The 72,089-nt window shown below is 37.4% G+C and overlaps 3 protein-coding genes across 5 annotated transcripts; 1 reads left to right on the top strand and 2 right to left on the bottom strand.

Moving 5' to 3' along the window:
- Positions 1–23,628: 23,628 nt before the first annotated feature.
- Positions 23,629–50,930, bottom strand: nrap (nebulin-related anchoring protein). Of its 3 annotated transcripts, none has more exons than XM_051666876.1 (43): positions 50,782–50,930; positions 50,408–50,502; positions 50,126–50,213; positions 48,152–48,256; positions 46,742–46,843; positions 46,498–46,602; positions 46,213–46,320; positions 46,004–46,108; positions 45,792–45,899; positions 44,690–44,797; positions 44,157–44,264; positions 43,647–43,763; positions 40,204–40,308; positions 39,840–39,947; positions 39,638–39,751; positions 39,368–39,466; positions 39,171–39,275; positions 38,954–39,061; positions 37,809–37,916; positions 37,463–37,660; positions 37,252–37,356; positions 36,587–36,685; positions 36,361–36,465; positions 36,135–36,242; positions 35,698–36,009; positions 34,050–34,154; positions 33,069–33,167; positions 31,993–32,097; positions 31,714–31,821; positions 31,490–31,603; positions 31,193–31,390; positions 30,974–31,078; positions 30,091–30,189; positions 29,902–30,006; positions 29,599–29,706; positions 28,262–28,573; positions 27,422–27,526; positions 27,154–27,252; positions 26,945–27,049; positions 26,743–26,850; positions 25,307–25,618; positions 24,815–24,967; positions 23,629–24,689 (listed from the first exon to the last, which is right to left on the bottom strand). In XM_051666876.1, exons 1-43 carry the CDS (start codon positions 50,851–50,853, stop codon positions 24,360–24,362), a joined length of 5,565 nt encoding a protein of 1,854 aa, XP_051522836.1. In that variant the 5' UTR covers positions 50,854–50,930; the 3' UTR covers positions 23,629–24,359. The 3 variants fall into 3 exon arrangements, with proteins under 3 accessions (XP_051522836.1, XP_051522835.1, XP_051522837.1); XM_051666875.1 differs by having other exon boundaries at positions 23,630–24,689; positions 46,742–46,846; XM_051666877.1 differs by lacking the exon at positions 48,152–48,256 and having other exon boundaries at positions 23,630–24,689.
- A 1,865-nt stretch (positions 50,931–52,795) lies between these two features.
- Positions 52,796–63,078, top strand: casp7 (caspase 7, apoptosis-related cysteine peptidase). Its single transcript, XM_051666890.1, has 7 exons — positions 52,796–52,936; positions 54,183–54,305; positions 56,587–56,732; positions 58,036–58,164; positions 58,939–59,114; positions 59,301–59,439; positions 60,193–63,078. Exons 1-7 carry the CDS (start codon positions 52,926–52,928, stop codon positions 60,417–60,419), a joined length of 951 nt encoding a protein of 316 aa, XP_051522850.1. The 5' UTR covers positions 52,796–52,925; the 3' UTR covers positions 60,420–63,078.
- A 199-nt stretch (positions 63,079–63,277) lies between these two features.
- On the bottom strand, positions 63,278–68,516 carry LOC127422963 (probable E3 ubiquitin-protein ligase TRIML1). The gene is made up of 6 exons (XM_051666889.1): positions 68,274–68,516; positions 67,645–67,740; positions 67,261–67,494; positions 66,594–66,613; positions 66,324–66,466; positions 63,278–64,366 (listed from the first exon to the last, which is right to left on the bottom strand). Exons 1-6 carry the CDS (start codon positions 68,325–68,327, stop codon positions 63,789–63,791), a joined length of 1,125 nt encoding a protein of 374 aa, XP_051522849.1. The 5' UTR covers positions 68,328–68,516; the 3' UTR covers positions 63,278–63,788.
- Between the last annotated feature and the right edge of the window lie 3,573 nt (positions 68,517–72,089).

Below are 72,089 nucleotides of genomic sequence, written 5' to 3'. Positions count from 1 at the left end.
ATGACTAAAAGATAATGAGTAGGTTCAACTATATGAGAATATATACATCTCAATTGTAGATTTTGTGCAACCACTTAGCTTAAAACGGCTTCTTAGCTTAGAAGCCAATTTTTCAGTGTGCTCTTTACATTTTATTTTTAAAGCTTTTTTGACTTTAATTATATAGCGCAGTGAAGCTCTCCTGTATAATGAGGGGGAATGGAATCAAACTTGGGTCACCCACACACAAGTGCATGCACAGCCCACCAGACTATGTCTCTGACTCTCTGTTACCATTTTTTAAATACACAGATACAAGTAAGTACACATCTGTAAGACATTACAGTCTGTAGATATAAACAAAAGGAAATCTTATCTTTCTAGTCATTGTCTTTGAGTGTGGGAGCTTAACAAAATAAATAAAAAACCATTAAAGGTCCTTTCCGTTCTCCTAGACCTTTGGGTCAGATCATTACAAAGGATTGCTACTTATTTTGAAACTGTGAGGTCATCACACAGGACTTTGTTCATCATGCCAAGCTCTTTCTAAACAGCACAAGAGACAGGCCTTGAGATTTCATTAAAACCTAAGCCCTCAGTGGAAGCTGAGAGCTCCAGGAGCAGACTTGGAAATATCCATTGTTCCTTTTAAAGTCTGGCTTATTTTTAGTGATTAACTGTCAAAGAGTAATCACAGACTGTTGAAAGAAATTACATTTGTGCATCAATAAAATCATCTTCTGGTTGTTTTTCATGGAAGAAATCTCACTTGATTGAGTGATCTTGAAGCATCCAACAACAGACATTTAATCTCAATTACAGGCACATTTTGGCGAGATGTGTAGAAGACCTAAAGTTCCATTGATGTAGGTTTGTTGTGTTTCAACAGCTTTTTCACAAGGGAAGAATAATTCTTGATGACCATGGATGATCTGACATTGATTTGCACAAAATTGTTTAGCAAATGTGGTTCAACCATATGACAATTGACTTTGGGTACACTATAAAATTTTAGGAAGCTATAGAGGAAAAATAGAAGATGTTCCCCTGTTGCCTTCCTGTTCTGCACCTGTGGAAGTCAGAGCTCTGTGTGCATGTTTTCCAGACAGAAATAAATACATTTCTCCTTTGTAAACTTCAGATGCTACTCTCCAGAGAAACACACGTGTAAATGACTCATACACTGTTCCGAAACTTAGATGGTACAAACCAAACAAACTCCAGGCCGTGTTTAGACTATACAGTTGCTTGTTTGAATATGTAGGAAAAATAAATAAAACACTGTTATGATGGTTCAACCATATGTTAAACTATAGCAATATGTAAGCATTATAGTATGCCAAATTGGAAGGTAACTTAGGCTGTTACTTAAAGAAAAATCCATCTGTTTTGGTAGATGAATGAAATCACCATTTACTGGCATCAGCACTTTGAGTTTGATTCTACTGGGCCGGTGGAATCATCCAGAGCTGCCATTAACGTTGTTGCTGCCATAAAGTTTTCACTGTGTTCTTCCCTGCTTTCTCCTGGGCCACTGTCTCCCTGCTTGCACACAGGAAGATTTATAGCTATTTGTTTTGTCCAACATTTTAAGATGAAAACAGTTATATCTCTATCAATCACCATTGCTGCTGTGGAAGAATCCAGACAAGTCTCTTTTTTCTGTCCTCACTGTGGGGAAAAGAGATATTTTCCATATGATATTCAAATAAAAAAGGGGGGCCAAGGAACGAAGGGTATTAGAGTGTGATAGAAAGGGACAAGGCATTAAGAATCATCCACAGTCTTTGGCGAGGTCAGACGAAATTAGATGTTGAGAATTTTCTACCAGACAGCGCTTCACTAGGATCTGTGCAGGTGTTTTCCATTTTGGCTCCCCTAAACACAGCGTCATTCTGGATCTGACACTAGGATAACATATCACAAACATTACCGGGACATCCATCAGTCATCAAAAAAACTGCAAAACCGCAGAAGAGAGGCATAGGCGGTGAATGTCACAAACAAGACTAATATGTTATAATGACAGAACCATTGAGATGAGGCATTAATTGCAGTGGATCATAAAATGGGACTCATTAGCTGTAAACGGTCTGTCACAATTATCCTTTGCATAGCGCAATTCCGCAGACGAAGGCGTGGGCAAAAACTACTTGTCAAGCAGCCTCTTTTTATGCTAGACTTTATACTCTCAGAGAATTAAATTATAAAGAAACTCACTGCTAAATTAATTTCCACATCCATTGTGATTATTCAGTGTTGCTATGTACGAAGCACCGCCCTCACAGAGATCACTGCCGAACCAAGCAATGCAACGATTTGTGCAGCAAAGTTCACCAAAGTTCAACCCCACACAATATTTGTGTAGGGAAATTTCTTCGCCACTGGAAGTCCATCAAGTGAAATACCTGATCATGCTGATGCCCACTAAGATGACTGTATTTCACCCGCTGAATTTAGCAGTTCAAAGGTAAATGTGACCGAGCCTTAAGCAGGGGTGATGGAACCTTTTGGCCTACTTAAGTTCTGTAAGTCCACATTATGCAAGTGAAGGGTGGCCAGAACTTTGAAGGTCCAAAAAGAATAAAAAAGCAGTATAAAAGTAATCCATACAATTCCAGTGGTTAAATCCATATCTTCAGAAATGATAGGTGTGGGTGAGAAGTCATTTTTGACTATAAATCTCCATTTTTTACGTCCACATTCTTCTTCTTTTGTTTTTGGCGATTGCATTCTTCGTGCATATCGCCACCTACTGGGCAGGAAGGAGAATTTATAGTAAAAAAAGGACCTAAATATTGATCTGTTTCTCACCCACACCTTTCATATCGCTTTTGAAGATATGGATTTAACCACTGGAGTCACATGGATTACTTTTATTCTGCCTTTATGTGCTTTTTGAGTTTAAAAGTTCTGGCCACCATTCACTTGCATTGTATGGACCTACAGAGCTCAAATATTCTTCTAAAAATCTTTGTTTGTGTTAAGTCCAAGAAAGAAAGTCGTACATATCTGGAATGGCATGGGGGTGAGTAAATGATGAGAGAATTTTCATTTTTGGGTGAAGTATCCCTTTAAGGCTTGATATCTCAATGAGGATGGTCTAGGATTACTTCGCACCGTCAGCACAATCTAATTAATATTCATGAGCTCCCACCCCCCACCCTATTCCTGTCAGCTAAACTTGCCTTTATCCTGTCAAATCCAGTCCAATGACCATCTCAGACATTCTCCAGAATATCCAGCAGGACAGCAGTAGCTATGAAACATCTGTGGTCAGGAAACCCTGGTCTCCACAAGAACTATTTTGAAAGCAATGATATGGAAACAGTGAGCAGCAATGATTTGAAATATGATGAAAAATTTGAAAACAACTCAAAAAACAATTGTGCCAATAGGAGATCCCTTGATAACTTCAAATTACACTGTCAGTATCTCATGGAACTATCAAACCTCTGTGGAAATCTTGAAAATCATCTTTCTTGGTTTGGCATTTTGCACGAATAGTAACATCTATCCATACCCATATACAGTATGATTTCCATGGCCTTTAGAAAGCAAACTCTATTCTTCATTTTACCTTTTATAGGTGTAAGATTGTGAGAGAGCAAAGAAATTAGAAAAAGAAACCTGTGATGTTACACTACATACATGGAGGCCACAGAGGAGAACTCAAGCAACACTTTCAGATATTGCATAGTATGTGAAACCCATTTTAAATGGCCTCTTAAGGGAACAGTTACTTTCATAGTCAAGTTATTACCAAGGAAAATGAAAATGACCTACATATGCCTTTTTTCTTCTTCTTCCATTTTTTTTTTTTTTGCCATTTAGGACTTTCTAACCTGGTCTGTATTTCAAAGCAATCAGTTTGGTTTGGCTCAACCACACTTTGAAGGGGATCACATAAGTCCAAAATCTGGGTTTGTAATTACTGTCGTACCATGCATGGCTAAAATGCTGGCATACCAGGAAAGGAGTCAAGCAAGGCTGTGGACGCACTCTCTCAGTATCATTAATGAATAAAACAGAGACCACAGCTCAATGTGGAGAATGAAGAATCATTACAGCTGAGTTGAATTATTCACAGAAATACAAATCTCCAAGACTGATAGAATGTATAAAAATTAAAACAAGCATTGCATGACATATTCCTACATATGCTCAGCAGATATGTTTAGTTCAAGATACATTTGTCATGGATTACACATTGGACTGCATACTTTTGTTCTGTTCCAGAACAATACTTACAATTCAACACTCTAAAACCCAATCTGGGTAGTTTTTAAACTTACTGTATACTGGGCTAAAATCTAACCCAACAAGTTAGGGTGCTTAGTTAACCCAGCCCATTATACTTTTAAAGGGATAGTTCACCCAAAAATGAAAATTCTCATGTTGTTCCAAACCTGTATGACTCTTTTTTTTCTCCATAAAATAAAAATGAATTGAATGATTACCACAACAATTAATTTAGACTTGTCCCTCCTTTTCTTTAAAGAAAAAAAGTCTTTAGCAGAGATGGATAACTTCTGTTAAAATAAATGGGAGAAATTGGAACACCCAACAGTCAACGTATCTAGAAAGGAAGTCCCTCCTAACAGGTATAAGATACAATCACCTTTTACATACAGACAACGCCTGTCAATCAACTTGAGAACACGCATGCACATTAGCTACATAAGCCGGGGAAATTGTGTTTTTAAGCATAATCTGAGGTAAAGAAGCACAATTTATGATTCCATTGTTGTCAGATTTTACTGTTGATTTGAAAAAAATGTTTTGACCAACTGTATTTAAGATTTCGATCTTTCCCCATTCAAGAAGAAAGGAGCTGCTCTTGTATGCCGCTTGTTTACACATAAAAATAGCTGCCCGAGGGCATTCCAAAAATGGCCGCTGAGTGGACTGACTTGCTAGAAAGACTTTGGCTTTGTTTATTCCTTTAAACAATTAGACTAGAGAACCACTGCCCTGGGATAATTTTAAGCCCAGTTTATTCCTCAATTCTCTGTCAGTCTTCCACCTCTCCCCCAGTTGGCCTACATGAAGTTGCCTGATCTATCCACAGTCACAGTAGATATCTGGAAATATTCAGATGGTTGAAAACAATACACTCATATAGAACATCAAGCCATCCTTTGAATGGCTACAGGCATAAAGGCTGAAACAGGAAATATCATGATTTGGGACTTCTCTGATCAGATTTCCTGTTTGAGTAATGCAACGTGGGTAGTCCTGGAGTAAGATAGCTGCCTCGTGGTGCCAATTTGTGGCGTGCAGTCACTGGAGACACATAAGGGGGCTGTTAAAACACTAAAATGCCAAAAAAAAAGGGGTCAAAGGCTAATGGCTCTTTCAGCCAATCAGGCAATGCTTAGATTTAATCAAAAGGTTTAGGCCAGTAAAAGGGGAAAAGTGTCATAAGTAATCTAAATTATTGTCCCAGTCATGTTTTTTTTGTTTGTTTTTTTTTTTTGTGAATAATGAATGATTTATACAGTATTTCTTGTAGCTTATTGTTTTTGTTTCTTCTTGTTGTTCCAAATCTGTATAAGTGTCTTTCTTCCGTGGAACCGAAAAGCAAAATGTCAGGGACTGACAGCTTCAGTCAACATTCACCATTCACTATCATTGAATCTTTTTCCAACAAAATAGAAGTGAATGGTGACTGAGGCATTCTACATTTTGCATAACTTTTCCTTTTATGTTCTATGGAAGAAAGAAAGAATTTTAATATTTGGGTGAACTAACCCTTAAAAAAACCTCACTAGGCTACACAAATTATCTGCTCCTACCATATAAAATTTGCTTTCTAAATATACACTTCAGAAATAAACATGTCTGTGTTTAAAGAATGACTCCTCAGAATAACCCCTTATTGAAAGCGAGGGTGAGCTGCCTACTTGGCATTTTGTAGCTCTGTGTAATAGCAGGGTGAATTTGGGCCACTGACCACAGCCCTGTTTCAGAGGTACTAATCACAAACTAAGACTGAAGGGAAAAGCAGAGAACTTTTATTAGCTGAAATAAAATATTTTTCAGACAGATAGCCAAGAGAAACTTTTATGCCAGAGGTGGATCAATTTCATTTCCAAAAGAACGTCAAAACTAATTTCATCCTCAGAACACAGAGTAATAGATCAAAGCAGGGAAGTTTGCACTATCATTTTTAAGATACTGCAAAATTGGTTTACAAAGTTAGCAGGTGATGCCGCTGGGCACCCAGCCATACTTAATTACTGTTAGCATGTTGTTTGACATATGGGCTGTGTTCAAAATCTGAAAAATGCTGCCTTCTTAGGGAGTATACAGAGGTAGGAAGGCATCAAGGTATGTCCAAATCCAGTGTTTGTATAACATCCTGTTTACTAAGATGCCTTCATCCGGTCATTTTTTGAAGGCAACATAGATGTACCTTTCACGAACTATGATGTCTAAAATCCAACAATCCTAAACATGTGGTTTTGTGGTTGGCAAACAAATATCATCTGATGGAGTGGTTGAAAGAAGTATATTCATTTATAAATGTAATTGTTTTATTTTTATTTTGTCCAGTGTTGGGGAGTAGTTAAAAGGATAGTTTTCCCAAAAATTCAAATGTTCTCATCATTTACTCACACTCATGCCATCCCAGATGTGTATGACTTTCTTCATAACACAAACAATGAATATTTTTAGAAGAATATTTCAGCTCTGTAGGTCCTCACAATGCACGTAAATGGGTAACAGAATTTAGTAACTCCAAAAGCACATAAAGGAAGCATAAAAGTAACAAATGATTATGTTTTTGGCGATTTGCATTCTTCGTCCATATTGCCACCTACTAGGCAGGGAGGAGATTTGTAGTAAAAAATAATTCAAATTTGATCTGTTTCTCACCCACACATATTGTATCACTTTTGAAGATATAGATTTACCCACTGGTGTCGCGTGATTTTTCCCCCCAAACCACTTAAGCATTAACCACGCCCCTTAAACGCAATCCATGCCCCGTAGTCATGACATAACCCTCAAAAACATTTTCATTGGTCATCGTACTCACAGTGCTGATTGGCCACACAACGCTATGAAAAATGGGCTTTTTTAAAATTTTTTTATTTATTATTATTATTATTAAATAAACAAAATACAGTACAAAAATGGCAGGGGTGCACAATTGAGTATACAAAATGAAACATAACATACAACTTACAAATTAAAAAAACAAACAAACAAAAACCTTAAAAAGGGTGCATAATGACATGTTTATTTTCCGTGCAGTTGCTGGTGTTAACCAGTGTCCAAATATAATTTTAAAACTAACAAAAATATATAAATAAATAAATAATAATAAAAAAATTATATATATATATATATATATATATATATATATATATATATATATATATATATATATATATATATATACAAAAAATATATACCAAAAAACAAAAACAAACAAAAAAACGGAAAGAGGGCCTTAACACTGAGAAATATAAAGCCTTGTAAACAATATGACTTCCTAAAATGCAGTTCTAGCTTAGAATTCATAACACTTCATCTGCATTAACTTATCTACTAATTAACATTTTGAACCACTTAGGATGAATAATTAAACACACACAACATACAAATATTTCGCAATTCATTGCCATAGCACATAAGAATTTTAACTGAGATGGTTACAACGTTTAGACACATATCAGTGTACCAAATGTATTAACATAAATCATAGTAATATAATCAGACATCAAAATAATTTGTAACCTTCAGATGTGAGGTTTGGTCTTCATCACAACCAGAGCAAACATTGTCCACTGAGGGAGATCAGACTTGAGACGATGAAGATGGGAAAAAAAACCTCACATTGAATTCTTCAAAAACAAACAAGTCATTCTGACAATAAAATGTTATTAAAAACTACCGGCAGGCGTATCTAACCGTTTGTCGGCATCGGATCCATTCATGATCTTTCTGAAGTCTGAGCTATCTTTCACAGGTGACTGCATGATTAAGATGACCAATGTTCCTGAGTGTTTTGTCATGACTGTGGGGCGTGGTTTGTGCTTAAGTGATGGGGGGGGGGGAGGAATCATGCACTTGAATTTTATGGATTACTTTTATGCTGCATTTATGTGCATTTTGGAGCTTAAAAATGTTAGTACCCATTCACTTGCAGTGTATGGACCTACATTGCTGAAATATTCTTTTAAAAATCTTTGTGTTCATCAGAAGAAAGAAAGTCATACACATCTGGGATGGCATGAGGGTGAGTAAATGATGAAAGAATTTTAATTTTTGGGTGAACTATCCCTTTAAAAAAAAAGAAGCAAAGCTACTAACTTGAATACATTTTTCGGTAGCATGCTACTGTATTTTTACAATAGTGTAGCTTTTCCAGTAACGAGTAACATTTACATGAGTAGAAGTGAAGCGTCACAAAACGCAACATTTGTCCCATTGTATTGCGAGCGCAGCAGTGGAGCCAAGGGAGTAAACAAACACGATCCACTCACCTAAACCGTTTTCTCTCTTTCATATGTCGCTCTGGGAAAACCAAATTATTTAAGTGAATCGTTTCTTTCAGTCTTGAATAATTTTCTTTTGGTTACAATAAACGGTTCCTTTAGCATTGGGAAATCTGATTCATTTTAGTGAGTCAATCATGTAAATTAACTTGTTTACATGAATGATTCACTGATTCATTTTAGCCCTGCATACACAGCCTTAAACGGATTTTGCCTCATTTTTTAAGCGAAATATTGAGTTTAATGCTGCTGTTTATCACAATATTTCGATTCAGTTATATAAAACAGAGTGTTTTCTAGTTATATAGTGTATATTAAGTATATATTTATGTTCAATGTAATGTTGACATATGAAAATAAACCATTATTTCACTATAGTAATATTGTAATAAACTAAGGTGGTCAGATTTCTGAAATGAAAAATGGGGACATTTCTAGTTTAATGGAAAATATGTCATTGAAATGTCATATGTTACTTATCTATGATTTAAAAAATGTGGACAATTCCGATACGGAGGTGAAGTTGAAAGTTTTTAACTGTCTATTGTTACATGAGTTAATTCTTTTCTGCACTGTATACAGTAGATGACACTGTGGCATAAAAGTGAACTTAACAAACATATATAAACAATGATTGAATATAGGAACTATTGCAGCTGACTCCACAGCACAGGGACACCTGCCCTTGGTCACACTCTTTACATCACTCTTCTTACTCTCTTCTAAAATTCCTTCTCTTCTCTTTTCCTTCACCTTTACCTGGCACATTCCTAAAAGTAAGACGGTAGGCTACTAATTTGATTGCTGGCAAACTGACAGAGGAATTTCAAAATAAATGGGCCCACTTGACTACCATTTTCCTCTGCATTACAAGTGAAATCGTATGAAACACTTACACAATGGACAATATCAAGGCCGATATTCATTTCTGAAGGGAGGATTGCCCCCCTTAGATGCTTCATATTGTTGGGGATTTTTTCCACTTTGTAGTCATGACACAAAGATATTCAATATTGTATAATAATAATAATAATAATAATAATTATTATTATTATCATCATTATTATTATTACACTATTTCACCTAACTGTTTCTATCAGTTCCCTATCTGTCACTCACTCGACGTTGTGTCGATGTAGTGACAATAGGGGTCACTCCTGGGAGCCAAACACCTCTGCTTTTGTAAAAAAAAGGCCAATGGGAATTGGCGAGTGGAATTTGCATGCCACTCCCCCGGACATACAGGTATAAAAGGAGCTGGTATGCAACCACTCATTCAGATTTTCTCTTCGGAGCTGAGCGGTTGCATTCATTGCACTGAATACAATTCCTCCAAATTCACCTCATAAAACTGCTGGATTTACGGCGCGTTTCAGCGGCTTCTCCCCCTCTGTACCTGTGGAATACAGAGAACACCCTGGGTGTTTTGGCAGAGCGAAAAAAATTAATATATTCTAAAAGAGTATATTTTCATTCACAAAAAGAACGGCAAACACGGAACATCTTTTTAAAGATGCCTTTCCATTTGTGTGTTATTCCTGGTTGCGGTCGTTATCTCTCCGCTTCTGACAGCAACCCTTGCCCCGCTAAGGGAAGTGGGCATCGCATCCTCAACACATGGCAATCATGCCAATCTGTCGCTGCCTCTTCAGTCCTTGGACCAACCTTGCATTTCTACGGGCAGGGGTTCCCCTAGAGTAGGTCTCCAGGCGCGTCGTGGTTACAACAGATGCCTCCAAGACGGGCTGGGGCGCCGTATGCAATGGGCACACAGCCGCCGGCTCCTGGACTGGCCCGCGGCTGCATTTGCACATCAACTGCCTAGAGTTGTTGGCAGTACTGCTCGCCCTGTGGAGGTTCCGGCCATTGATCCAGGGCAAGCACCTGTAGGTCCAGACGGACAACACAACGACGGTAGCATACATCAACCGTCAAGGCAGTCTACGCTCCCGTTGCATATCACAACTTGCCCGCCGTCTCCTCCTCTGGAGTCAGCAGCGTCTCAAGTCGCTACGAGCCACTCACATCCTGGGCGACCTCAACACCGCAGCGGACACGCTGTCACGAAGTTACCCTCAGGGGAGAGTGGAGACTCTACCCCCAGGTGGTCCAGCTAATTTGGAGTCGATTCGGTTGAGCACAGGTAGACCTGTTTGCTTCCCGGGAATCCTCCCACTGCCCGCTTTGGTACACCCTGACCCTGGTATAGATGCGCTGGCACGCAGCTGGCCCCCTGGACTACGCAAATATGCATTTCCTCCAGTGAGCCTACTTGCACAGACCCTGTGCAAGGTCAGGGAGGATGAGGAGCAGATCATCCTAGTAGCACCCTACTGACCCACCCAGATGTGGTTCTCGGATCTCACGCTCCTCGCGATAGCCCCCCCCCCCCCCCGGCAAATTCCACTGGGGAAGGACCTTCTTACTCAGGGACGGGGCACCATCTGGCACCCATGACCAGACCTCTGGAATCTCCACGTCTGGCCCTTGGACGGGACGTGGTAGACCTAAGTGGCCTACCACCCGCGGTGGTAGACATGATCACTCAGGCTAGGGCTCCCTCTACGAGGCGCCTGTATGCCTTAAAGTGCCATCTGTTCGCTAAGTGGTGTTCTTCCCGACGCAAAGACCCCCAGAGATGCGCAGTCAGATCGGTGCTTTCCTTCCTGCAGGAGAGGCTGGAGGGGCGGCTGTCCCCCTCCTCCTTGAAGGTGTATGTAGCCGCTATTTCGGCTCATCACGATGCAGTAGATACTTGGTAAGTACTTGGAGAAGCACAACTTGATTATCAGGTTCCTGAGAGGTGCTAGGAGGTTGAATCCCTCCAGACCATGCCTCGTCCCCTCATGAGACCTTTCTGTAGTCCTTCAGGGTCTACGGGGAGCTCCCTTTGAGCCCTTGGAGTCAGCTGAGCTTAAGGCACTCTCTTTGAAGACTGCCCTCCTGACTGCACTCACTTCCATCAAGAGGGTAGGGGACCTGCAGGTGTTTTCTGTCAGCGAATCGTGCCTGTAGTTCAGTCCGGGTTACTCTCACGTGATCCTGTGACCCCGACCGGGCTATGTGCCCAAGGTTCCCACGACCCCTTTTAGGGATCAGGTGGTGAACCTGAAAGCACTGTCCCAGGTGGAGGCAGACCCAGCCTTGGCGTTGCTGTGTCCGGTGCGAGCTTTACGCATCTATTTGGATCACACTCAGAGCTTTAGAAGCTCCGAGCAGCTCTTTGTCTGCTTTGGTGGACAGCGGAAAGGAAGCGTTGTCTCCAAACAGAGGATCGCCCACTAGGTCATTGACGCCATTGCAATGGCATATCAGGCTCAGGACGTGCCACCCCCTGCAGGGTTATGAGCCCACTCTACCAGGAGTGTGGTGGCCTCCTGGGCCCTGGCCAGTGGCACCTCTTTGGCAGACATCTGCAGAGCAACGGGCTGGGCAGCACCCAACACCTTTGCAAGGTTCTACAATCTCCGGGTTGAACCGGTCTTGTCCCGTGTATTGGCAGGCATGAGCAGGTAAGTTCCGGGACAGCTGGCCGGATGTATCGCTTGCGCATAGTGCCTTTCCCCTCCCTTGAGGTGAAGATGTGCGCTCTTGACTCCCAGTCGTGTTCACAGACTGTGATCCCTGGATGATTTTCCTCCTTAGCCCTCTGGCAGTTGAGTTTGCGGAGAAACTCGCTGCCGGCCCAGTATGTGTGCTAATGAGGCCCTTTACTGAGATAGGTGCTCCATATGCTGGTTCCCCAAAGGCGACCCCATGTGATATCTTCCGCAAAATCGTTTCCCTGTCAGTAAACTGCGTCTTCCTTGGGCAGAGGCCCCACTGCCTCTGGTCACCATGCTTTGTAGAAACTCCTCCCCCTTCAGGTAGGACCTACCATGGGACCTCTCCACATGACATACTTCCAATAAGACTCTGTAAGACCATGTGACATGTTCCACTCAAAATACCCCCCCCCCTTTTTGGGGCGGGGTGTGGTCTCCGCAGTGTCTTCCCTTTGGGAGGGACACCCCCTGACGTAGACATGTATGACCCCCAGTCGGTTAACAAATTCCACTCTTTTTGGGGAGAAAAAAGTGGAAAAGAGGCCTCGGCTGGGCTAGCCTGTCCCTATTGTTGGGCAGTCGACTTGTTCCTGAAGGACCGTTCGACGCTCATAAGAGCGTTGGGGGAGGTTACGTGACGGCCTGGTACACTGGCTACGAGGCACAAAGCGGTCTGCCCGTCATGCACCGCCAGTTCACGTAACACAGTTCAGATAGTTGTGGCGTTTTGTATAGGGACCCCTAGTGATACTACATCGACACAACGTCGAGTGAGTGACAGATAGGAATGTCGTGGGTACCCTCTTGCCACAACACTGAACTACCCGCTGAAATGGCCGGGACCTGGTCTCGGCTCCTCAGCACAAAACCTGAATGAGTGGTTGCATACCGGCCTATATTGTGTATTCTATATATACATTTTTCTTTTCAATATTTATCATTTTTTTATTCAATTTTAATTATTTTTTAAAAGTCTTGTTGTTGTTTTGTATTTTTGTGTAATGGAAGCTCCTGTCACCAAGACAAATTCCTTGTATGTGTAAGCATACTTGGCAATAAAGCTCATTCTGATTCTGATTCTGATGATTTAAATTTATTGTTGTTCTTTGCAGATACTTTATTATACATTTAATTTATTTTTCCATGTTATTAATGTTGAATTCTTATTTTAAATGTATTCATTTGATATAATACATAACAATATAGATTCTTTATAACATAACTAGTATGTGCCTCACCTCGAAGCTGTTACGATGATGTTTCTTTTCAATAGACCTTATTTACGCTAGCGCCATCTTTGATTTTTAATGGGAATGACAACGAGGCTGTGAGGGATAGACTTACAGTCTCTTCAATGGTACGAATGGTATAAAGCTGTATAAAGCTCCTTGATCACATCTGATTTTCCACAACTCATGTTGTCTGAAGTTCTTTGTATACTGAATGTTCTTGGACAGATATTTTATCAATGTTTTGTCCGCGGAACAATCCAAAAACACTTTCAACCGCTGTACATACCACTGAAGAGAATATAAGTCCATCCCTCACAGCCTCATTATCATTCCCATTAAAAATCAAAGATGGCCCTAGCGTGAATAAGGTATTTTTCTTTTAGACCTTTTTCACAGACTGTGATGACGCGTTTCAGCATTATTTATCAGCGTAAATCTCTTGATTTGTTTATATTTTACATTTTTAAAATATTGAGTATAAATGTATAACATTATGCGTTGTGTTATATTACCCTGGAATTAGTTTTAAAAAACTACTTACCACAGCTGTGAGGGGGTTTCTATTACAGCTGCTTAGAGAGTGATAGTAAATTTGGCATCTTCTCCCATCTGACTGTCTTAATCCACCGCTCTCTATTTTTTAACTCTTCTGGAAAGTCATTCAGAGTTAATATTGTATTTTTTCTCTTGGTCTTGGAGCAAATGTGTAAATGAAAATAATATGTGCTGTGATCTCCCATTCACTCCCATTCACCGCTGTCGAAGTTTACCCTGCAAAAGTTTACTTCCTGGTCCTGTTCTTAATGGCAAAACTGCCACGAACAAGTAATCAGGAAAGGAAGACAAATGACTGCTATAGCAAGCCCCCTCTTTTGGTCAAAATAAACAGCACACGAGTAACCTTTTTGCCGGTAGGCTTCAATAGGGGCTTTCTTGCCATGTATTTTCACTTAGTGGGCTTTTGAACGTGCAGTAAATACAGGGACATTTCCGAGGACAGACTGTCAAAAATCGTTACTGTCCCCAGAAAACAGGGACGTCTGGTCACCCTAAATAAACATGTACCCATGTTTGTTTGTTTGTTTTTTGTTTGTTTTTTTTGTGTGTGAAATCTATTGTTTTGATACAATTATGCTTGCGTGCATGTTGTGCATGATGTGAACTCAATGTGAATGTTGCCTCTTCTTGTACGTGAAGTCCAAATATAAGCAAGTTTTGGAACCTTTTTAGAAAGCACTTGAACAACTTATCAAAGAGATGTGGGGACCACTGAGATGGATAAGAAGTTACATTTATTTGAGTAAATTGATGCAGTGTGTGGCCAGGTCCTGCTACCAGGTATAGCAAACCAGCAACATGAGTTTAGCTAAGGACGCTAGGACAGACTAATGAACATAACGCAGTCTTCTGAGAGAGGCTACTGTCCAAAGTATCCATGAATCTGCTGAGGAAACAAGGTAGTATGATGTTTCAAATATACTGCCAGTTGCAAAAGAATGTGCTGACGCTGCAGTCCAAACCTAAAATCATTTTCCAGTACCGTCTGTTGACAGAGGCCCTCTTCTCTGTAAATGTTTTCCTTTTCATCTCCTCTGTCTCCAGAGCTAATCCCAGGGCTGGGAGTATTAGCACCCAAATAGTCATAAGTTGCGGTTTACATTCATTTATGCTGCTCTGCTGTGCGTTTAGCTGAGTTTCCAGTTCCATTCTGAAAACTTGATGGTATGTCAGTTTGTTGGGTTTTATTTGCCATTTTTAGACATATTTATATGCATTTTTAGACAGTTTTATGAAAAATTTAGTTTGCAAATTTAGTTGTAGTAACCTTTATTCTATGAGACTATGTTGATTTTGTTTTATTCGGTGTAATTATGGTAAATATTTATCCTATCTTTTACAGGGAAAGCACTAAATGGGTGACATTTTCCATTTTAGATAAATTTGTCCAGGAAAATGGATGACTTTTACAGATGGAATTCTGAATTTCTCCCAAAATAAACCATCCTTAAACCTTTGTATAAGAAGTAAGTAAAGGGCCGCTCACACAGAACACGTTCTTGCTCAGTAGTGTACATTAAATGAAGCACAATTTCCAGTCTGTGCATAAGATAAGGGACTCTTATAGCAAACAATTGCCAGTTATTGCATAACAAATCATCTGGACAGTTGAGTTCATATTCCACGTTCCATATCATACGTAGTACATTTGTGACCTAATAATTGGCATATAATTTTAATAAGAAGGATGCAAATTATAGCCAATGTTTAACCTCAAACTGTCTAGCAGAGATTTGTTTTACAATGCCGTCAGGAGATCTAGCAATTTAACAAATGTTGTGTCAAAAGCTAGCTATAGGTAATTTGCCAACAAAAATGTACTGGTACTTTAAAGTGCCTGCTCAATTATCTGATCATTAAACAAAGACCATATTGCCTCACTGTTAATGACATCAGGGGGAAACAGTAATTATCCAACATAGGTCAAATAAGCAAAATATGATATTTGGACATATTCCTGTAATTGTCAAAACAACCAGTTAGCCAAGGTCACATCAAGGTAAATTACAGTCATTGCCCTCTGAGTATTCATACCTGTTAGTTAATGTTTGCTGGTGGAGGTTATGTGACTTTATGTAGACCATTGTACATAAAATTGTACACAGTATGGAAAAACTTACCAGCTTTGGATATCTATTTTCCACGACTTTCTCTGCCAAGCCTAATGCTTCGTATTACCTCATGAGAGAATGCAGTTCACTAAACCAAGCTATAACTGTACCCCAGAGGCAGATTTGTTACAGAAAGACTTGGGTTTTGAGCCAAGAGAAATAACTCAGCAATTAGGTTCTTTTTTGGGGATTTTGGGTAGTGACCCCAGCAGGCAATGTGGTGGTCATGAGCAGAATTATCTGGTAATGACTCAGTTTAAGCAACTGCAATGCACCCTCTCTTTGCTTTACAAGAGACAATACTATTGAAGGAATAGTTAACCCAAAGATGAAAATTCTGTCATGTGCAATTCAAAAAGTGAGGTGAAGTGCCCACACTTTTCCATACAATGAAAGTGAATGAGGACTGGGGCTGTCAAGTTTCAATGGATGCAAAAGCACTAAAAGTATCATAAAAGTGCTGGTAACACTTTACAATAAGGTTGTATTTGTTAAGATTAGTAAATGCAGTAGGTATCATGGACTAACAATTAACAATATATTTCAACATTATTTAGTAATCTTGGTTCATGTCAATTTATCAAAATAAAATGTTGTGCCTTGGAAGTTCATATTAATTCATAATGCATTAACTAATGTTAACTTATACAACATTTAATAATAATTAATATATATATATATATATATATATATATATATATATATATATATATATATATATATATATATTAGTATATGTTGAAATCAAGATTAAGTGTTGTAAAAGTCTTGCTTGTTGATAGTTCATGTTAACTAATATAGTTAACTAATGTTAATGAATACAACCTTTTTGTAAAGTGTTACCAAAGTACTCCATACTCCTAATGCTTAGGGTTGTCAAAATACCAAAATTTCAGTAGTTGGTACCATTACCAGTAAAATGTCATGATTCCACATGTATTCCCAATACCACAGCAGAAATAGATCATATGCTATCCACCTTATTCCTGGGGGTCTTACTGGGGAAACGGATGTGGGATGAATTTCCGCCGGAAGTCGTCCTGTAGCATTCGCTAATGTAGGCAGTGATCATTTAGACCCCGTTTACAGCTGGTATTAGGATGTGATTCGGATGATCCAATGACAAGTGATCAGCACTATATACAGGTGTAAATGGGGTGCAAAACCTTTTGTGATCGAATCACAAAAAACACATACGGAGGTAGTCAAAAACACATTTGAAACGCTGTAAACACCATCTGGGATGCAGCAAAAATGCCACTCCTTATCTGTCAATCAACCGCTGCGCTAAATCAAAAGTTTAAACTGTTCATGACTCTGATGACACATGGCTTTAAAAGTAAATAACTGTCCGATCGGGAAAATGTAAAAAGAGCTTACGTATAAATGTACGAGATCTTTACGGATCTTCTTCAGTGTCTTTGTGTGCACTTAGACACATAGTAGATTAAATTTCAGCTGTACCTGGTGCACCATTTTTCCATGCTTCTTTGTCTTTTGTGACATTTTTCTGGTATATTAATTTATGATGTAGTGATGCTATATGTCACAAGTGCTCACAGGAGATGTGTCTCATCTGACGACATGTGATCGGATCACCCGAGATACATCTTAATACTGTGATGATGTGCATTAATTACCAATACCTGTTGTTCTTCAAGAATACAGTAGATGGCACTCTATTACAGCAAATGTTAAAAATGGTTTGAGAAATAGACGTACATGACCAACATGTAATGTGCGATCATTAAATAAACAGACATGTTGAGATGTGAGTCATTTTATTTGGAATCATTGAACAAAGCAAATACCAGCTATAACAAAGGTCTTAGTGAGTATTGTATTATGTTTTGGTCAAGTCGTTTCGGCTAGAACACGTTACAATGTCCTTACAGAGCTCAGGGATAACGTGCAGTTCGTAGCTCTACATACATCCTGAGGCCACTTCTTTAAATCGTCCTTCCAAACCTCTATTAAAGATGGAATGCTATCCGTATATTGTCCTTATTAAGCTCCGTCAGGCTGTGCTCACACATCTTTAAGTAAGAATGAATTTTCAACACCGCAACAAAAAAATAAATGAACGTAGGATGCAGCTGCTACTGTTTACTTCTTAGGAAGTACCTCATTTCGCGCAAAGCATCACGGGGCGTAGGAATAAGGTGGATTGAACACAATTTATTTTAGCCTATTTTAAAAGTTAAATATCAATATAAGTAATACATTAAAACAACTGCATGTTTCCTTCGTATTTTTCAATTAAAGTTGCTGTTCTGGAACTTCCAGACTAGCCGTTGAATTAGCCACATCCCTTTTTTTTTTTTTTTTTTTTTTCAAAACCTTCACCCCAAAGACACATGCACAGACATACTAGAGACTGTTAGGTTGGAGCAGAATTGAGGGGGGAGGGTTCCCCTGAGTGCTTCACAGGAGCAGGACGCCTTACCTACAGTTTATAGGAGCATTTTATGGGCTGTCCTGTGAACATGCACAATGATTAACATTGGCTTAACAAAGGATCTGACCGTGGCCCGTGGACATCTTTTTCCGAGCCAGGGGCAGTTACAGAGACAAGTATGATATTTCATGGGACCTATTTCAGTGATTTCTGACAGACAACAGGGATGACTTCTGCATGTCATTTCATAAAGTAAACATTGCTTTAATGTTTTTCTTTTTCAAGTAAGACCCTATGAAACTTTTGTTTTTTTCCCAAAATCTTTTTTCATTTTATTTTTTTCTGAATTCAACATCAGAATGGAGTCTAATCAAATGAATTAACAAAACTTTAATAAAATGAAAATAGAACATCGCTTTTCAACATACCATTCAAATAAAGTGCTTCTGTAAAGGTCTTATTTTTTGTCAAATAAAGTGCTGCACAACAGAGCATCATAGTATAAATAAAAACATTGATTGAAGTCTTGTTCTGCCTAGTCTGCAATTCTGAGCGTTATTTACCATTACTGTTTTCCCTGTGTTTTGACTCCTGCCTGTTCATCATATTTCCCAGCCTGCTTGTGTGTTTTTAGATCCATTGTCTGTTTACTGGATTACCCCTCTGTCTCTCGGATTTACTTGGTTTGCCTTTCTTGGACTGTCTTCCTGTGTACCGAACCCTTGCCTGCTTTTTTGTTTACCTTTTGATAATGGATCTTAACATTACTGCCCCAGCGTCTTTGCTACAGCATCATTTTGGGAAAAGGGGGCATGGCTAATCCACTGTCTTATCTTGTGTAAATTGTAGAATGGTTAAAATCACTTACAGCATCTTTAATGCTGTGATTTCAGCATATGAGCGGATTCACACATTCATTGTAAAGCACGCAGCACATGCAGACAGTATATTTATTTAATTAAATCGCAACCTTTTGCAGTTTGATAGTGACACTAGGACCTATCACGATTTTAATTAGATTAATAGTGCATTCATTTTTTCACAAATCTTTGTCTTGTGTCAGACAGCGCGCCAGTGCTGCATAAACACTGGTATCATGACACTTGGTACCAAAGTACCAGTACTTTTGACATCCCTACTCATGCTGTATATTCTAATGAGGTGTTCACACTGAAGGTGTCTTTAGATGCATTTTTAACAGTTGAAGTTCTTTTTGACTTGACATGGCATCTAAAATGTGGCACTTCTGTGCGAGACGCTGATAAAAACAGCATGACGCTGCGCAATGGTCAAAAACGTTCGTCTAGTGCATATTTATGTAGGAAAACAACTAAAAAACATTACGGAAGGACACAAAAATGCATTTGTTGTGAACGTCCCAAATGTCTAAGTCTTCATAAACCAAACAACAGCTTTTTGTGAGAAACATACCAATATTTAAGTCGTTATTCACTGAAAACCTAGACTCATAGAATAAGGTTACTACAAATAAATTATGAACGAATCGTTCTTTTGAGTCTGATATTTTCAGTAAATCTCTTGATCCAGATCACAAAAGTGGTCTAATTGATTCGTTCACAAATGAGACAGATCTGGTTTTTGAGAACTCATTGACTCAATTATCAGGTTGCAGCGGTTCTAGAGTTCACAGCTCACTGGAGGGGAAGATTATCAGTGAATAACTGCATAAACTTTGATCTTTTACTCAAACAAAGTTATCGTATGGTTTCAGAAGACTTAGTGCATGAGTTGTATGGGCCACTTTTATGATACTTTTTAATGGTGCCTTTTGTGTCATTTTTTTAAGCTTTAAAGCTCTAGTCCAATTCAATGTAATTGCATGGAAAAGATCAACCAACATTCTTTAAAACATCTCCTTTTGCACTCCATTGGAAGAAAGAAATTCATACAGGTTTGGACTAACATGAGGGTGAGTACATGAAGAAAGAATTTTCATTTTACGGCGAACTATTCCTTTAACAAAGGCTGTCTCAAGATAAGGCATGCTAAATTATCAGTGAACTCACAGTGAAAAATTACTGATAATTGATAACACTCATGTGGCTTGTTTGCTTTTATGGACCCAGGACGTCTGTTTTCTCCTCTGGAGGATCCCACTGGCTTTGTGAACCTATGCGTCAGAAACAGGCAGCTTGGGCATTGCGGCAATGCAGGAGTGAAATCAGGCAGCCATTGAAGTAGCTTTAAATGTCATGTCATGGAACCATGATGCAAAAGTGCAGCATGCTACAATTTATATTTGTGCTCATGATTAACGGCCATTACAAAGGTTGATTTCCAATGGAACCGTAGCCTGTCATTGCAGCCGTTCTCCTGCATCCTGTTCTAGTTTTCACACTTAGGTCACCCTACCCTGGCACCCAGAACCAAGTCCCTGGCTCTTATATGCACTTCTTTATTCTGCCCCCCTTGCCAACACCACAGAGAAAATGTGAGAGAAACTAACTGCAAACACACAAGGAAACAGTGGTGGACCAAGTTGGTATATTAGTTAAGCTACATCACTTTGTGATCCTTGACTGTAAATAACATAGCTGGTGTTGCATTACTGTTCTTAGGCCGAGAGCATTTGTTCAATTTTCCATCTAAAGATCTAATTCTGACAGTTTGCACTGCAGCTCAAAAGACTCAGGAATTTCCTTATTTTCCATGTGGAAAGCAGACTCATGAAAGCTAATACTCCAGTGGAATACAACTTATTAGGTCAGGCTTTTTTATACAACCCATATGCCGGACAGGTTTCACCTCAAACTGGACAGAACAGACTGACCATCATGTCACGTTTAATGTGTATTCGCTGTGCCCCCCTTCACTGGATATACAAAATACAGAGTGTCCAGTGTTTTTCTTTTGAAACGAGCTTGAAGGTACATTCAAAATTTACAACATGTGTAAACTATACTCTGAAGGCAGTGTTCTCTTCGATCTTTGGCACATAAATGCTCTCTGTAAAAAGCAGACCAATGGCGGAGCCAGAAAGCAGTTGGTGCCCTTGGGCTGCGTTGGTTATGTTATGAATTTATCAATTGATTTCCATCACGAAAGATTATAAAACTTCTGTTCAAACAATTTCAAATCAGTGCTTTCATTTCAGATAAATACCAGAGATGTCAGTGCACATTTGTTTTTGAGAACTAGTTGATCTCTTTCAATCAGGTTTGCATTAGAAGATTTCAGTCCTGCTCCCTGTATTGGCTGATGCTTGTTGCAACTTCTAAGAGTCTAGTCACATTAATTTCCATGCTGCTCCAAGGTTTATGTAGGTTAGCGGTGGTCTAGTTGGTGTTCACCAACAGAAAATGTTGGTGCTGATGAAGCTGGTTGACCAAGGGAGACTTGCTGGTAAAGCTAAGAAGACTGGTAGGGACACCAGCATCAAAAACACACCATATGTTGGTGAACAGTAATGCTGGTCTTTTCAATAGTGAGGAAGCAGAGGCACAACAAATTGACTCTGTGAGGCCTAGTGAGACCATACATAAAGAAGCTTGGGTGACAAGGGGGTTTGTGGGAATAAGGCTAGACATGAAAGGTAAAATTATGCCTGTACATGCTTTCATTTTCACTGTCTCTCTATTTTGGGTTGTTCTTGTCTCTAGGAGAAACACTCTGTTATGCGAAGCTTCATCAGCCATGAACATAAACTCATGGGGTGGATACGTTTCTAACATATATCTTTGTTCAGCAAATTCTTGCCTTTAAAACACTTGGCATGACATTCCCACCTTTATATGGGTAAACAAAATCTGCATAAACTTTAAAGTTTTGCTAAATTTGTCACAGTTAGTCATTTTTTATGTACAGTGTACTTTTGCTGCTCTCAAAGAACCACTATTAGAAAGATTTATTTAGATTTTTTCCTAAACATATATATAGGATTATGATACTGCAATAACCTGAAGGAGAAAAATATACAAACATCAAGCAGCTCTTCCCATACTGTTTGTATCATATACCATAAAATGCAGTGAAGCAATTAAAAAGTACTGGTCTTTACTATTTTTTCCTGTTGACAAGGTTTTTCCACTTAGATTACCCTAACCAACTTCAAAAACCCAGTGCCCAGAACTCAGCTGTGAACTCGCATCATGGATCAGGCCTTTGCAACAGTGTCCCAATGAGCTAGCCATCACCAGTTGCTCAGAACCTCTGCTTTAGGCATTATGGGTCAACACTTGGATTAGAAAAGCAAGAAAATAAACATGATTTATTTCCTTAAACTGATTTTCATTATGTCTCAGCAATAGTCAGTGAGGCCCCACTGAGCAGTTCATACAAACTGTTTGGAGGAAAACTAAACCTTTTTACAGCTTTTATAGTTAGTTTTATCTATCTATCTATCTATCTATCTATCTATCTATCTATCTATCTATCTATCTATCTCTCAGTCTTTCTGTCTATCTGCCTTTCTGTATGTCTTTCTATGTCTATCTTTCTGTCTGTCTGTCTATCTATCTATCTATCTATCCATCCATCCATCCATCCATCCATCCTGTCTGTCTCTTTAAACAATTCATTAAAGAAATAGTTCAAAAATTAAAATTCTCTCATCATATACTCACCCTCATGCGATCCCAGATGTGTATGACTTTCATTCTTCTGCAGAACAGAAACAAAGATTTTAAGAAGATCTCAGCTCTGTAGGTCCATTCAGTGCAAGGGAATGGTGACCAAAACTTTGAAGCTCCAAAAAGCACATAAAGAGGTAGCATAAAAGTAAGACTCCGGTAATTTAACCCATGTCTTTTGAAGCAATCTAAATGATTTTGTGTAAGAACAGACCAAAATATAGCTCCCTTTCCATTATAAATCTTGACATCTGCAGTCTCCTTGGCGATCATCATTTCAAGATAAATTACATTTCATAGTGCCATCTAGCGTTTTGCACATGTGTGAAGTGCTAGGGAGTGTAATGGAGCTTGAAATCATGAGTGTGCCAAGAGACTGCAATGGCAAGATGTACAGTGAAAAAGGAGTTACATTTTGGTCTGTTCTCACCCAAATCAGATCGCTTCAGAAGACACTGATTAACACACTGGTGTCATATATGTTACATTTATGAAAACTTTATGTGCTTTTTTGAGCTTTAAAATTTTAGCCACCATTCACTTGCACTGTATAGACCTACAGAGATGAGATGTTCTTCTAAAAAATTTATTTTGATTTCTGCAGAAGAATGAAAGTCACACATTTGGGATGGTATGAGGGTGAGTAAATTATGAGAGAATTTTCATTTTTGAGTGAACTTTTCCTTTAAATTCTCAGAAAAACTGTCTGTGAATGCCCTCTAGTGCTCAAGCTTGTTGAAGAAAAAACAAACAAACAAACAAAAAAAAAACATTGTGTTAGATGGTTAATGAAGGGCATTCCAAAAAAATCTTTATTATATAATATGCAATAATTCACACATTTACTTACATTTCAGCTATTTCAACTCTGCTAGCAGAGTTCTTTTTTCATATTTTTTCTTATAAAGCTCAGCTTATCAGACATACAGCATATCCAATATATTTTTTAATATACCTGTATCTTAAATATATCTCTATTTCAGTACCACCAGAGACCACCAGAGCAAAAAATCAGAAGTTATAAATATGATCAGAGCAACCACACACATTGCAACTGGCTCATTCTTATGATATTTCTAGCAACAACAAAAAAAAAAAGAAAAAAAAGAAAAAAAGAGAGAAACCCTTTCAATATTGTGAAGGCACTTTTATATATTACGTGAATTGTATACACTCCATCTTTGTTTGATACCTCCATATATCCTTATATCCATAATCACCTTCATTTTTTCATAGTAACCATTTAACCATTTCATTTTTCATCCTTCACCTTCTGCACTTACTTCAACCATCTTCACATTCACATTTCAATCATATCTTTCATCTAAATGTCCCTCATTCATGGATCAATAAAAATACAGTCAAGAACACCAAGATCTACATGATGTTCATAAATTAACTTAGAAATATGAAAGTATGGAAGACAAAAATTGCAGATTACATTGCTCCTGACTTTGCAGCAGCCTGATCTGTAATGGCCTGGTTTTCACTGATCTGCCTCGCTGTGGATTCGTCAGCATGTGATTGGCTCATAATGGATTGTTTCTTGGTGGACTGGTTAGTGATAGACTGACTTGTGTTTGAGTGGGATGCAAGAGACTGTGAAGTGATGGATTTTGTGGTCTTGGCCTGCTTGAATGTGGTGTGAATGGTCTTCTTTCTCTTGACTTGGAGGATCTCCATGGCATCAGGATTGACTCCAGGCTGCTGGAACTCCTTTGTTGTCTCCATCTGCTCTGTGGCGGACTGCTGCTGTCTCTGGAGCATCTGAGACCGAAGAAAATTATCAAATGGATTATGAAATTTTTGGCAAGCATTTTTGGTAACAGTGAGTCATATTTAAAGTAGGTATCTCCAGATATTATTTAAATTGTAGTATTTTTTTGTTTCACCATTAGTTGCTGGTATTGAGCGATAGCCTCTTCAGTGGATACTCCTTCAGCCAGGCCCAGTTCTGCTGCCCGGCGGGCCATTTCTACCTTATGGGAGCCTGGAGGGGTCCAGCCCACACCTTTAATCCAGTTCAGATCTGATTTATAATTCACCTGCAACCAGAGACATACAGTCAAGCCCCTTTGTCAAAATAATGTCTGCTGAGAATCTTTTAACAAATATAGCTATCAACCCTGCTGAAATAAAAATCAGTCTAAGGACCAGCTGGTTAAGCTGGGTTGTTATGGCTTTAGAGGGGAATTGAGCACTTTCAACCAGCTAAGCACCAACTTGGCCAGACTGGGAGATCTGCTAGACCACCTACACCAGGTAAGACCAACATTATTTTTGTCAGGGTTGCTGTGTCCCTTAAAATCCTTAATACCTCTGATAAATATTAGCATACAAAGGTATCAACAAATTTCTTCTTAACAGACTAATCTCAAACTCACATCACTCTGCAGTTGGTAGGCCTGTTTAGCATGTTTGACATTGAGCTGATCAGGATCACATGTGTAGCCATGGATCTGCTGGCGATAGTTAAGGTTGCTGAGTTGAGCCTGGCTCTTCTTTGCATGCAGGAACTCAGGTTGGTCAGCATGGATTTTAAACTGAGAGCGTGTCTCCTGGAACTGCTTCCTGTACTCATTGTTGCTCTGGAGCTTCCCCACAGCCAGTGAATGTCTCATCTTGGGGTCATCCTCAACACTAAGGAGGCCCACCTGGTGGCCTTTGTCCTTCACGAATGCCTCCTTATAGCGAAACTGAGAAGGTACAAAATACATTAAATTCTGTACAAGTAGGGTTATAAACTACATATTTTTATTTAAACTAAAGTGTGTAATTTTTTTTCAGCTGTTAAAATACTTTCTCCTATCCCGACTTAATATGCAGATACAACTATAAAATAGGTTGAAGGTTGAGGCTTACTGAGCCCCACACTGTGGCTCTGTGCTGCTTTAAAAACAATGGTATGAGTTTGAAGCAGGACTATCTACTTGTCCAACAAATGGCAGATGAGGAGAGTGTTCAGGAAGCCTGTTTGAAAATAGTCATTACTTTTGCAATTCTATTTGGTGACGCTAGTGGCACAGAAATTACACACTTTAGGGTTAGTTCACCCACAAATGAAAATGCTCTTGCCATCCCAGATATGTATGACTTTCTATCTTCTGCTGAATACAAATAAAAGATTTTTAAAAGAATATCTCAGCTCTGTTGGTCCATACAATGCAAGTAAATGGTGACCAGAATTCCAAAAGCTCCAAAAAGGAGATAAAGTCAGCATAAAATAATCCATAAGACTCCAGTGGTTTAATCCATGTCTTCTGAAACAATCCAATTGGTTTTGGGTGAGGACAGACTCCTTTTTCACTGTACATCTTGACAGCAGTCTCCTTGGCGATCATGATTTCAAGCTCGATTACACTTCCTATAGTCATCTAGCCATATAGCGCTCTGCGCATGCATCAAGCACTTGGAAGTGTAATCGAGCTTGAAATCATGATCGTGCCTAGAGACTGCAATGACAAGATGTACAGTAAAAAGGTTACATTTAGGTCTGTAACCCATAATCACCAAAAACAAACTGGAATGCTTCAGAAGACATTGATTAAACCACTGGAGTCTGATGGATTACTTATGCTGACTTCATCTGCTTTTTGGAGCTTTTGGAGTTCTGGTCACCATTCACTTGCATTGTATGGACCTTGAGAGCTGAGATATTCTTCTAAAAATCTTTGTGTTCTGCAGAAGAAAGAAAGTCATACACATCTGGGATGGCATGAGGGTGAGTAAATGATGAAAGAATTTTCATTTTTAGGTGAACTATACCTTTAATAAAATGGTACAGAACTAGTGGGATAAAAGCTTTTTGATTTTGGCTTACATCACTAGCAATTTCTCTGGAGGCCTTGGCTGTCTGGAAGGGAATGGCGTCTAACCTGAGGTCGAAGCCTGCTGACTTCACCTGCTCACCTGACGTTTTATAAACTTTCTGCAAAGTGAAAGCGAAAACGGTAGACAATCTTAGAGGATGTCGTAAGAACTAAGTTTATTCCTGTTATAGTATCTGACAACAGCAGTCTTACATCGCTAATTTGCTGAGCATTGATCTTTGCTCTGATGAAGTCAGGATGATCAGGTGGCAAAGTGAATTTGTGCATGGACTCGGAATCTCCAGACTTATACAACCTCTGAAACAACGACAAATGCTTTGTCATTCACATCAGCAAAGCAATCACTGCCTACACATATTTGAAAGAGATTTTGATTAATGAGCATGCTGGGAGAAGTTTACCTCACTACACTGCATGTAACTGTTCTTTGCATGGACAATATCTGGTGAATCAGCCACTTGGGTGAACTTCAGGCTGTCAGGGTGTTGACGGTACTTCTTCTTCAGAAGTAAAGAATGGAGCAAAACATTTATTATTACCATGATTTTATGTGGTAAAATTATAATTCCAAGTTAACATTAATTCAGAGACATCTGGTCAGACCGCAATGGTGTTAGCACAATGAATTACAGTATGCCTGAAAAATTACAACTGTTAAGTGCTACTTACGTCACTAATGAGCTCTCCAGCTTTCTTTGCAGACTCCAGCTGGGGTGCACCCACTGAGTCCCAGGCCACCCCCTTCATGAAGTTCAGATCTGATTTGTATACATTCTTTGAAAAATTGAAGAAGAGGAAACAGTTTCCTAAGTATATGTAGACACTATATTATTATAGTGATTGTACTGTGATACTTTGCCGTGACACTTCACTTCTTTATGGTATGAAGCCAAAACCTATTATCTTTTATCTTCTATTGCAGCGGTTCTTAGCTGGTTTTGCTCCAGGTGCCAGATTGATCAACTGGTGACACCAAAATTATTAAACAGTACCAATGGCATACAAAATTTAATTCTGATGGCTCTTGGCAGCCTTGCACAAAACATATTGTGGTTGGCACAAAGCATGTGCTCATTGCAAGTTAAACCGTATTCCATGTAGTCCGGTTCATACTTTCACTTAAATTGCATAGTTTTATTCATGATTTTTGAGGATGAGGGCATGTTATGCAACCTGTCCATGTTGCCATCTGACTAACTTGGCTACTGTTGCTTCTACCAAGTGACAAATTAATTTACACCGAAATACTGCATTGTGTGACTGGATGCACAGCCTTTGAAATTAACACCAAAAGATATGGGAATATTTGATCTGCCCTTCTAAAAGTAGATAAGCCTATTAATTTTGCTATCATAACTTAGCATAATTATATGTTTAATATTATTATTATTTGCATTTAGAACTGTTTTATATCTACTGCCCACAACCCTATCAGAACAGACATGCAACCCATTTTTGGGTCTTGACCCACCAGTTGAATCACTGCTTTATGGTCTTTCTCTTTCTCACCTGGCTCTGCAGGTCGTATGCCTTCTTGGCCCACTGCACCTTCATATCATCAGGTAGGACAGTGTAAGAGTGTATGTGGGTTTTATAATCCTGGTCGCTGGCTAAGGCCTGGGCATTCTTGGCATGAACAAGGTTAACCATGTCCAGAGGCAGGTGATACTGGCCGCTGGTGGACATGGCGTTTTTGCGATAGTACTGGTTGCTCTGTAGACGACCCATCTCCATGCAGTGCATTAGGTGTGAGTCCTCCAGGACACTGCGCAATCCAATGTGCTTTCCCTTCTCCAATAGATGGTTGTGTTTGTACTGGTACTGTCAAAGCAAAGGAGGTGAACAAAATCCACTGGATTATAGGGAATCTTCTATAAAGTTTAAAGGGATAGTTCACCCAAAAATGAAAATGTTCTTATTATTTACTCAATCTCAAACTCGTATGACTTTCTTTCTTCTGCTGAACACGAATGAAGATTTTTAGAAAAATATGTGGCCACAACTTTGAAGGCCCAAAAAGCACATAAAGGCAGCATAAAAGTAATCCATACGACTCCAGTGGTTAAATTCATATCTTCAGAAGTGATATGTGATAGGTGTAGGTAAGAAAGAGATCAATATTTAAGTCATTTTTTATTATAAATCCTCCTCCCTGCCCAGTAAGTGGCGATATGCATGAAGAATGTGAATAGCCAAAAACACAAGAAAAAGAACATGGAAGTGAAAATGAAAGTGAATATTTATGGTAAAAAAGGACTTAAATATTAATCTGTTTCTTACCCACACCTATCATATCCTATGGATTACTTTTATGGTGCTTTTATGCACTTTTTGGACCTTCAAAAGTCTGGCCACCATTCTTTTGCATTGTATGGACCTACAGAGCTGACATATCTTTCTAAAAATCTTCGTTTGTGTTCAGCAGAAAAAAGAAAGTCATACACATCTGGGATGGCATGAGGGTGAGTAAATGATGAGAGAATTTTCTTTTTTGGGTGAACTATCCCTTTAAGTTATCACAATGATGGCTGCAGGACTAGCTAAAGGCATAGTTGACCCAAAAAACCCAATTTACTCAGCCTCATGTTGTTGCAAACCTGTATGACTTTATTTCTTCAATGGAACACAAAAGGAGATGTTAAACAGGATGACTGAGACTAACATTCTGCCTAACATCTCCTTTTGTGTTCCACAGATAAAAGAAAGTCATACTAGTTAGGAACAACATGAGGATAAGAATGAATTTCATTTTTTTGGGCAAAGTATCCCTGTAAGGACATTAGTTTATCAGACTTGTTTTTGCCCATAGATGTTAATGTGTAAAAATGTTGTGAGGGTATTCTTACATCACTTGCAATGCTGGTGGAAGCTTTGGCAGCCTGGAAGGGGATATCCTTCATGGTGAGTTTATAACCCTGAGCTCTGAGCACGTGCCATGACTCCTTGTACTTAACCTGAAATTTAACGACAAATGTTCAAAATCTGAGCATTTAAACATTCTCTCTAAATGTCATTTATGCAATTTAATTTTAATCACATCCTTTATAGAATATATTGGAAACAATCTATCAACTTCAGTTTAGAATATTGTATTTTATGATGTAGCAATATCCGTAAACATTCAAATAGACTTGGAAGGCTCATCTTACATCACTGAAGTTAGCAGCGTTAATCTTAGCCTGGGTGATTTCAGGTCTCTCTGCTGTAATGGTGTAGTTGTGCCTGAAGTTCTCTCCCTTTTCTTTGTACAAGCGCTAAAGAAGAGCAGACAACAAGACATCATAATCCTTGTACACAAATCAGCAAACACAGAGATAATGTTGGGAATGTCCTCTTACCTCATTAGTGATCTTGTTACTGAACTTAGCATGAATAATATCTGGAGAATCCGTAATGGATGTGTGTTTAAAAGCGTAAGGTTGCTGGCGATACTTTTTCTGTAAGGAAAAATAAATATATACCTGTATTAAAGGAATAGTTCACCCAAAAATGAAAATCATTTACTCACCTACATGCCATCCCAGATGTGTATGACTTTGTTTCCTCTGCTGAACACAAACAAAGATTTTTAGAAGACTATTTCACTTCTGTAGGTCCTCACAATGCAAGTGAATGGGTACAAAATAAAGGTAGCATGAAAGTAATCCATAAGACTCCAGTGGTGAAATACATATGTTCAGAAGCCATACGATAGGTCTGGGTGAGAAACAGATCAATATTTAAGTCCCTTTTTTACTATAAATTCTCCTCCCTGCCCAGTAGGTGGCATTGTGCATAAATAATGTGAATCGTCAAAAACAAAAGAAGAAGAATGTGAAAGTGAAAGTGGAAGTAAATCTGTTTCTCACCCACACATATCATATTGCTTCTGAAAATATGGACTTAACCACTGGAGTCATATGGATTACTTTGAAGCTCATAAAGCACATAAAGGCAGCATAAAAGTGTTGGTATCCATTCACTTGCATTGAATGGACCAACAAAACAGAGATATTCTTCTAAAAATCTTTGTGTTCAGCAGAAGAAAGTCATACACATCTGGGATGGCATGAGGGTGAGTATATGATGAGAGAATTTTTGGGTGAACTATTCCTTTAACATATAATACGGTACATTTAAAAGGTTAAATTGTATATATATATACAGTATAAAATATAAATATTACCAGGATGGAGCAAAGTTTTGACTGTAATACTTTACAATTTAAGTAGCCATTCATACCTCACTGATTAGATCTGTGGCTCGTTTGGATCCTTCGATCTGTAGAGCACCTGTGGCAATCCAGGCTGCACCACGGAGGTAATTTAGATCAGAGCGGTACAGTTTCTGTTGTATAAACACAGCAAGTTAAAGATCACCCAACTTTCAGAGGCATCCTGTGCAGCAATGAGTAGAAGTAACCATAGGGGTGCAGTGCATGTGTATTGAATAAGGCTTTACCTCACTTTGCAGGTTATATGCTTTCTTGGCAGCCTGCACTTTGAGGTCATCAGGCAGTGTTGTGTACTTGTGCAACGTAAGTCTGTAGTCCTGATCACTGATCAGATTCTGAGCCTTCTTAGCATGAATCACCTCCAACATGTCCATTGGAAGATGGAACTCAGAATGCAACTTAGAAGAGTCTTTTTTGTATTTGATCTAAGAAGAGAGAAAGAGTATCACATGATCACCCAGACTCTTTGTACTTCATTTAACTACACATACTCAAACCCCATTTTGATCTGCAGGAATACTCACATCACTCTGTATCTTTGAGGCATACACAGAGTGTGCAATGTTTATGTCATCCTGTAGTCCCTTCAGCCCAATCATCTTCCCCTTTGTCTTCTCAAACTGTGCCTTGTACTTTTGCTGTGGGTGAACACTTATACAGTTAGATTGATAGACAAAAAGATAATCAGACAGATAACCAGATAAACAAAAATAAACTGTAGTTCCTGTAGCGTACTAAATATACTCACATCACTGAGGATTTCTGTAGAAGATTTGGCTGCTTGGAATGGAATAGCATCCAAGCGCAACTTGTAGCCAGCATCTCTGATCTTTTTCCAGGACTTTTTGTAACATGACTTTACACAAAAGAGTTCTCATTTTAATAATTTGATGTGAAAATTAAATTGCTTGTGCATGTGTTTAATAGCTTCTGAAATGAAATGGTAGTGTGTGTGTGTGTGTGTGTGTGTGTGTGTGTGTGTGTGTGTGTGTGTGTGTGTGTGTGTGTGTGTGTAATGGATTCTCACCTCACTGAGGTTAGTGGCATTGATCTTAGCCTGCACATGCTCTGGAATATCTCCCTTCAGTGTGTACTTGTGCATTTCGTTCTCTCCTTTCTCTCTGTACAATCTCTGTACAACATCAAGATTACAAGAAATATTACATCCAGTGACAGTAATATGGTATATCAATCAATCAAACCAACATTTTCCCCTCTCTCTTAAAAATGTATAGTTCACCCAAATGAGAATTCTGTCATCATTTACTCACACTCATGTTAATCCAAACTCATATGAATGACTAAGTTCAGGCATGAAACTCTGAATGGTGCAAGCTGATAGGTTCTTTGTCTGTAAGCCAGTCAGCTCGCTCACATGTGAAATGTCAAGCCAATCGGCTCACATGGCGTAAGCTGACAGGTCCTTTGACGTGGAATCAGACAGCCAATCAACTTGTGTACTCTCTCTTTACCTAATATTTAAAGCCGGTTTCATTGCAGCATGCTGTGAGTGTTTTCTCTAAAACCCTCCACCTCCCCAGCTCCATGTGTCTAGATCTGCTACATAGGGATTGTATTTGTCTGTTTGTGCAGCAGAATGTCATACATGCTTAATGCAGAATGTCTTGTTTTTTCCTAATTGTGCAGCAGCAGCAGCAGCATGTCCATATGCTTAACTCAGTATGTCTGTGTATGTTCTAGCTGTTGCAGGTCTCTGTACTTGCTCTGCAGCAGCTAGAGCAGATCTAGTCCGCAATATTTCATACCCACATTAACATGCTAAATCTTTCAGAGAGTTGTCATTACTAAACTTTCCTTCTTCCGTGGAACACAAAAGGCAGCAAGTTATTCTCAGTCACTATTCACTTTCATTGCATCTTTTTTTCTACACAATGAAATGTTCTGCCTAACACCTTTTGTGTTCCACAAAAAAAAAAGAAAAGAAAAAAAGAAAAAGTAAAGGAAAACAGGTTTTGAACAGCATGAGGGTGAGTAAATTATGATAAAATTCATCCTTTTGATCTAGTCTTTCAATTCTAGTTTAATCCACAGAATGTCCTTCTATGAATGCATGTATAAAATGAAATGAATCAGTTTACGTACATCAAGGACCAGTTTGCTGCTGATTTTGGCCTGCACCATCTCTGGCGTGTCCTCCACGCTGGTGAACTTCAGAGCACTCACATCCTGTCTGTATTTTTTCTGGAACATACACAAGGCATGGCAAAGATTTACTCACTGTCATTCCAAATATATCCATTTTCTATGCTGAGAGATGTTGGAATTTATATTCTTGACTATTTAGGCATGTACACCCCAAAGACTTTTATTTCATTGACGATATAGTTCAACCATTTGTTACATTTCAAAACATACCCTTTAACATATGAAAGATGCCTGAATGAAATGTTAACCTCTGGCATGTGCTTTTTTTATTTCAGCTTACTTTATGCAACATCTGTACTCAAAGTGAAGTGCAACTAATAATAGTCATGGCTGGCATCTATGAGCCATCTATGCAATTACAAACATGCATGGCATAGTATGATACAGTTTATATAGCTCTCTCTATTTAATATACATCAACTGGCTCAGTAAAATAACCTGAAATAAAAATTTGTTGAACATATAATACTCATTTCTCGGCTGTGTTTGCTGAGTAGAGTGCTCTTTTAAAATATACATGGTGCTGATGAATTGAGCAAATAGTTCATACCTATTCTTATCCCTGCTAAATAAAACTCCAGTCATTAACCTATCATGTAAGCTATTTACAAGCAACTGGTCCTCTGATCCTGACAAAATTTCTGGACATGCCATCGATGACCTAAAAAAAACCTGGTGACTCCTCAAGTTACTTAATTTTAAAAGCTGAAAGGATGAAAAACTATGACATTTAGTGTATGGAGTTTTGATAGCTTAACTGATAGAGCATGGTGCTAGCAATGCCAAGGTTATGGGTTCAATCCCAAGGAATACACATACTGATAAAATGTGTAAGTTGAATGCAATACAAGTGACTTTGGCATCTGCTAAACAAATAAATGTGTGGTATGTTGTTTTCATTTGAGGTTTGATCTGTACCTCACTGGCTAAATCTGTAGCCTTTCTGGCCTGTAGTACATCAAGGGATCCGGTGGTCTCCCAGCCTACCCCCTTCATCCAATTCAGGTCAGAACGATAACGTTTCTGCAAAGAAAACCAAGTTCAATCCTGATTCAAAATGTTAGGTTCTTACATTGTGCATTTTTGGTATCAGAAGTGAACAATTTAATTGGAGCGATGGTATAAGGGGGGGGGGGGGGGGGGGGGTTGGGGGGTTCACCTAAAAATGAAATTTCTGTCATTATTTACTTACGCACATAGCGCTTACTCACTTTTAGGCTTGTAAAAGAACCCAAAAGTGTCTTATGGACTACTTTTATGACACTTTTGGATGCCTTTTAAAAGATTTCAAGTGAGCGACTACTGTATCAAATTTCCTTTTATGGAAATCAGGGATAGCAACAGTCTTTAAAATATCTCATTTTGTATTTCGCAGAATAAAGAAGGTCATATGAGTTTGGAACAACATGAAGGTGATTAACCTTGTGTGACCCCACGTAAACATGCGTGTATATTGTATTTTGCGTATAGCAATGCATAATTTAAATTAATTTAAACTGACTGATCTCAGTTCAGGAGAACTCTACTGACTCTGCTGTCAATAAAGGGTTAAACTTTCGACGCACTGAGTCATGTGACCAAACAACATAGCGCCGATCACAGCAAAGTTTGTCTTTGGCAGTAACGCCAACAAAACTACATCTGGTAAGTAACCTAATTAAGTTTTTACATTGAAACCTGTTTGAGTCTCTCTAATTTCATCCGATATGCCATTTTTAAAATTGTGAGCAGTTTATCGCAAAACGCCACGCTGTTAAAAACAATGTACACTAATGTGTACTTTAGTGCATTTTTTCCTTAGAAATACTATATTCACTATTCACTATATCACATTGAGAATCAATGGGTTCATCCAAAAGCTGAAAATCTTTGCTTTTAAGAGGCTTTTTATGGAGTTAGTTAGGATAAAAATAAGATGCATTTTTAACTGTTCTGAGACCAGTGCAGACAGACAGCACACTGGAGGTTAAGTTATTCACTAAATATGGAACATCCTATAGCTCTCTATGCAGCTAATTGCATTTAATTCAAACTTCCTATCAAAAGTTCAGTTTCAGGCTGGAGATGATGTTTGGACCACTCAACATGTTTGGCAGATATGGGACAATTATAATCAGTACATAGATTTTGAATTTATAATGTATAATTATTTATTTTTTATTTATTTTTTTACATGGTTGGAAGTGATTGGATGATGCTGGCAATTACTTTGAATCAGAATTAATTATGCTAATTTCTGAGGTAATGCCTGTAACGTCTCAAAAACATGAATAACCAACACACAAAAAATCTGATTTTCGGTAGTTTGGTAATTTCACAACTTAGTCCCGTTGTCCACACATGTTGACATACATTTTTGGAAAACTGTTTGCTCTAGAATTTGTATTTATTTATTTATTTTATTTTATTGCATGTTTATTTGGTGCTACTAGTTACAAATCAACAAGGAAAATGCACACAACAGTCACGCTTAGGTCTCAGGAGGTTAAATTAAGACAGGTTTCATTTTTTGGTGAACTATCCAGTTAAATTGCATGTTGGGACAGTTCCCATATCTGAGTCTTACATCACTCTGTAGGCCGTAGGCCTTCTTGGCCCATTCCATTTTCATATCAGTGGGTAGGCTGGTGTACTTGTGTAAGAACGTTTTGTAGTTTGTTTCAGTAGCCAGTTCCTGGGCTTTCTTGGCATGCGTGAGGGTCATCATATCAAGTAAGGCACTGTATTTGGTCTTGGTATCCTCATATTCTTTCTTATATTGCCTGTTACTCTGGAGTTTGGTGGCCTGGGCTGAATGCGCCATCTGAGAATCACCTGACACGGTCTTCACACCAATCATCTTCCCTTTTGCCATCTCATATTCTTGCTTGTACTTTACCTAGATCATATAAATGGAAAATCAGGAATGTTACATTACATTCTCCGTCACAATATCTGAGATTCCAGTATCTATTTTGAGTGCCATGTGAGTCACGTGTATTAGCAGGGTGTTTGGTCACTCACATCACTGGCGAGATCTCTTGTTGCTCTAGCATTGAGAATCGAAAGTGTGTCCATGCCTAGCTCAAAACCCTTCTCCCTCTCCTCATCCCAGCTACTCTTATATGTTTTCTGAAAATCACCAATTAAAGTCATTGACTCAAACCAGGTGGAGGGTTGTTAACTACTGTGCAGGTTATTGGTGCAAAATATGCATATGCAGTGGTGCAACTTATGATCTAGTTCATACCCCACTGAGAAGTTCTGCATTAGCTTTGGCTTGCTTGAAGAGAGGCTCATCTTTGCTCATAGTATACTGGTGCATTGTCTGTTCAGTGCCTGCCTTGTATGCCAGCTGAGGACAAGAAAAGGTCAATTAATCAACATGTTGGATAGGGTCTGACCAATCAAATGTGTGCATCAGAAAAATGAGATCAAATGGATCTTAAGTGATCTTAAGTGAAGAAATATCTAACCCCACTTTGTAGTTCCTGACTCTTCTTGGCGTGTATGATGGAAGGAGTGTCTGCCACTTGTGTGAATTTCACATGGTCCACTTTTTGACGATACTTTTTCTGAATAAAGTGCAAAACACATAATTACAATGACTAAAAGAACAAACAAATATACAAAAACCCTTACCCACCCTAAAGGAAATCTTAGACCAGCATGAATTTCAATGCTTGGCCAGGCTGGTTTATGCTGGTTAGTGCTGGTCTGGTGCTGGTCTAGCTGGTTGACCAACATAGCCATGTGGTTCAGCAGCAAAACTTGTCAATTCTGTCGTCATTTACTCACCCTCATGTCATTCAAGACCTGTATTAAGTTGTTTATTTTGTGGAACACAAAATTTTAGGGACTGACAATCTCAGTAACCATTCACTTTCATTGTATGGAAAGAATATGCAATTACAGTGAATGGTCACTGAGGCAAACACGCTGCCTAACATCTACTTTTGTGCTCCACGGAAGAAAGAAATTCATACAGGTTTGGAACAAAATGAGGGTGAGTAAATTATGACAGAATTTTAATTTTGGGTGAACTATCCCTTTAAAAAGCCTGGAGGAACACCATCCCATGCTAGTCAGCCACTGTATGCTAGTCTTTTTAGCATAGAATACACATTTTCCAAAAACCAACCTCACTAACAAGTTCTCCTGCTTTCTTGGCCTGTTCCACATCCAGGCAGCCATCAGCCTCCCAGCCCACTCCCTTCATCCATGTCAAGTCTGATCGGTACTGGTTCTAAAGGAATCAAATCAATACCCATATAGTATACAGTATATAAAAGGAGATTATGTGTACTTATCATTCTATTCTTGTCTTATAACACATGCTGTCTTCCTCTTACATCACTCTGCAGTTGGTAGGCTTTCTTAGCTTGCTGCACTTTCATGTCATCAGGCAGGACGGTATAATCGTGCAACTTCTTCCTGTAGTCCAAATCACTGGCCAAGGCCTGAGCCTTCTTAGCATGGCTCAGATTCACCATGTCCAGGGGCAGGTGGCACTTGGATTGAGTCTCCTTAGAACCCTTTTTATAAGCGACCTATATTAAAGAAATTTGATTGATTAGTTTGACGCTCTGAGACTGATCGGCTAGTATTTGCACATTATGAATTTGAGAATGAGTTCTTATGTTAGTGGGAACAATTCACGATTGGTTATCTTATACAGACTTTGGTAGAAGGAATTACCTCACTGCTCAGCTTGGCCACTTGAAGGGAATGAAGTGTTTTGGAGTCACTCACATCCATTCCAATGGCTTTGTCCTTGTTCTTTGTGTATGACTCCTTGTATTTGATCTGTACAACCAAAAAAGATTAAGATTACACTGTTGTTGCTACAAGCAAATCAGAAAGATATCTGCTAAGAAAAGAAATGCTTCCTGTACAAATGTCTGCACAAATTATATATATATATATATATATATATATATATTATATAGTCCTAATAAATTTCCTGACGTGGTTTTCTGCATTTGTAGCCCATCCATCCTCAAGGTTGGACATGTTGGCCATTCTCCATTGACCTCTCACATCAACAAGGCATTTCTGTCCACAGAACTGCCACTCACTGGATGTTTTTTTGTTTTTGGCACCATTCTGACTAAATTCTACAGACTGCTGTGCATGAAAATCCCAGGTGATCAGCAGTTACAGAAATACCCAAACCAGCCTGTCTGGTACCAACCATGCTATTATATAATCAGCCAATTGTGTGGCAGCAGTGCAGTGCATAAAATCATACAGATACGGGTCAGGAGCTTCAGTTAATGTTCACATCAACCATCAAAATGGGGAAAAAAATTTGATCTCTGTGATTTGGAGCGTGGCACGATTGTTGGTGCCAGACGGGCTGGTTTGAGTATTTCTGTAACTGCTGAGATTCAGCTGAGATTTCCTGGGATTTTCACACACAACAGTCTCTAGAATTGACTCCGAATGTGCCAAAAACAAAAAACATCCAGTGAGGGGCAGGTCTATGGACGGAAATGCCTTGTTGATGAGAGAGGACAACAGAGAATTGCCAGACTGGTTTGAACTGACAAAATCTACGGTAACTCAGATAACCGCACTGTACAATTGCGGTGAGAATAATAACATCTCAGAATGCTATTCTGAGATGCGGGTCGGCGCTGTTTTGGCGGCAAAAGGGGGACCTACACAATATTAGGCAGGTGGCTTTAATGTTGTGGCTGATCGGTGTGTGTGTGTATAATTGTATTTATTTATTTTGAGAAGATCAGATCAGCTTATCATTTAAAATATGTTATTAATTAATCTGTTAGAGTTGAATGGCATGAATGTCAATGAAATTTTACATTTGAACAGATTCTTACATCACTAGCAAGATCTCGAGAAGCTTTAGCAGCTTTGAATGTCAGTGTGTCCAGGCCAATATCACATGCTTTGGATTTATTCTTCTCCCAGTTCTCTTTGTATTTGATCTGTGAATGTGTAGAGAGATCACTTAACAATGTAATCAACACCTGTGAACTATAAATATGATTGACAAACAATGTGCCAAAGCTCTGGTATGTGTGAGTATAAGCTTACATCACTGACGAGTTCTGCATTGGCTTTGGCCTTCTTAAGTTCTGGTGTATCTTGAGATATTGTATACTGTGTCTTTGTCTTCTCATAGTTAGCTTTGTAGTTCAGCTGTATAGTGAGATATTATATATTAGGTTAATATAGATATGTTAGATTTAATTGCGCACAAACATGCAATGAGAAAGAAAATGTATGCATACATTACTGAGTTGATGGGCATTGATTCTAGCTTGCACAATTTCAGGAGTGTCCGTAACCTGGCAGAATTTCAGTTTGTCGATATGTTGTCTATAGTTTTTCTGTGTGAGCAAAAAAGAGCATTCATTTTCAGACAAAGCTTGTAAGTTTACAAGTGTGAAGTTAAATTGTAGGACTTAAGCAGCACTGTGCAAGCAATTAAGACAAAAACAACAGAATACCCAATACATATGGTTTTAGTTTAAGACCAGTAAAAAGAAAGACAGACTTACATCCTTGAGAGGCTCCAGTTTTTTCTGTGTCTGGTAGGATGGTGTAATGGTGGCTGGATAGTTGTACTCACCCTGCACATTCTTCTCCTGCTCATACTCTGATTTGTATGCGATCTAAAATCAGATGGTACAATTATTAATTCATATTTATTACATGAATTCTGCATATTTTTGCATATTTCGAAAAATGATTTAATCTTACATTACTGGCCAGCTTTCTGACGTTCATGGCGTGCATGGTCTTCTTGTCGATGCCTCCCCCCTCATAGTGCCCCTTCATGTGATTGGTGTAATTCTCTTTGTATTTATTCTGTGATCCAACAAAAAAATACAGGGAAAGCAATGATGCCACACCAACAGTTTCTCATTTCACTTGAAAGGTTTATACAACCAAGTTTTCCATTTACTGTATATACAAAGTCAAATATTTTCTACCCATTGTTCACGTCATTGAGTGAATATGCTTGCATATGATGGCACACAAGTGCCCTGCACAGTAACACCTTAAATATAGAATATGCTGTCATTCTTTGCATATAGCAGTCATTCACTGATGAAGCACTCACATCGCTGGTATACTTGGCAATCTTTGACACATTCTTGAACTGTGGTGTTTCGCAATAGTTGATACTATGGCCTTTGGTGGTCTCATGGTCCTTCCTGTATTCAACCTGTATAAACGGAGGAAGTGTTAGTCAGGTGTGCAGTGATACTTTGGAATTTTAAATCTCTATCCTGTGCCCTTTTAAAATTAGCTTTTAAATCTTGGCAGAATGATGATACATTATTGTTTGTAGCATTATCAGGTATAAGCCGTGGCATGCAGACAGGATCAGAATAGAATGATGATGTCCTCCTCCTGGCTTGTATGCTCTCTTTGTTTATATCTGTGGGTGGCTGGACTCAGCAGGGGAGCTCATGGAAGAGACATGTGAATGCAGGTGTGGAGACTTTATGTCTGGCTGATTCGATGTGTGTTTTTATCCTGTCTATCTCTTTCTCTTTGCACTATAGCAAAATGCAGACTGAAAAATCAATCCGCTAACTAATCAATGCAATTGTTTTAACTATTTTTTACAGTGCAAAAAAACATATTTATTGGTGCATGGCATGCTATGGAAAGCAGTACTATTAATATTGCACGGAGAGTCCTCAGGAAAAAAAATCAACTGACATGCATTGCAGTTAGAACAGAATGTCTGAGACATGGAACCCTTGCAACTGCCATTAGACTCTTTAATAATGAATCAGGTAGAGAAATATAATTTTTTTTATGCTGTTTTTTTTTTTATGTATGTTGTAACTGACTTTTAAAAGACATTTAATATTCTTAATATGATATGTTTTTATGTATTCTCTTCTGCTTTAATTCAGTTTCCTGTAAACTGTGATGCAAAGATGGAAATTAACCCCATCTCAAACTCAAACATACTTAGTTTTAGGGATTTGAAAAAGTACCCTACATATTCATCTTTGGCATGTAACTCATCCTGCATAGTTTGTTATGGACATGAACAGTAGCTCAAAGTATGTGGCTTGTAGAGGAGAGGTGTGCTGTTACATTTCAAAGCAACTAGACTTACGATTGGATGATAAAGCAACTTAAATTAAAGCCATATATAGGGACCAGAGTATTATAATAATAATAATAATAATAATAATAATAATAACAATAATAATAATATAGAAATTGGGGATGGGCTTCTTTAAATTGGAGCAATAATCACCCAGAGCACCCTAGTTCTAGCTCACATTTAATGCCCTAGCATCCACCCAGAAGCCCCTAGCATCATAGCGCCAACATTTGCAAGGGTAAACACCATTTCCATTTGCATCATAAAATGGAAAAATCTATTTGCATGCATAGTGTAATTCCCCAAATCAAACACGTGCACAGATAGAACCCAGGTGGTGCTCAAGCACCTGCCCTTTTGGCCTCTGACTAGATAAGTGCCCTTTTTGCAAGAATTTTTTTTTTTTCTATTTCTTTCTCTAATTTTATATTTTAGTTTTTAAATTTGGCCAGTGGCATTAATTCTCAATTAAAAGCGTGTTGTACTGCCCGACAACTGCATTTGAGTTCTAATTCTGCCCCTCCCTTTTCGACTTTCCTTGTCACAGCCACTACAGTTAACGCACGCAAATCGAGCACCCTGCGGAGCAGCATCCACGTCTCTCTGACCTGCCTTCATTGGTGACAGCCAGGTAACGATAGTGTTTGCCCAAAGCTTTGGCATTGTTTGTCACGTGTTGTGAAATTAACCACCATTAAAACATCTCAGTACAGCCAGACTAACTTAGGCAATAGCCCTCCATTAAGCTTAACAACAAGCAAGCTAGTCTGGCTTTGGTGTAAAACAGCGTCATGATGCCATCGTCAATGCCGTCATCAATGAAAAACGAGTGAACTCCAGTAGGCTAATTCCTTTGTCAGGCAACTGAAACAAATAAATATGCATTATGTGGCTAATAGTCAATCATATTTGGATATCAGAAACGTTAGCTGACCTGTCACCTGTCACAAGAAAATGTGCAAATATATGATTCATCCACTGTTTACATGCTCATACTGATTAGCAAAAGCTTTAAGATATAGCCTAGTAAATTATCGATTCTTACTCCTGTGACACAAAATGTACTGGTAATTGTAGGCAAGCCAACTGATTGTCATTTAAATACAATAGTCCAGGGCCTTTACAAGCTCAGATTTGAAAGTTTAACTGTTCATCTAATTTTAATTTTAATAGCAGGAGAATGATCCTGCTCCCTTCACCTCAGTACACAGAACGCACTTAGCCTAATTGTTGCAACTGAACATAGGCCTACATTGTAGTTTGGAGGGTAGATTGGTTGGTTTATTATTTTATTTATTCAGAGCACAGCCTTTTTCAATTTTGTGTAAAGATTTGTTGATTTTGAATGGTTTATTATTTTATAGGCCACTAAAGCTTGCACAGTGTGGCATTGTTTTCTTTGTTTGTTGCCTGCTCTTGTGATAAATGTAGAAATAGCAGTGTTTCCCATTAATTTCCTAGACTGTGGCAGCCCAAAAATATTTTGACACTTATCATAATAACATAAAAGATCTATAGCGTTGTGTTTTGCGCTGTTGCTTCGGCAAAGCATCTCTCACTCCCAGTCAGTATCTGAGGAGCAAGTTCAACACAGGTAACCACTTTTGCTTTATTTCTTTGATGGCTCTAATGTATGCTCTAGTCGATTTTGTGTTTAACCATTTATGAACTGCATTAAACTCTGTCTCATTTATGCTTTGTGGATGTGACTTTTTTGCCATGTCATCACCATTAATATCTATAAAACCAATGTGTTTATGATTAAATTACTTCTAGAGCACAAAATTGTTTACCAGAGCACAAAGTTCTTCATAGATATAGCCTTTTAATTTTGCTCTCAAAGTGCACCAGATTGGTGCATTTAACTTTAAAATGTACACAATTTTCTTATAGGGGAGCATGCCCCCTGACCCCCCTAGAGGGTCCAAGGTCCACCCACCACAGTCTCACAAAATCCGTTGGGAAACACTGATAATAGTGAATGGTAAAGACCATCGTCTCTGTGGGAATTTATAATTTTGTAGAAATCTGTTGAGTATTAAACATCTGCCTGAGTGAATGGGTATTGAAATAAATAAATATGTAAGTAAAAGATGTGCTACTGTAAGTAACTTTATTTTTTATAAATAATTATAAGAGGGGTGCCCTTTTTTTTGCTTGAGTATCTGCCCCCCAAAATGTCTGTGCACGGCCCTGCCCCAAATTATCTTTTGTAAACTATAGTAACTAAGAAAGAGATGCAGTTTTAGGGAAACCTTAGTGATACTACACCTAAAAACAATCAAAAATGTTAACAGTTTACAGCAGCTTTACAATCATGCATTTTAGCTGCACCACTAACCAGTGAGAGCATCAGCCTGATACTATCCCAGAATGAGAGGCTCTTCTATTTAAAATGTAAAATTTCTCAATTAATGTACAGGAAATCTGCTCACTTCGCTCACGATCTTGTTGATCTTGCGTGCACTCTTCAAAGTCAGGTTGTCATCAGGGTTTACAGTGTGGTATGCAGAAGATCCCTTCATCTTGTTCAGATCCTTCTTATATTTCAGCTGCAGTTTAAAATGGGGAGGGGGATGCGGTAAGTGTTATTCAAACATAACAATACCAGAAAGGGCTCAATCTACTGTACTGTCCATGATGCCTGATCTGTCAGGATGAATTCCTGTGGTGTGAGAGAACATACACATTCAATAATTCACGCAGTCATTGTGTATAAATATGTCCTCTTGATGGGATTCTTGGTGGGAGTCATGGGGGAAAATTTCAATATTGCAACAGTGCTGATGGGCCAAGCTTACAAAACACTGACAATTTTGCAACTGGACTAACATGTTTAATTTTCTTTCCAGTCATCTGTTTCCAATTCTCACACTGAAATATGAAACATCTCAAATTTAAAACAGTGTTCACGTAAAACAGACCACAGTAGTGCTGATGCTTACATCACTGGCCATGTCATGGGCTTTCTTGGCCATCTGGTATCCGGGAGTTATCATGGCAGGAAAGCTGCCTTTGCCTTTTTGCTGTTCATATTCCTCAGTGTAGGCATGCTAAAGGAATTAGAGACTCAGTTCAGAAAAACCATATCACATGACACCTTGTTTCTCAGAGGGAACGCTCAATGTTTGTTTGGTGTAAAATAAAATTGACATTAGATTTTACATTCATCCCACTGTACAGGGCTCCTTTTGACCAAAGAATTTCCATAAAAAGGATAAGAATTTTTTTTATATAAATGTATAGAGACTGCACTAACAAAGAGCAATTTCTAGCCAATAATATATTTTATGTATGACCAGAAAAAATTATATATTCACTGTTGAAATTACCATGACTTTTTAAGATAATAGTGTTCATTTATAGGACTATTTCAGGCCTGTAAATCACAATTTTAAAATTCCCTAATATTTACAGGGAACTGATTACTGTGGGAACCCTGAATGAATGTGCAACAGAAAGTGTCCAGCAGTCTTACATGACTGAAGTGCTCTGCGTTCTCTTTGGCCAAAGCAGACTCTGAAGCCCCAGCATCAGCGCTGGCCTTCCCCTTAATCTCCTGCTCATATTTCTGTTGATACTTCACCTGCATACAAACAACACTGGTTTTACAGTATAACCACCAGTTGTGTAGAGCTGATAAAAAGTGGCCATTGAACATTTAAAGGGGTCATGACATGAAGAATAAAAAAAATGTTGACAAATGTGGTAGACATTTGCATCTGACCACCTCCACAGCAACACATCACCTTCTTTACTTTATCACTACTGTAGCCCGCTAAGTTCCAGTAAGCAGTTAGATGGCATGTAGAGAGCAGGACAGTCAAGAGCAGAGAGCCAATCTTTAAAGTGGGCTTTTACTGTCAAGTATTAAAGGAGAGGCAGCACTAAAACCATGTGTTTCTGACAGAAGGTCAGAATGAGAGTAGAAAATTATTTTGTTTTACAAATATATGACAAATATTTTGTGTATAAAACTTTACTGATATTAAAAGTGAACCTCAAGGAACATAATAATAATAAAAGGCATGTCATGACCTCTTTAAGTCATACTTAAAACTGCCTGAAAGTCATTGCATGGGATAATAAACTTATAGCAATTGTCTGCAAACATTTGATTCTAGACTTTTTCTCAGAAAAACTTTCTGAAACATTTTTGCAATGACTTTTAACCAATTAGTCCTAAGGTTATTTTTAGTAGATGTATAATATCAGTTCCCCTTAGGTTCACACAGGTGTCCTAGTTGAGTAACTAACAACATGTAAAGTTCATTATATTAACTATGGACATTTGTCCACTAATGTTTCATATCCAAAAAGTGTCCAAATAGTTTTTGTCATTGTAAACAGTAGCCTATAACTGTTTTATGATTTCAAATCAAACTTTTTTTCTGTATTTATTAGCTTGAAAAGTGTGGATGTGCTATCTTTAAAAAAAAAAAAACAAACAAAAAAACAAAAAAAACAAATGACACCTGCTTTGATATTTTGTTATCTAATGCAACTACATTCATACATTTTAAAGTGTGGCTTCAGTGTCCAAATACTTTTGGAGGTCACTGTATGAGTAATGCACTTACTTTGCTGGCCATCTCGCCTGCTTTTTTGGCCACCTGGTATCCAGGAGTGAAGTGTGCTGGGAAACTGCCTTTGCCCCTTTGCTGTTCATACTCCTCAGTGTAAACATACTGTTTTCAGTGAACAAGATGCAGGATTAACACATATGGACAATTTTCAGCCACAGACAGATCAAATGAAGAGCCAATTGCATTATTTGTGAGTTAATGCTTACATCACTAGCAATCTTCCCCTGGTTTTTAGCTAGAAGTACGTCAGGAGTATCCATCACGGTGGTGTACTTTGACATTCTTTCTTCATGTCCTTTTCTATACTCCAACTGAAAAGAAAATCATGGAAAATAAAAGCTCATTTTAAATGCTGTTATAGATGTCACAATAATAGTAATTAAACAGAGACCGCATCATGGTCTTTTTTACTTACATTGCTAGCCAGTGTGTTGGCTTTCTTTGCCATCTCATATCCTGGAGTAATCATGGCAGGAAAGCTGCCCTTTCCTTTAGACTGCTGATATTCTTCTGAGTATTTCACCTGTAAACAAACATGAAGCATCTTAGATACCATATAGGTATTCAATAACTGATTATGACATAAACAAGGGGACCAGTACAGCAAGCAACATTTTATTGTCTGTTTGTAAAGATTCTTTTTAAAGCCATTCATGCCATTTCAGTGTGTGTTGTGTTCTAATGTTGAATGTGCCCTTACATCACTGGCCAATGAGACTCCAGTCTTGGCATGTATGATCTCAGGTGTGTCTGCCACAGAGGTAAACTGTGTGACACGCTCCTCATGGCCTCGCTTGTATTCTACCTATAGCCCAAATTACAGTACAGCTCACTCTTTGTAATCCATTATTACACAATTCATTTGATTATTTGTGCAGCAAAAGATATTTGAAGTCATCAGGTTTTAAAAGATTTCCCAACGGATTCTAAACCAGATCACTCACATCACTGATGGTCTTCTGTGCCTGGCTCACACGTACAATTTCCTGGCTGGTAACACTGCCCGAGTGCCATGACTGTTGGCCCACAATCTCAGTATGATAGCCCTGCTGATTTCAGAAAGATTTGAATGCAGTCAATAATTGGAAAATAATCTTTGGTTTTATAAACACAGCTACAGTGGCCCCCAAAAATATTTGGATCAAAAGTCACACTTAAAAATGTCTGAATGCCACATTAGAGCAGGAGTTTTAAACCTTTCACTCTTGACATACTACATGACACATTTTTGTATAAGTAAGGATCTGCACGCTATACGCATACCATACATAAAATACAGTATCCAGACATTATACTTTATTCAGTGTGACGATTGAGTCTGTTTTTGAGAGCACATACTGTAATGCCTTGACTCAATACCTGACTCCAACTCCACTGACAATAAATGTAAATGATACTTGTGTATGGAAAATGTTGCTTCACTCTGTGGTTTGGCTGGTCATTGTTTTTGGTTTGTCAATACTGACTTTCTACTGCGGAAGCCTGAACGAAGAGCTTTGGTTTGTTAGTGTCTTATTAGATTCACCGGTTTTAAACTGTCATTTGCAAATGCAAGCACCTTAGAATATATAACACTCTGTGGACGTGGTCCTTTATTTAGCATGACACATGTGAATCCATATTTTTTGTACTGTCCATCATTTTAACCAGACTTTTTTGCCTTAAACAATAATAATGTTTCACTTGTGAATGAATCAGTGTTTTGAATTAATCTTTTAAGTGAACAAATCATTCCTATTCCCATCTATTGCTTCAGTCGATAATGACTGCATCATGAGTCATTTCATTGAATCAATGATTGAATGACTCACATGACACACATAAAAGACACTCATTTATCTCCATTTACTGGCGAAAATTATATGCTGAAATGGAGACTAAATGAATCTTTTTGGTGAACGGATTCCAAAAATCAGTCTAAATCCCCCAAAACAGGATACGTTTACAAAATACCCTAATTAGATAACAAAATATTAAAACAAGTGTCGTCTGAAAATTATGCTAGAAGTAGCTTCACTTTTGCCATATTTCAAAACTGGTGTCAATGTGATTTTTAATGCATTTATTAAGTCAACTCCCCCTTGAGTTCATACAGATGTCCTAAGTGAGTAACCACGTAAGTTCATCACTATGGACATGTCCTATGAACATTTGACAGTCAGAAAGTGTCACAATAATACTTTTCATCCTTATTTTGAACAGCAAATGTATTGTTTTAAAATGTCATTCCTAACAAACTTATTTTTACCACTTGATTTGTTATTTTGTTATCTAGTGCAAGGAAACTGATACATTTTTAAGTGTGACTTATTTAAATAGTTTTTGGGTTATTATTATATTGTTTGGTTTGTCACCTGGCTGGCAAGCTGACTGGCCTTTTGAGCCATTTCAATTTCTTTTGATCTCATGTCATAGTGGAAAGTGGACATGAAACGCTCCCCTTCCTCTCGATATTTATTCTAAAAACCAAAGAGAGGTTAACAGAGCTGTCAGAGCACATCCATCCAAGCTCACAGTTCAGTGTTCCAAGGTGCATTGAAAAACATACAGTTCAATAACAATGCAGCAATGAATAATATGGAATACCACATAGAAAGACAAATCCAAAGGTTTGCAAAATAAGTAGGTCTAATGAGTGCTATTTTTTCACACTGTCTTTAGATAATTTTTCTGGCAAGAAAGGAAATTATACATGTGAAATTGAAGTAAGGTGATCTGTACACTGTCACCCTCCATGAAGACAGCTCCAGAGCCCACTGACAAACAGGGGCAGCTGGGGGTCCCACAGAGAGAGAGAGAGAGAGAGAGAGAGAGAGAGAGAGAGAGAGAGAGAGAGAAAGGGAAAGGAAGCAAGGAAGGAAGATAGGTGGGCTGTGGTATAAATTTAAACAGCAAATACATAAAGAAGGCTAGAGAAGGGTATCATGTCACACTACAGAAATAACTTGGAGGAGAGATGCAGTTCTCATTCCAAACCGGTACTCTGTCACCAGGGTCTTAGAGCTCTCCCAAAAACAACCCTATTACCTAACTCATATAGCGGGAAACATAGATATTACAAGAGAAAATGACCCCTGTTCAATTATTTAAATACTCTGTATAAATACACTGAGCAATCCTATAGTTCAGCACCAGAGATCTTTAACAGCCCATCTACAAAGTTTCTTTATCTGTATCATTTATTTCATTAAGAAAATATTTTGTATCATTTATTTTAGGAACAATTTTTTTTCCCACATGCCCGCGTTCCATGTTCATGTCCTCAGAAATGTCATAACTAAAGTTTCCTTTAAATATTGCACTTAAATATTCAAAATATTGTATAGAAAACACCTCATTGTAACAGCTTTGAACATTCATTCATTTGAAAATTCTTTGAACTTATAAAATAATCAAATAATGTTATAGAAAACCACTACCGCTTGAAATTTAGATATTAACCTTAACTTTTCATTCTACACTCAAAAGAATAGCTCTTTGGCTGAATTTGATTCAATCGTTGACAGTGGTTTCACTTGTTTGAAATAAGTTTTCGTAACTTAATATGACTTTGTAATCTCAACACAAACACTTTGTGTAGAAAAAACCTAGTGGAATTGAGTAAACCCAACAAAATAAGACATGTCAATGTAACTCAAAATAAATCTCTTTTATTTCTTTGTACACTAATTAGTGCAAGTGAATGTAAGTAAAATACATTCTGGTTGGAAGCACGAGTGTGATTTAGTAACTATGCTATTGTTAGCACAACATTTGCTCAACAGAGTGAGCAATCAATTCCATGTGGAACATTTACGTGTCCTCATCAATAGCTCAAGCTCCACTCTTTACTATAATGGTAACTCCCAAAACTCCAACATAACAGAAACTCTTCTAAATCTCAACATAATGAAATATTAAACACTAACATCCCCCCTTTATATTCATCATGCTCAAAAACACATAAAACAACACTTAATTTGAACACTTACTCTCCCTATCGAGTCCCATGCAAAGCATGCTGGGAAATGGAAATCCCCTGCCCATCAATGCTACACTAACACCACGAAAATTATTAATGTGGTTTCAACTCATATGGATTAAGTAAACTTCCTTTTAACAAATTTAAATGGATAGAACGCAATGAAATCAAGTTGTGACAAAATGTTCTAGAATTGTTTTGCTTTAGCTCATTCTAATTAAGTAAACTGAACAAGTAGCAAAAATCTTGAATGTAGAATGTACTTACTTTCTTTACTATAGTACTGTGACAGATGTACAGCATTGGCAGTTGTAATCACAAAGTTTGGTTGTGTTTTTTGGTGTCTGTGGCATCATCAAAAACTCACCTCACTGACTGCCTCAGACTGCTTCTTCGCATTGATGTTGATTGGAGTCTCATAGACACTAGTGAAAGTGTTGTTCTTTGGATTGTGCCTGTAGGAGACAACAAATATATATTCAACACATTGTTGCCAAATTGGATAAATGATACATTCAACCATGAGGCATTGGATTGCAATGAAATGCAATGCCACTGAAACATTAAGCCTTAATTATAGGTCATGTGTTTTAATACTTAATGTTATTAAAACGTAATATGTCTAAGCCAAAAATTGCCCAAAACTTACACTTGGCAGTATGGCCTTTTCTGATGGCTGACATAATTATTCGCTGTCAAAACCATCTTACAGACCTCACAGTGAAAACATGATTTATGCCAGTTCTAAAAGAGAAAAGAGTGGGTGACAAACAGAGTGTTAAAACAAAGGGGAAAAAAAGGATTTTGAAAGCATCTCAATTCAGTTCCTCTAAATACTGTAGGAGGAGACACACACGAAATTCTTTTCCACCTACAGCAATTGGTCCAAAGTAGTGCTGCTTACAACATACTGTAGGTACAATAATACTGCTAGACAGCTACAAAATACACTCATTGTGATTATCTATGGACTGTTGTTCAAATTTGTAAGATCAATGAGACATTATAAGTGTACAAGCTTACCTGACTAATAAGATTTATCTTCTCTGCTGGGTAAACCACGAATCCACACCTGGCACACTTTTGAACATTCATGTTTTTGTCCAATTAAAACTGCAATTCCAGTTAAAAATGAACAGTCCCTCGTTCCCACTTGTGTCTCAGTCTCTGTCCTGTGTTAAACTTAGATCTGGTCCCTGACAGAGACCCTGTCTCTTACATGTCAGTGGGTGCAATGTTCCACCCCCCTTTGGCTGTTGCCAGTCAGCTGACTGGCTGTCCAGCTGTCTGTTACTTGAAAGGGGAGAGAGATGTAACTAAATTGTGATCATGGTGTTGTTCACTTTGAGTAGATTAGTCAGAGGCTTCAGACTTGCTCTAAATAGGTGCATGAAGTCAAGGCTAGATTGGTCATTGCACGTGTAATGAAATGCATTACATCCTTACTTACTCTTTCACCTATTTTCAACCTTATAATATTTAATTTTATAAATAAAGAAATTGTATTTTCACACTTGTTGTGTAATTTGGCAAAATTACTGCTTGATTTAAAATAATGGCCAATAAAAACTGCGATATTTACAGTACCTTGAACTTTCTTTGTTTTCTTCAAACATCACTTGTCTCATATTTTATCTTAAGCAAGCTCTTCACTGACACTTTTGATGACTCAATTAACAAGCAGACAAACTTTAGAAAAGACAATAAATAAGGCCAAAATGTTTTAGTGTGGTGGAAATGTCACCACAACTGTGGGTCAGTCGTAATTAAATAATAATAATAATAATAATAATCATTAGAAAAATAATTTTTACACAATAAATATTGAAATGGTTTATGTTTATTTCACTCTTTTTTTAGATTATCATAGATTTAGATATGTAACAATTGTTATTTTTATAATGCATTCTCATAGTTTAATATTGAAAGTCTGGAACTGAGACAAGGTTTAAACAATAAAATCTATTTATATAAGGCATTTGAAAAGTACCAAAAAATAAATGATGATGGCCTGGTAAAAATTTTCTGATTCAGCTTTAATGAGACCCTCATATAAGAAAAGAACTAGAACTGTTCACTTTGATGAAAATCAACTCCTGGGACATGAAATGACCCGAAGTTTAAGAAGTATCCAATGATGTTTGTTGATTACTTATTAAAATTAAGAAATTTGTAATAAAGTTATCCTTGAAAATATACAGAATACAGCATACTTTTTTTTTTTTTTTACAAAAATATGAAATTGTTTATTAATATCGCAATTATACAATATTATAATTATTTTATTATATACTGTATAATCATAGTATAATTATTATAATTTTTGTATGTATATTATACATATTATTACATAATAATAATGATAATAAAATGTCTGTATTATAATACAGTTATTTTAATAATAATAATAATAATAATAATAATTATTATTATTATTATTATTATTATTATTATTATTATTTAGATTTTATTTTAAAATAGATAATAAATATTTAAACTAGATTTAAAAATGTATATCTATAAAATCTGAAAATAAAAAATAAAAAAAATAAAAGTTTACCAGGAACAGCATTATTTATTTATTTCTGACTGATTATTCACGTTTCAGTTTCAGAACTATTCTGTTGTATATGATTGTATTAATATACTGTATAATCATAGTACAAATATAATAATTATTCTATGTATATTTTACATATTATAACACGTTAATAATGAAAATAATAATGCCTGAATTATGAAACAGTTATAATAATAATAATACAAATTATTATTATTATTATTATTATTATTATTATTATTATTTAGCCTAATACATTTTAAAATAGATAATAATTATTTAAACTATAATATATATATATATATATATATATATATATATATATATATATATATATATATATATAATCAAAAAAATAAAATAAAATAAAATAAAAAACAGGAACAGTATTATGTAATTATTTCTGACTGATTTAACGTGTTCTATTGTATATAAAATATAAACAGGAAGTGTGTAAACAGGTTGTTTTTTTACCTCCTCCTGAGTGGCCCTGTTTCTTTAAAGAAAGCAGCACAATCGGAAACTCAGTTTGGAAGTAGTTTCGTTTTCAGTGTAAGGATCCAGAGCTGTAACTTGGAAGACCATCTCTCACAGAACATAGGCTGATATGAACGAAATGTAAGTTTTGACTGTAAAGATACAGTAATGTTATGAAAACATCTACCTACGCTAAACTTTATAATCTTTCATTAGCTACTAACTGTATCAGATGTTATGTTGTAGTGGTAAACATCACGCAATGGAGCGTTTACGAAATCAACTTTACTGTATTTTTCAAATAAAAAACATTTATTTATGTAATAAGTATCTAGGGTTGTAAACAGGTTTAAACGGGTAATGAACATTTTCAAATGTGAAAAAAAAATTATGTCAGCAAATAAACGTGAGCTTCAGACGCCTCCATTTAGTCCATTTAACTTTTAAAACATGTTACATATGTTCTGTAATAATATAGGCTACTAGAATCAATAATTGCTAATGCTAATGTAACTGTAGGTTATATTTAACATTGCAATCGGCTTGTCTGTGGGTGTTAAAAGAGGAAGCGGTGAACCTTTGTGATTTCCTAAAACTCTGTGTAAGGCTTTAGTTTAACAGTTACCTTTAGATTAAGCTAAATATAGAAAAACACAGGTGTTTCATTTCCCCTTGAGCCAAACAATAAATAAAGAGTTTAATGAATAAATAAATAATCAGTTAAAATGGCATTACACAAAGTGAAAGCAAAAGTTGTGGTTGCAGTGAGGGGTTTTAGGTCATTTACACGTTTGAGTAATAACAAATGTACAAAAGACAAGCACTCTGTTTAAAAAGGATTTTAGGACAGCCCCTTACACAAATTTACCACGGAAACTACCATAGTTTCCTCTAAAATACTATTTATTGTTACTTTTGTAAAATCCTAATAAATTAATATGGATCTCCTTCAAAGAGTGTAGGAGCCTTTCAGAATCTTTCAGTAAGTGGGAAACAAAATGAAGTAACCACTGTTGTATTGTTGTAAGAACTAACTATGGTATTGTAGCGGAAACTATGGTTACCAGGGTGCATTTTAGTAAGGGTAAGAGTGTGACAACATGTCAAGTTCATTATTATTATAACCTGCAAAAGGATGTGGTTCCCCCCTGTCAAGCAGCATTACTGTTACTCAGATTTATTTCCTCCAAAGTGACCTTGCGTTACTGATCAGGTCATCCCACCAAACTCTCAGCCAGCCCACCTAGCAATCAATCTGACTGGGTTTATTTAGCCACATATAACCTGATCATCTGAATATGAAGGGTAACCTCCTGAATTAGGTTTCTTTTAGCTTCAGGAATTTGCATAGGCTGAGTTAAGTAATAGCTTTCATTCTTGTCTTCAGAACTGATAAGGAAACTCTGGTCGCTGAGAGTGAGGTGACAGAGGAGGACCAAGAGAAATATGCAGAAGGAGATGTGACAGATGCAAAACCTGACCGGAAAGGGAGATTTATCCTTTTTGGCAGGTGAGACTCTATAATACATATATACATCTTCCATCTATAATATACAGGTATACTAAATATATAATACATACATAACTAAAATAACAAATAATAAAAAATACAATAACAAATAGTCTCTCAATTAACAGAATATTCTGTGTTCAATACAAGTTAATCTCAATCGACAGCATTTGTAGCATAATATTGATTACCACAAAAATTAATTTTGACTTGTCCCTCCTTTTCTTTAAAAAAAAAAAAAACACAAATCTGGGTTACAGTGAGGCACTTACAATGGAAGTGAATGGAGCCAGTCTGTAAATGTTAAAATACTCACTGTTTCAAAAGTATAGCCACAAGACATAAACAATATGCGTGAACATGATTTCAGTGTGATAAAATCACTTACTGAACATTTCTGTGTAAAGTTATAGCCAATTTTACAACTTCGTTGCCATGACAACGTCAAACCTAAAACCCTTAAATGACAGTAAAAATGATGATTTAAACAATTTTACCGCTCAAATAATACACGTTTTAACAGAAGAATTAATGTAAGTGCTTTTATAAAATTATAAGCTTCACAGTTCTGCCTGTGAACCCTCCAAAAATTGGCCCCATTCACTTCCATTGTAAGTGTCTCACTGTAACCTCGATTTTGGCCTTTTTTTTTTTTTTTTTTTAAAGACAAGTAGGGACGAGTTAAAGTAATTTTTGTGGTAATCAACATTGTGCCACAAATGCTGTCGATTGAATTTAACTTGTATTGAACCCGGAATATTCCTTTAATATAAAGTCATGTAAGTTGCATGCAAAATAATGATAAAAGAATAAGCCAAACGCTGTTTAAAGTTGTTTAAGCTAGAGTATAGCATGCCACAGGTCAGCTTCACAATCATATTTCACATCAACTACCCAAGCTTAGTCTTCAGATCTGTCGTACACTAGATGGCGCCACAGTCCGCTTCGTATATGACATGGTCAATCAACAAACTGTAGCAAGCCAGAACAAACTTACATAATAAACATTTGGATATGCTTATTTATTTGGGGCTAGGAATGGGTGTTTTCATTTATGACTATATTCAAATGAAAGCCTCTGCAAAATCAGTGCTAGTAAATGTGTACTACCGATAATTCACTGTTCTGCTTAACAGTAGTGTGTATGTTTTGAGATGCTCTTAATGTCTTTCTTTATAGCTCATCATAATGAAAGCATCATTCAAAAATTATATTTTTGTTATTATATTAGAATTATTCTTGACCAGTTTGACTCTGCAAATAAAAACATCACTATTGTGAAGCATTACTGAGATTGGTCACCTGTTTATTTTCACTTTTGAGCACCCTTGCTCTGCCAAACTGGGCTAGTGTGCAACTTACACCTGTGCTTAATTGTATGTTTGTCAGTAGAGGTCTGCTAATGTACTGTATGACCCTAGTCGAGGGGTTTGAATAGGCCTTTCGAAAGCCCTAGGGGTGGCGTGGGTGCTGACTCAGGTAGCGTGTACCGCCCCTGCCCAGCGGAGCCACCACTTCACTCTTTATAGAGTATAGAGCATGCCAGGATCCTAGCACACACCACGTCACACGAGAAGGAAAAAATCCACCCAAAAAGCCAAAATTTGGAACAAATTCAGCAGAGTTAGAAAGAGGAGCAACACGTTTCAATGCAGAGTGGCGTACCATTTAATGAAGAGGCCAGGTAGGAGAGCGCTCAGATGGGATATGAGGTAGGGAGGGAAGCTAGTGTCTAGTAAAGGGGGGGCTCTGTTAGCTTGCTGCCCCAGATCACATGGGACATCTATGGAACAGTGTGTTTGAGAGAGAGTCTGTAAAGGCAGGAACCCATTGTTATGGTTGAGTAACGTGATGACTAAGCTCTTCTGGAAAACAGGCACATATTGTACATCCATTGGCCACTATGGCCTACCAATCTGGACAGATCCTTTGGAAATTTGACAATGACGAAATGAGACGTCTGTGAGAAGTTTTCCTTCAGGCATGTGGAATATTATCTCTTCGGGACAGTATGTAGGTTTAGAACAACAAATATTATGATTGATCAGGGGATTTAATAATTTTTTCTCACAAGTACGGTTGTGTTTTGCTTGAGTTTTTATTGTCCGTAAACTTATGTTCACTCTGTTAGAATGTCTCTTAGAAGACCCAGTATAACTTTTTCCATTATTTTGCTTATTGCATATTGTGTACTTGTTGATAGTATATGATGAATGTGGGATCATAGATCATTTCTGTCATAAAGTCATCATATATTAGACTGTCCATCTCTGTCTCTCAGTAAGAAGGATGGCAAGGTGCAGGAAAAAAAGCAATCTTCTGAAAGCCATTACAGGATTGTTTCACCAACATTCCAGTATAAGATGAGCCACCAGCGTGTGGGCAAGTGCATCATCATCAACAACAAGAACTTTGATGAAAAGACAGGTGAGTCTTTTTCATTCCTATATGAAAGAAAAATCAGAAGCGAGATCGCTTTAATATCTCAGTTGCTTTTCCTAGACAGCAATGACATTAATTGGAGGGTAAAAAGTAGTATATTGCTTTCTGAGAAAAAGATCCCAGTAATCTCACATGTCTTAATTTTAGAAGAGATCTCATCAATGTCTCAAACTGGAACATTTCTCATCAAATGAAACAATGATCTCAGCAATACTATCCACATTAAAGGACTATTCCGGGTTCAATACAAGTTAAGCTCAATCAACAGCTATAGTGGCATAATGTTAATTACCACAAAAATTAATTTTGATTCATCCCTCCTTTTCTTTAAAAAAAAAAAAAAAAGAGCAAGAATCGAGGTTATAGTGAGGCACTTACAATGCAAGTGAATGGGGACCATTTTTGAGGGTTTAAAGGCAGAAATTTAATAAAAGCACTAACATTAATTCTGCTGTTAAAACTTATTTTTATTTGAGCTGTAAAGTTGTTTAAATTGTCAATTTTACAGTCATTTTTAGTGTTTTGGGGTTTGTTGACTACATCATTATGGCAATGAAGTTATAAAATTGGCTATAACTTCACACAGAAAAGGTTAGTAAACGATTTTATCACACTAAAATCATGTTAACACGCATATTGTTTATGTCTTGAGGCTATATTTTTGAAACGGTGAGTATTTTAATGTTTATGGATTGGCCCCATTCACTTCCATTATAAGTGCCTCACTGTAACCCAGATTTTTGCTTTTTTTTAAATAAAAGGAGGGACAAGTCAAAATTATTTTTTTACTGTCGATTGAACTAAACTTGTATTGAACCTTGAATATTCCTTTAATTTTATAGCTCTAGACTTATATCTTACTATATGTCAACAAGTGTTTCATTTAATTATATTTTTATTTATCCTAATCAATTTTAGAAGAAACAACTGAGACAACGTTGATAGCCTACTTACAGTAAATCAAATCTAATTTAAAACTCATAAAGCTTCCTAAGCTATAAAAGAGTAAACTTTGAGCACTAAAATTTTTCCCTGAGATATGTCTACCATATTGCAGAACCAATATTTATTTGCTCAAGCTATATTTTAAATAGCTCGCTGCGTGTAATATTTTGCAGTTATTTGGATAATGTTCACATTCAGCAAGGAAAAATCATTTGACTTACAGTAAGTCCTAAGTCGTTGTGTTAAACTGTGAAAAAAATTTGCAATGTTAACAAATTTTAATAACACTGATTTTAAATGTTCAGTTTGGCTAATGCTGCGTGCTTCATGCTCTGTGTTTAAGGGATGAACGTACGCAATGGCACAGATCGTGATGCAGGAGAGCTGTTTAAATGCTTTAAAAACTTGGGCTTTGAAGTTTTCATCTACAATGACCAGACCTGTAAGAATATGGAACGGCTTCTTAAAGAGAGTGAGTGACAAAATTATTTATCTTTACCCGCAGCATTAAAATATTTCATGGATTTATGCAAATAAGTCTTACAGTAATCTGCTAGGGGCTGTTGATACTGAAAGTACCAGTATATCAGTTGGAAAAAATCTAAAACCATGTCATGGACCATTTGCAGGATGTGGTTATTAAAAGATTGCATCATGACATTTGTTGTTTTGATTGTTTTTCTGTGTGTATTTGATAGATTAGGGTTAGACAATTTCCTTTTGTGTTTCCTCTTGGAAACAGAAATGTCTTGAAGCAAAGTTTTGTCATTTTATTGGTGTGTCAACTTAATTTATTCAGTTGGTCAAACATTAACATTCATATCACTAGTTCTAACTTTAAGTCTCTCTGCTGCCCTCTACAGTTTAGAAGCCCAAAGGACTTCTGTGTATTTTAGAGGGTCTGCTGTACTTTTGCACCCCCTGCTGTTTGCAAACCTTCAGTCAGAGTCCAAAATTAACCTGCCAATGGCGACTGAATTGAGAAATATCTTTTTTGCCTGATTTTTATTTAAAAATATATTTTTTTGTCTTCACAACAATATAATTTTTTAGCTGTTTACTCACCAAAGCCAATTTTTACCCATTTGGCACTTGTTTGCGTGTTCATTTTGGAACGTTTCAACAGTTTCTCTGTTCATAGAACTTAAGACAACTGAAGTTTATTACATACTTTACAGTACTTATTTACTTGAGGCTCTGAAACTTTTCTCTATTTCCCCTCTTGTCTTTTATACATGTCTGTTAGTCTCAGAAGAGGACCACAGCGACAGCTCCTGCTTCGCCTGCATCCTGTTGAGCCACGGCGAGGAGGGCATGATTTACGGCACGGATGGAGCCATGCCCATCAAGAGCATGACCTCACTCTTCAGAGGAGACATGTGCAAGAGCCTTGTGGGAAAGCCCAAGCTCTTTTTCATCCAGGTAAGAGGAGCAGGGCCACAGGAGGATTATAGAAGGAGGAGGAGGAGGAAAAGGAGGAAAGACAGGAGCACCTACACACAACGGTGTCTATCGTTTTTAATGCTATTACATTCGCTGTGGAGGTCGTATGCTTATGAGGTACACTTCAAATGGATGTTGACATGGTCACGTGTTTTTTGCTGGCAGGCTTGTCGAGGTTCAGAGTTTGATGATGGCATACAGACAGACTCAGGACCGCCCAATGACACGATAGAGACAGATGCCAATCCAAGACACAAGATTCCAGTAGAGGCAGATTTCTTGTTTGCATACTCTACTGTTCCAGGTAATGTAGACTCTTCAATACTATTTTCTCGGTAACTTCTGCTTCTGTGGGATTAATTACGGCAATGAGGCATTAAGGAAGTTTTGTTCCAGAGATTTCTGTAATCTTTGCCTTACTCTTTTTTACTGCTCTATGATGGTGTATTAAAGCAAAAAGCCACGAGAGGCTGTGCTTTACAATGATTTTACCATGGGTAAAGGGTGTTTGTAGACATAACATGAAGTGGACTTATTGCTTTTATAAAGCGGCAGCAATATGATAAAAGACACAAAGTTCAATAAACAGTTAAATTTACCAGGAAAAATATTGATAATCAGACTAAACAATTCTTCCACCAAGTATTATAATTCATTATAGTTCATTACGTGTCAGAATGTGCTCTTAAAGCAAGGTTACCATGGTCATGGAAAACCTAGACGTGTCAGGGAATCTAGAAATGAATGGAAATAGGTAGTATCTTTAAAAAATATAAGAAATTTCTATATTGAATATACATTTTCGTTTTCCTCTCTGAAATTGTTTTATGCTAGATATGATGTAAAACTTGCTTGCAAGCCATAGCGATGTCTGATTTGAACTTTGAAGTCTGGGAACCCTGTCACAGGTGTGGGTTTATAGTAATTTTTCAACGTCTTCAAACGCAGCTCCTCCAATCAGAGTTTAGTATCGGAATTATCTGTTTTATAACAAAGATGTCATCTTAGCGATATGACTTTACAGTATTGTAACAATTTTACATGTTTGCTCTCACAGGTTATTACTCCTGGAGGAATCCGGGCAGAGGGTCCTGGTTTGTCCAGGCCCTCTGTAATGTTCTCAATGAGTTTGGCAAACAACTTGAGATCATACAGATCCTCACACGGGTCAACTACATGGTGGCCACCAGCTTCGAGTCCTGGTCAGAGGACCCCCGTTTTAGCGAGAAGAAACAAATACCCTGTGTGGTCTCGATGTTGACTAAAGAGCTCTACTTCAACTGATTTGAATAGTCCATTTCACATGCTTTGCTCCATCTGCCTTTTTTCAGAACACAGATTTTCTTGCCAAGGATTTAAAGAAATAGTTCACCCAAAAAATGAAAATTCTGTCATCATATACTCACCTTAATGTCGCTCCAAACCTGTATGTCTTTCTTCCGTGGAACACAAAAGGGGAATTTTTAAAAAGTCATCTCAGGGTTTATTTGCCATATAATGAATAGTAATTCTGGTCTCCCAATCTTGAAAAAGGACAATAGAAGCACAGCAAAAGTAATCGGAAGAAAGAAAGTCACATGTTTAGAGTGACATTAGGTTGAGTAAATAGTAACAGAATTTTCATTTCTGAGTGAACTATTTCTTAAACAGTAGCACACTTATAATTTGTGATCTTTTTTCACTAAATATTAGCCAAATTGTTATAATTTTTTGTCATTAATCGCCATACAGAGGGAAACCTCAATCTAATACTTGATCAAAATATTTGTTACAGTCATTTTAAGCAAGAAATTGTCAAACGGTGCACATATCTGGATAGCAAGCAGTGAGGGACTGACCACTGACTGACTCACTGACTGACTTCACTTGACCAATCGGTCACAAAATTCAGGGATGACCTAAACCCAGCTGGAAGTGTTGTTGTGTGTGTGTGAAAGCAATTTTTTACGTTTTATATGCTGGGCATACGGACACCGGAAAAGTTTTTCTCGGTGCTACTTCATGTTCAAGTTTTGGTGGTTCCAAAACTTCCTTGTTTTATTCCAGGGAATGGTGATGTCACATATGATCTGATCTTTGTCAACTGGCAGTGTAAAATATCCATGTTGCTTTGCCAACTTTGAAAGTTTGCTGCCAACTTTCTCAATAAAACGCCAGTGGCTTTATATGGCTCAAAGGCGTCTGCTCTTTTGGAATATCAATCTACTAATATTAAGTTCCTGCCTTGATCAGCGTTTCAAAGATTCATTTTTGTAGCTGTTAAAAACAGCTGAAAAATGGAGTGGGGCTTATCTATTATGTTTTATCTGTTTGTCAGTATCTCATCTGTCATTAATACTCTTTGAAAATCCATAGAAATGACTGAACCTTATCACTACAGTAAACTTTATTTTTCTGTTTTACTTACTATGCCACCAAAAGCAATGGTAGTTTTTAATTGCTTTTCATCATAGCTTCAGCCATGCAGTCTATGATTCTTTTTTTAATTTCCATAAGTCCTTAAGTTTGGCTAGCAAAGGTACTGAATGGTTATTTCACATTTTTCTGTCACCACTTATTACATGTTAATTCCACCAGCCTTTTTATATTAATAATTATAACAGTCAAAGTATCTTTTGTATTGCATTTTCAGCTTTACAATTCTAAGCCTAAATGGCTATTTGTAGGATTTCAGTTTGGTTTGGCTTGGTTCCTAGTCCAGAATGCTCTTTAAAGGGGGTCAAAGAAAGGGATTGAATGGAAACGGAGTGGCAAATACTGAAGTAATGCTGACACCTGCCTGTTTTAGAGGCTATTCATTCATCCCTCACTAGTTAGTTTGTGTTCACCGAAAAAAATTACCCCCTGTATTCAATGTGTAATTTTAAGCACAGTGTAGCTTTAAAGTTGTCTGATGTTTTGTATTGAATTCATAGGCAGCTATAGTACCACTGGTGACCAGTTTAACCATTTATCATCTGTCCCAGCTGACCAGATCTGCTGTTTCAACTTTAAAGAAATAGTTCACCCAAATATGAAAATTCTATAATTATTTGACACCTTGTGTGTTGTTATTTTTTTGTATGTAACACAAAAGGAAAAATGTTCAAGAGTCTTCATGCAGCCGTTATCTATACTACATAGTGACCATGGCTGTCAAGCTCCAAAAAGGACCAAAAACACCATTAAAGAAATAAAAGTATTCTATATGACTTGTGCACTATATTTCGGATCTTCTGAAGCAATACTATAGCCTTTTGTGTGGAACAGACTGGAATTTAGGTAATAATTCACAGAAAAAAATAAATAAATTACACTGCATCTCTCTAGTTGTAGTTAAAATGAGCTGCTTAAAAATTCTTTAAAATTTGTCCTTTTGTGTTCCATGAAAAATAACAGCATACCGGTTTGGAGCAACTTGAGGATGAGTAAATACAGAATTTTCATTTTTTAAGTGAACTATTGCTTTAATGAAAGGCTCTGATGTGTTGGCTGTGTTTGTGAGCCGGTTGTGTTGGGTTTCGTTGAACACTTTTTTTTTCCTTACAGTTCTTTTTGTATTTTTCAACCTCATTTATATACTGTATATACTATTCATCCAAATCACGCACTGAATCTTCCAGCCTGTGCACCAACTAAGTGCACCGATAAGGCTCTCTCCTCTGCATGGATTATTAGTGAAGTGCTCCGACTATATAAAAGGAAGTGTTTGCTCCACTTGTTTTGAAATGGAATTGAAGGGGGGCAAACACAATTTTATATTTTATTGTAAATTATTTTAAATGCTTTACAGTGATAATATAAATGTTTATTGAAATCATTACAAATTATTTAAATGAAAAAAATATGATAATATATGATATTTTTGGCACAAATGCCGTGCAAATTTTTTTGTATTGTAGTAGCATTATATTGTACAAAGTGGGGCTGAATTTTGTTTAAATTACTTCACATCAAATGAATGCATCTGTAAGACTTATTGTGTTGTATTAAACTACTTTATTGAACTCTTTGTAATTTTTGTCAGTTATACATGAAAAAAGTTTAGTAAACATATACATTCATACTTCCCACTGGAGTCCTCAAAACAGAAATACAGTAAAATCCACTTTACAGTATGCACTGTTTAAACAAATAATTTATTGAAATAAGTGCCTAAAACATGAGTCAATAGAGCTGTTCAGGTTGTAGTCCAAAAACCCTAAAGAGATTTCGCCATGAGTTCACTCTGGATTTCCTATGGGTTTTTATAAAGGGGTTTTTCAACTTATGAGTAAAACAAAATGTTTGTATTTAACGATACATGGACGTTTTGTTCTACAACATACGTTACACACATTCATACCTCAAACATGAATTTTGAAGCCGTATTGAATTGCATTTCTTTCTTTTCTTTTTTTAATACAGCGGCTTAAAAATGTATGTTTGAGGTATGAAGTAATATATGTTGTAGAACAAAACATCCATGTACCGTTAAGTAATGTTTACCACAAACCTTTTTTACTCATAAGTTGAAAAACCCTGCTATATAAACCCATAGGTAAATCCAGAGGGAACCCATGGTAAATTAGGCTTCCGGTTCGTCTATAAATTGACGTCACGGCTGAACAGCTATATATGTAAACTAAACTAAGTTTAATCCTGACTTTGACTTTTGTTCTTATTGGTTGTCCATCACAATATTGGGGTGGACTTCGAAGCATCACAAATCAATAGTGGTTTGTCATTTGTACCCTGGTTGTCATGACCAGGACAGACAGCTTGGTATAGTGAATCTGTGAAGGTTCCTGCATAAAAGCTATATAAGGGTATCATGGTGTCAGCCCCCAAGAAACAAACGAAACCTCCTTCTGAGCTGGAGAAGATGCCAATGCGCTCAAAGGTTCTTCCAGATACATGGGTGAGCTCATGGGGAACGCCATTGTGCCAGGCTGTGTAATCGCCATTAAAATACTCAATGCACCAGGACGTTGGGCACCGGCCCAGCCAGCAGTTGTCCTCTCGCCCCTTCCTGGGGATGTTGGGGTATGTGAGCCCTAGCTCCCAGTATGTCTTGCCAGTGACCTGCACCTCCCAGTAGTTGCGAACATTCTGGAAGAACGTTCGGCTAATCACGTTCAGGGTGGTGTCGAAGCGAGAGGGATTTTCTGGAACTTCCTGCCAGGTGTTGGTATAAGTGACTGAGTCGCCTGCCGGGGATATAATAAGCTTTGGGTGAGCTGAGTCAGGATCCAGAACAACTTCTTGGGCGTCTGAGGGAAGGAAAGTATCAAAAACATAATCTAATTAGAAAGTTTTATGTGAAAAGGAAAGTTTGTTAAGACAAGCTTTTAACATTGGCTTGCTTGGAAGCTTACAACAGTATGAAGGTCACTTTAAAATGTTAAGTTATATAAATAGTTTAGTTTGCATAGTTTGAATGCTTTGGCTGTTTGAAGGGATGAGGGTGGTTGTTAAAAGGGTCATGAAATAGTGAACCATATTTTCCTTGATATTTAGACATATAAGAGGTAACTGTACTTTAAAAACATACTGTAAATTTCAGAACTCAAAACTTCCTCCCCAATCTAAAAAGAGCATTTATAGTTACCATCCTGCTGAAACATCTCATTTTGAAATCTGTCTGTTCATGATGCCATGAGACATTGCTAATTTCTATTTGCTCATCCCACAACATGCATCACTGCTCCCTTAGTCCCTCCCACTGGCACTCAGTTCGAGAGAGCAGGCCTTGTGTGGCTAACTATTCCTGAACACCAAAGGGGACCCATCTGGACAATTTTGAATTATTTTGTGTATGAACATGAACTACACACACTCTTTGGCTGCTGTCATGTATCTCTTCGCTTTTAAAAGATGCGGTGTCAAGTTACAACTCTGAAAAGGAGATGCCATTCTCTTTTTTTCAGCTGCTGCCTCTTGTTGTTTTGAGCACAAACACGTCGTAGATTCATTCTTTCGCACATCTGCACTATTTTTAATTGTTGTTGTATGTAAACAGCTAGATGGACGTTTCAGTGTGTTTCCACCTCTGTGCTTTGGATTATGTGTGTGCGTTTTATTTATTTTTATTTTTTTTTGTTTGGCTCATGTCAGCAAAGATTGCTTGTGAACCAGTCATAATACGATTTAATTTTTGCAAAGGAACTGTTATTGAAGAATGGAGCAGTTAAAAACACTTGGACCCGATCAAAAACGTAAGTAAACCATTTTATTCATGAATATTTAAAATGTCATCATGACAGTTTGATAGTTTATGGTGCTGAGTGTTAAAAGCTGTGCTTGAGATGAACAGTTTAATGTATTTGGATGCAATATGTTGGATGTGCATTATGTGTAAACCCTGAAATTTAGTTTTCTGATGTTGAGGGGCTTGTTCATTTTCTTCCGACAGAGTTTTAAATATGGCTGATTTCAAGGGGCTGCACGATGCTAGCCAATCATAACAGTGGCTGTTTACATTGAAGTTTTAAGGAAGCGCTTAGGTCAAAACCGAGTATTTCAGATTGAGGGCCAAAACAGGGTGGAAAATGATCACATATTACTAAATTCTGACAGTTTTGGTGCAAAAAAAAAAAAAAAAAAAAATAAAAAAATATTTTATAATATTATCAGTGGACCTCAGGGAAAATAATAAAATTTTATATAAAAAATAGCATTTCATGACCCCTTTAAGGGGCAGTCTTTGTAGCTAGTTGCTTGAGTATTGCTAGTAGGATGCTAGTGAGTTCTGGCTGGTTGCTGTGGCATTGCTAGGCGGTTTCAAGGGTGTTTTATGTGGTTGTTAGGTTGTTGCTAATGTGTTCTGACTGGTCACTAGAGTGTTCTGGATTGTTGCTAAGGTGTTCTGGGTGTTTATTAGGACACTGCTAGATAGAAATGTTATTTAAAACCAAACCATAATTGAAAACAACAAGTATATGATCATATTTAATATTTTGGCACAAGTGCTCTAAAACAATTGATTTTATTGTATTACATTTTACACCTAAGGCATTGTTAAGTAGTTGCTGGGGTGTTCTGGCTGGTTGCTAGGCAGTTGCTAAGGTGTTCCAGCTGTTTTCTAGCTTTTTAGGTTAGGTTAATAGGGTATTCTGTGAGGGTGCTAGGACATTGCTAGGTGGTTGCTAGGGTGTTCTGCATGGTTGTTTCCAACCTAATCTCTTAAACACAATGGGACAATAGTCATAATAATGTGAAGATGCTCACAGCTTTGAAAAAGTTTCTTGGTGACAGGAACCTGTGAGCGAATGAACAGCAACAGGTTGATGGTTAAACTGAGTAGCTGCTTGTTCTTAAACTCATCCATCTGTAATAACTCTGGATCTGTCTTCTTCAGTGTCTCCATTATCCTACGGACAAGGAAGCAGATGTGGACAAAAAAGGCTCATGCCATACACCAAGCAAGAAGTAGCCTAATTCTAGAATGTCCGCCAATACTGAATAAGACCCCCCCCCCCCAACAGCAACACGACTTACCTTACCTTCATCTCTGACATCTGTAAGAAAAGGAAAGAGAGAGAGAAATCATGGATAATGAAGTGACCTATACAAGATATTTGCACAACACTTCCACATAAATATATATATAAACTCACTGAGCAAGGTACAGCTGTACACCTACATATTCCTGTGATTATCTAATCAGCCAATCGTGTTGCAGCAGTGCAATGCTTAAAATCATGCAGATATGGTTCAGGAGCTTTAGTTCATGTTCACATCAACCAACAGAATGTGGAAAAAATTTGATAGACCGTGGCCTAATTCTTGGTGCCAGACAGGCTGGTTTGAGTATTTCTGTAACTGCAGATCTCCTGAAATTTTCACGCACAACAGTCTCTAAAGTTTCCTCCGAGTGGTGCCAAAAACAAAAAACATCCAGTGAACGGCAGTTCTGTGGATGAGAGAGGTCAATGGAGAATGACCAGACTGGTTCGAGCTGACAGAAAGGATACGGTAATGAGCAGAATAGCATCTCAGAATGCACAACACGTCCAACCTTGAGGCGGATGGGCTACAACAGCAGAAGACCATGTCTGGCACTTTATTAGGACCATAGTGTTCCTAATAAAGTGCTCAGGTGAGTGTGTATATATACACAATGGTGGCAGCTCATGAATTGCTCATTCTAACTTTTTGGTTGCACCTTTTCTTGACTCTGTTGTTTATCCTTCTCCAGCTTTGCAGACAGTTCAGCCAACTGTTGGTCAATTTCCTGGGTGAGGTGGTAGCTCTTCTCAATGTTGTCCTCAACAGCTCTCTCCATGGCCTCTGCCTCAGTGTCCAGTTGGCACAGTGTAATTCGCAAGTCTTCATCCAAAACCCTTTTCATGTCATCATATTTCTTCATAATCTTCTCTTTAAGTTTTGCAGTTTTGCTCTGTGTGGAATGAGCAAAGAGTACTCTACATGCAACATTATACAACAAAGTCATGTGCCATTTTATTAGTGCATAATGAACTTTTTCTGTAGCATTCAAAGCATTGCATTTATTGTATCTATAGACATTTGTGGGAGTTTGCCAACTTACATTAAAGTCAGATTGTTTTGATGACAGTTTTTTCATTCGGAATGCCAGAATGTCTCTTTGTCGCTTCAGGGTCTCCTGAAGTTTTATTGGGGTGTCCTTGTATGCAAAGATGTGACCAAATGTTTAAGTTTAGAGGAAACCAAAAAAAATAAAAATAATTATGAATTTAATAATTATGGAAAAATCCATATTGATCAATCACTATTCTAAAAATTGGCAATGGGTAGTTACAGCACTTCTTGAATGTGATGTTTTCATAGGGTCAAATATGCATTAATTAGTATAATTAATAATTAGTATTTGCTCCAGAAATAATTTGTATTTTCGAGCCATGGGTACCCTTTAGATGTTCCAATGGGTCTTTAGAAAAGAGTTTATATATGTATATAAATATATATATATATATATATATATATATATATATATATATATATATATGCAAGTAAATATGGTTTGTGATTAACATTACTTGAGGAGACTTTAACGTTTTGTTCTACAACATGAATTACACATCATCACACTTAAAAAGAGAGTTCTGAAGCTACTGTGTCGTTTAAAAATTTAAGTTGCTAAATAACGACTAACAAGTTGCTAAATTGGATGAAAATCGATATTAATTGAATCTTTACCTGGGTTTGGGTCTTCATGATTGTCTCCCCAACTCTAATCCGAACTAATGCCATTTCTTAACTGGATTCGATAAAAGGTGTGGTCTTCTATTCCTGCCTTTCCAATCTCTTTCTCCACTAGCAAACGACTAGCCCAAGTCCCAAACTTCTGGCTTTATACTGTAGTGTTAAGATGGCAAGTATAGGGGAGGGGTGATGGGGAATGGTGTGACTAGTATGGCCTATTTGTTGTTCCTGTTCCCTGGGAAGCATTCACAGTGTACAACTGAGGTCTGTAAATCTGGCCGGGGTGAGCAGGAAAAGGCATGACTCAGGACTGAAGGAGTTGTTCTGGGCCTGCTACAGTCTGATCGCAATGTGCCAAAAAGAGAGGAGAAGCAGCACTTCAAGCCAACACAAATGCTCTATTTATATCCCCTCTCACATGAAAGACTTTGTAAGCTTTAATGCATGTGTCACAACAAATGTTTGGATATTTAAATAAGGGTGTTCAGTTTAATCGTTTAAACAGTGAGGAACATTTCAACTGTGTTTGAGTGTCCTTATAGTACTGTAGGCCCTTTCCCATCTATAGTCCTGGTACTTTTCCCTTGGTAACTTTCTAGATGAGAACCCTTAAGAGGAACGGGACACCCGAGAAGACTTTTGCTCTCCTGCATTCACACTCACAAATGTAACCCCCATAGTGACGTCATCTAGTATCAACCATTGTTTGCAAGCGCAATTTAATAGCAACAACAACAACAAAATCAACAACACAGACAGAGGACGCCAGGATCGAAGCAGCTGCCTTGCTGAATGATCAGTTAATGGTTTAAACGACAGCGTTTTTGGATGAATGGAACTCTTAAGGAAACTGGTCTCAAAACAGTTTAAAAAGCACCTTATCTCCCAATACAGCCTCAGAAGGCAGCATTTTCCAGTTTTCAGATGCAGCCAGTGTTTTCAGGATACAGTTTACACTGGGTGCGTGAGCCGTGCGTGCGGTGTCCCTAAAGCCGGAGTGAGAGATGATACGAGGCGGCTGAGTGCTCATTAACCACGCAGCACACAATGAACTTAGTGGACAACATGTTGAAAATGCACTACAAACCTATTTATCAATACAATCTTTTACAATAAAGGCTTTTATAACTCAGCATAAATTACTGTACTGAAATACTTATTTACTTAAAAAAGACATCCTGATGCAAGTGAACCACGCGGTAACAAGCATGCAATACTTCCCTCATGTATACTAGATTTCATGATGGGTTAGTGTACGCGTATTAGAGTTCAATTACCCACTCTCGATAAACATCTTATTATTTATATCCGTCATCTCAGGAAAAATTTGATGTAGTAATCCAGAAATCACTTTATTTTATTTATAGTTACACAGTACAAACAGTACAGATGGGATTAAAATTCAAACTAGGGATGGGCGGATCAATACTAAAGTATCGATACTTCCGATACTGATGTGGTATCAAGAATATCGATCCTCACATAAAAATATTGAAGGTTGTTTTTTTTTAAACTAGTGATCTTATTATTTAAATTACATGAGTATTAATGCATCTCATAAGCTTCAAAGTGGAAAAAAAAATTATATGAGCGAATTGTTGCATGGCACCGGAACTATTTTTTTTCCGCTCATCTTGACATGCAGAAATGCTGAAATACACCATCAGTCACAGACATCGCTCACACTTTCAGTCATAGCGCTCGTCAAAGAGGGAGTAGTGCTTTCCTGAGGTAATGACAGAAAAACAGCTTCTGGAGTTATTCACACTAAGTAATGACAAATCTAGACGTGACGTATTATAATGGGCTTGTTTGACTATTTTTACAGGCTTATTTAAATTCAGAGTTGTTAAAACATTGATAATCTGAAATCCTCGTTAATAAATGATACCATCATGAAATCTACCCATGGATTTACTGTAGTAATATTGTATTAACAATGACTAGTAACCATGTTTTTTTTGTTGTTGTTGTTTTTTTTGGCAGTAACCAAGGTTTTGATACAATTAACCATGGTTTTACTACAGCATTACTGTAGTATTCATATTGTAACTTGGTTTTAGTAATAGTAACCATATAACAATATCTATGGTTAATTTTGTGGTTTTATATGTGGCTTATATTTACTAATTTTTAAAGGGTAAACAAAGCAGCCTAATAATTTTCTGTTTGGGCCCATAAATATATAAAATAAAACAAAAGTAATAATTTAAGTTACTAATTTTATCCAAAGAATTCGTAAAAATTCAATTCATTAGAGGGATCGGTATTGGTATTGGCGATATTGGCCTAAAAGTACTTGGTATCGGATCGAAAAGAAAATAAGTGGTATCGCCCATCCCTAATTCAAACCGTGTCTCAGCAGCTCAGCTCACCTCTCGCACACACACATGTGAAACTGTTGATCCTCTTTGGATATTTTGTTGGTTTTATGTTATTTATGTTAAGGGAATTGTAAAATTAGTGCAATCCTCTGAGTAGCAGGCTAGCAGCTACAAGTTTGTTTACAAATGATGACTGCCGACTCCTCGCGTTTCTCAAAGCTTTGTGCGTCATACTGTATGTGTTTGACCAATCACAGGCTGCAGTACCGCCCACAGTCCCTCTACGCCCCCAAAAGTTTCTACCCTGGAGCAGAAGCTAAAAATGTCCCTTAAAACAGATTTGAGGAACTCTAATTCCTTAGGTGCGGAAGTGACGAAAACTACTAGTCCCTGGGAAAAGTAGACTGAACGGGCTTTAGTACCTGCAGTGGGAAAGGACCTTATGTCTGGTTTTGTGTGTGTGTGTGCGTGTGTGTGTGTGTGTGTGTGCCCATAGGCAGCAAAGATAAAAAAGGAGATCTGGTCACACTTTATATTAGGTGGCCTTAACTACTATGTACTAACATTACATACATACAAGACTGTATTTACTGTGTAACTACATGTTGTTCTGCAAAATATCCACATTTGCTGCTACTGAGGTTGAGGTATGGGTAGGTTTAGGTGTAACGGTAGGGTTAGGGTTAGGATAAGGGATTAGAGTTAAGTTTTGGGGTAAGGGTTGTGTTAGTGGTATGGGTAAAGTTAATTGTGTAACTACAAATGTAATTAAATGCAGGTACTTTAAATGTAATTACAATGCAACAACATGTATGTACATAATAAGTACAATGTATCAAATGTTTTAGTACTTAGTAGTTAAGGCCACCTAATATAAAGTGGGTCCAGAGATATTTTTAATATCTCAAAAATTTCTACAAGACTAAATGGAAAGCCATGAGATTAAATGGAAAGCAATGGAGGTTCTTGCTCAAGTCTCCTGCTTCTCAGATGTTTCTGCTGAAATAAAAAAACCTAATAATCTCAGAATGTCCAAGCAGCTCTGTCCATGGTGACCATCATTGTTGGGTAAGTAACTTTAAAAGTAATCCACTACAAATGACTAATTACTTCTATGTATATTCATTCAGATTACTTTACAGAGTACTGCATCAAAAAAGCAATCACACTACTAATACCTTTTCTTTTAATTTACTTTCTACAACAAATAGTTTTTTGCTCAACAAATTCAAAATAATGTCCATATTTCCTACTCGTTCATTTTCGCACTCAGCACCAAGTTTCTCCCTTACAATGACCTAGGTAATTCAGTTGCCAGAAATGCAAATAACATGAACATAATTCATTAAATTCTACATAAATAATACTATTTTAGAAATGTGTATCCAAAGTAATGTACTTAAAAGTAATTAACTTAATTGAAAGTCAGTAACTGTAATCTGATTACTAGAATTTAAAATATAATGTCTTACACTACTTTTTGACT

Source organism: Myxocyprinus asiaticus, chromosome 32, assembly GCF_019703515.2.
Source record: "Myxocyprinus asiaticus isolate MX2 ecotype Aquarium Trade chromosome 32, UBuf_Myxa_2, whole genome shotgun sequence".
NCBI lineage: Eukaryota > Metazoa > Chordata > Actinopteri > Cypriniformes > Catostomidae > Myxocyprinus > Myxocyprinus asiaticus.
Note: the sequence above shows the minus strand (reverse complement) of the source record. Positions and strands in the feature narration are given on the sequence as shown.

Bases quoted from the DNA above. Each gene is read 5' to 3' on its own strand.
- nrap (XM_051666875.1), bottom strand. From the start codon at position 50,853: ATGAATGTTCAAAAGTGTGCCAGGTGTGGATTCGTGGTTTACCCAGCA. The intron at 46,321-46,497 runs GTAAGGGCACAT...GTTTGTTTACAG, and splicing joins GAGTCTCATTGGCCAGTGAT to GTGAAATACTCAGAAGAATA. The intron at 31,391-31,489 runs GTGAGTATTCCT...CTCTCTTCTTAG, and splicing joins CCTCAAAGATACAGAGTGAT to ATCAAATACAAAAAAGACTC.
- LOC127422963 (XM_051666889.1), bottom strand. From the start codon at position 68,327: ATGGCATTAGTTCGGATTAGAGTTGGGGAGACAATCATGAAGACCCAA. The intron at 67,495-67,644 runs GTAAGTTGGCAA...CATTCCACACAG, and splicing joins CAAAACAATCTGACTTTAAT to AGCAAAACTGCAAAACTTAA. The intron at 66,467-66,593 runs GTAAGTCGTGTT...CCTTGTCCGTAG, and splicing joins ATGTCAGAGATGAAGGTAAG to GATAATGGAGACACTGAAGA.
- casp7 (XM_051666890.1), top strand. The intron at 54,306-56,586 runs GTGAGACTCTAT...TCTGTCTCTCAG, and splicing joins AGATTTATCCTTTTTGGCAG to TAAGAAGGATGGCAAGGTGC. The intron at 58,165-58,938 runs GTGAGTGACAAA...CATGTCTGTTAG, and splicing joins GGAACGGCTTCTTAAAGAGA to TCTCAGAAGAGGACCACAGC.